At 41.6% G+C, this 72,089-nt stretch overlaps 1 protein-coding gene and 1 pseudogene across 1 annotated transcript; one reads left to right on the forward strand and one right to left on the reverse strand.

Annotated features, from left to right (window-relative positions):
* Positions 1–2,553: 2,553 nt before the first annotated feature.
* Positions 2,554–38,492, reverse strand: LOC122756127 (taurochenodeoxycholic 6 alpha-hydroxylase-like). The gene is made up of 12 exons (XM_044005249.1): positions 37,838–38,492; positions 33,029–33,170; positions 27,552–27,596; positions 21,873–22,000; positions 20,908–21,032; positions 20,668–20,822; positions 19,296–19,405; positions 18,148–18,338; positions 13,233–13,366; positions 10,929–10,993; positions 7,660–7,742; positions 2,554–3,004 (listed from the first exon to the last, which is right to left on the reverse strand). Exons 1-12 carry the CDS (start codon positions 38,039–38,041, stop codon positions 2,836–2,838), a joined length of 1,551 nt encoding a protein of 516 aa, XP_043861184.1. The 5' UTR covers positions 38,042–38,492; the 3' UTR covers positions 2,554–2,835.
* A 16,798-nt stretch (positions 38,493–55,290) lies between these two features.
* On the forward strand, positions 55,291–61,038 carry LOC122754552 (annotated as a pseudogene).
* The last annotated feature ends 11,051 nt before the right edge of the window (positions 61,039–72,089 follow it).

Here is a 72,089-nt window from a genome sequence, read left to right on the forward strand (position 1 = left end):
TGTGAAACATTTTCATGAGTCATTTTGTGCAAGAAGACTCAAATAAAAAATAATGAAAAAAAGAAAAAGAAAGTGAAAAACAACATACTTTCAGTCTGTATTCAGATAGTTTTAGTTCTTTCTCTGGAGGTGGATAGTATGCTTCATCATGAGTCATTTGGCATTCTCTTGGATCATTGTATTGTTGAGAACAGTTAAATCATAGTATTACATTATAATTCATATACCAGAACTTGTTTAGCCATTCTCCACTTGACGGGCATCCCCTCAATTTACAATTCTTTGCCACCACAAAAGGAACAGCTATAAATATTTTTTTACATGTGGGTCCTTTTTATGATCTCTTTGGGACATAGACCTATTAGTGGTATTGCTGGGTCAAAGGGTATGCACAGTTTTATAGCCTTGTGGGCATGGTTCCAAATTGTTCTTCAGAATGGTTGAATCAGTTCACAATTCCCACCAACACTGTATTAGTGTTCCAGTTTTCCCACATCTTCTCCAACATTCACCATATTTCTTTTTTTTCATATTAGCCAATTGGGTAGGTATGAGGTGGTATCTCAAAGTAGTTTTAATTTGCATTTCTCTAATCAGTAGTGATTGAGAACATTTTTCCATATCACCATAGATAGCTTTAATTGCTTCATCTGAAAATGGCCTATTCATATCCTTTGACCATTTGACAATTGGGGAAAGACTTGTATTTTTATAAATTTTATTCAGTTCTCTATATATTTTAGAAATGAGGCCTTTACCAGAAATATTGGCTGTAAAATTTGTTTCCCAGCTTACTGCTTTCCTTCTAATCTTGGTTGCATTGGTTTTGTTTGTCCAAAACTTTCTAATTTAATGTAATCAAAATGATTCATTTTGCATTTCATAATATTCTCTATCTCATCTTTGGTAAAAAAAATCTTCCCCTCTCCATAGATCTAAGTAAACTATTCTTTCCTTTTTAAATTTTCCTATGGTATCACCATTTATATCTAGATCATGTACACATTTTGACTTTACTTTGGTTTATGGTATAAGATGTTGGTCTATGCCTAGTTTCTGCCATACTACTGTTTTGCCAGCAGTTTTTGTCAAATAGTGAGTTCTTTGGGTTTATCAAAAAGGAGATTGCTATAATCATTTACTGCTGTGTTTTGTGTGCCTGACCTTTTCCACTGATCTATCACTGTTTCTTAGCCAGTAGCAAATAGTTTTGATGATTGTTGCTTTATAATATAGTTGTAGATCTGGTACAGTTAGGGCTGCATTCCTTTGCGTTTTTTTCATTAATTCCCTTGATATGCCTGACATTTTGTTGTTATAGATGAATTTTGTTATTATTTTTTCTAGCTCCATGAAATAATTTTTTGGTAGTTTGATTGGTATGGAACTGATTAAGTAAATTAATTTAGGTGGAATTGTCATTTTTATTATTTTAGCTCGGCCTACCTGTGAGCAATTGATATTTTTCCATTTGTTTAGATCTGATTTTATTTGTGTGAAAAGTGTTTTGCAATTGTGTTCATGTAGTTCCTGGGTTTGCCTTGGCAGGTAGACTCGCAAATATTTTATATTTTCTGCAGTTATTTTAAATGGAATTTCTCTTTCTATCTCTTGCTGCTGTTCTTTGTTGGTTATATATAGAAATTCTGATGATTTATGTGGGTGTATTTAATATGCTGCAACTTTGCTAAAGTTGTTAATTGTTTCAAGCAGTTTTTTAGTTGATTCTTTAGGATTCTCTAAATTCTCTACACAGTATACTAAGCCCAGTCACCATTCCCCTGTTTTTTCAAGCCCCTATTTAAAGAAAATGAAAACACACACATACCTCCAAATTGATTTTCATTTTATTTGCATATATGTATATACAAACCAATTTAATGGTAAAATTAAATCAAGACTTATTAACATACATAAAGAAAAAAATTCTTTGGAGTAAATGTCTGCTGTTTTGGCCAGGTGGAGGGCATGAGGTCAGGGTAGTTAAGACACTGTGACATCTTTATCTGATCCCCTAAAGAGAACAATTCCACAAAGCTAAGTTTATTCTAGCCCCATTCCTCCTTGGGGGTGCAGGAAGGGACTGGTGTAGCGGTGACCATTACTGGAGTGCTAGCCACTCCTCCAGCTTCAAGTCCACAGCCTTCATTGCATCTCCTTACTCCTGATCAAAGTTTCTTGATTTTCATCCTCAACCCCAGGTGGACTAACAGCTCATACATGGCCTGCTCTGCATCTGAACTGAACTTTTTGGGCTCATTCACAGTCTGGTAGGGAGGGAAAGAGTCCAACCTCTGCCTACTCCTACCCTGGTGGCTTGGTACTCTTTCTTGCAATGAGAATCTGACAGATACCTTCCTTCAGGTGACTCTACCTCCTGCTAGGCATCTCTGAGAGCCACCACCAGTTTGAGATATTTCCCTTTCTTGAAACCCTTCTTAGGCATCCTGTGTAGAATCATGCCTGCTCTTGGTCATGACAATAGAGTCCCATTTGATTATTTGTTTTCTGGATTAGGAGCAGTGAAATGTCACTTCCTGAGTTTTTTTTTTCTTCTAGCACTGAAGGACCCCCTAGCCCTGGTTTATTACTGCCAGCATTTGGATCATCATCATTAACAGTGGCTGAGAAAGAAAACAATTAGGAAGGCATAGCCCCAGAACCCTCAGCCCCATAGCCACTGCCCTGATCTAGCATTATATAATTCACTCCAATGCCACAGAGAAAAAGATTGACACCCTCTGCCAACTTCAACCCCCCCCCCTTTCCATGTCTCTGTTTGCATCACTGGCTATAGCTAAAGATAATGATATCCACCACCACAGGCCAGCTGGGCTACTGGAGGGGCTTTATATACAGATAAATCCCATTCTTAGGCCTAAGAATGATTTGGGGAGTGGGGATAGGGGTCTTCTCAGGATCTGGAAACAGCTCAAAGCGGAGCAGTGTCAGGGCCAGGCCCACCTTCATTAGCATCATGGCAAACTGCTGCCCAATGCAGTTCCTGGGGATAGGGAAGGAAGGCAGAGAAAACAAGACATGAACATTTCTCCTTCCATTTGGGTCTCCTTTCCCTTTAATCATCCTGCCTTTGAAGTCTTAAGTCCTTGAGCAGAAAGGCTAAAAAACCTTCAGGGTTCAAAGGGCCTATGATTTAGTTCAGAGGATTTAAATGCAAAGATTCAGGAAAGGAAGACCTAGTGCAATGCCCTACTTTTACAGAGAAGCAAACCAAGGACCAGACCCTGGAAAGAGAAACGTCGACCTTCAGATCTGGAAAGAATTCAGGAGACCATCTAGGCCAGCATTCCTGGGTCAGAATCCCCATATCCATGGCATCTCCTAACAAGTGGTTATCAAGCCTTTCAACCATTTTGGGGGGAGGAGGCATGGCCTTGTGCTCCTCTCACTTCAGCATAGTGCTCCTCATTGGGGAGGTTTTTCTTTTTTCTTACCGCAAGCCTAAATGTGCCTCTTTGTAATCCCCACCCCCCAGCCAAAGCTCCTAGTTCTGGTCTCTGGGGTCAAGATGAATAAGTCCAATGCATCTTCCACAAGACAGGCATCTAGGTGGCTCAGTGGATAGAGTATTGGCCTTGTATCAAGAAATCTCAGCTACATGAGTTCAAATCTGGCCTCAGACATTTATTAGCTATGTGGTCCTGGGCAAGTCACTTAACCCTGATTGCCTCAGTTTCCTCACTTGTAAAATGAACTGGAGAAGACAGTGGCAAACCACCCCAATATCTCTGCCAAGAAAATCCCAAATGGGGTCAAGAGAGTGACATGACCGAAGAACAACATCTTCCACCAGAAACCCCTTCCAATACTTGAAAACATCTAAACATCCCCCTCCCCACTAAGTCTTTACTTCCTCAGGTTAAACATCCTTAGTTAATTATTCAATTGACCTTCATATCCAACATTACTATAAGACTCTCAGCATCCTGCTTTTCCTTTCTTGGACATGTCTATCTTATCAATGTTTTTTCTTAAACTGCATCTTCCAGAATTGAACACAACAGTCCATATATGGGTTGATCAGGCAGAGTAATGTGGGACTATTCTCTGCCTGGTCTAGGACACTTTTCTTCTCCTAAGCGGGCTCCATTTCCAGACACTTCGCAATCTCCTTCTTTACATACTTTCTTCTAGCCCTCCCTCAACATAGCAGTCTGTCTCCAGCCTACATGTCTTTGCTCAGGCAGTATCCCATCCTTGAAATTCACTTTCTTTGCAGCCCTGGATTCTTTAAAAGTACAACTCAAATACTACCTACTGTTTGAGGGTTTTTTTTTTTGTGTTTTGCTTTGTTTTTACTGATGCTCGGTGCTAGTGTTCTCCTCTGGAAATTAGCTTGTGAATGGTGGATAGTCTATCTACCCAGGACAATGACAGCTCATTGAAAGCAGGGACTGTTCCTTCATGTTTTTATAGCCACATCACAATGTTGGGGCTAACCGGCATCAGAGTTCACTCTTTAAATTAAAGTTTGCAGACATTAATTAATCTGAATGTGTCCTAAACTTGCATATACTTTGGGGCTATCAATTACACCATCTTGTTTAATCAGTCTGTTTGCAGTACACCAAATTCCCAGATCATTTCTAAATGAACTGCTGTAGTCATATCTCTCCTTCCTTGGACTTGAGAAACTGATTCTCTCAAGCCAATGTAAGACCCCATTTCATCTTAAGAGATCTGGCCCATGGCTCTAGTTTGGGAATATATTTGGGGAACACCTAGTTTCTCATTAAATATGTTAGGTATCCCTCTTAGTTTTGTGTGATCTGCAAATTTCTCAAGTATGCTACCTATGCCATTATCCAAGTTATTCATAAAAATGGTAAACAGCCCACGGCCAAGCATAGAGTGCTGGTGGCATTTGACTACAGACTGTCTTCTGGTTGTTTATCATCAACTGCATTATTGGACCACTCCTGCTTTACTGGAGTCTTTGATGAGGAGATGATCCCCCTCACCAGTCCTTCTAGTTGTGTCCCAGGTCCCATTCACTTCCATCTCCTTGGGAACATTTCCCCTACAACCATCTCCCTACATTTAATCTCTTCCTTTTAACTGGCCATTCTGCTACTTACAAACATGTTCAGAATTTATCCATACTCATAAAAAATTCCCATTGATTCCCTCAAGCTATCGTCCCGTATCTCTTCTCCATTTCTCAAACTCCTTGAAAAAGTCACTCATTACCTCCACTTCTTCTCTTTGCACTCACTTCTCAACCTTTTGCAGTTTGTCTTGGGAATTCATCACTCAAAGGAAACTGTTCTCTCCAAAGTGGCCAGTGATTTCTTAATTACCAAATCAGATGGTATTTTCTCAGTGTTTATCTAACACTTTTGACTTAGCCTTTGACTGAGGACTGTTTGGCTTTGACTGTTCTGTTGGCTTACATGACACTGCTCATGGTCAGTATTCCTCTCCTCTGACTTGCTACTATTTCTAGATTCTTATCATCATCCAGCACCCTATCCTGAGGCTTCTTCTCTCCTCCCTTCTCTACCCTCATGGTGACTTCATCAGTTTTGGCAGGTTCAATGACCATCTCTATGCAGGTGACTCTGAAATCTCCATATCCTGCCCTAGTCTCCCTCCTAATCTGTCCTCTAGTCTGATCCCTCTTGGTAAATTCTGCATTTCTGCTGCAGGCATCATTATCTTTCTGGTCACCTAGATTTTCCACCTTGGATCTTCTTTCCTTTCTATCCCTCACATCCAACTGGTTGCCAAATCTTGTTGATTCTCCATTAACATCCTCTCCAGCCTGTTCCCTTCTCTTCATTCACACAGCAGCTCTCTTGAGAAGGTCCTTGAGAGGAAACCGACACTTCCCTCTAGGATCAGATAGTTTTCTTTGATTGTGCAGGCCCCCATCGCCTCACACCCGGGCTACTGGACTATCCATCTGGTTGGCCTTTCCACCTCAAGTCCCATCTTACTAGAATCCATCCTTTGCTTGGCTGTTGAGTTGTCTAAAGTGAAAGTCGGATCGTTTCACACACTACCTCCCCACTCAATAAAAATCAGTGGCTTCCTATCACTTCCAGGATCAAATTGAAAATCCTGTTTGGCTTTTAAAGCCCTTTATCACATGACACCCCCTCCCCACCTCCCTCCCTCCTTGGACTTTGGCTTCCTTGCTGTTCCTCTCAACCAACACTGTCCCTCAACTGTGGGTACTTTCATTACTTGCCCCATTCCTGGGGTTCTCTGCTGCCTGGTTTCCCTGGCCTCCTTCAGGCATCAGCTAAAATCCCCCTTTTGATAGCAGAGTCCCCCCCATGATTCTAGTGCCTTCTCTATGTCAATTATCTCTAATTTGTCTTTTTTATGTTGTCTCCCCCATTAACCTGTGAGGTCCTTGAGGGCAGGGGCCTCTCCCACCTTTCTTAGTAAACCCAATGCGTACACAGTGGCTGGAACACAGTAGGTGCTTAATTAATGTGTCTTGGCTAACTGGCTGACACAGTCCTCTATGGGATTGTCAGGGGAATAGTTTGTGGTCAAGGAATAGACTGGTCCCTTTGGTGAAGTTCTCTCACTAAATAAACCTTTAGCCACTGCTTCCTGCCTCTAGGCTCTCCACACTCTAATCCCAATCTTCCTAGACTTTCCCCCACATTACCCCCTTCACATGTCCCGTGTAGCAGACAAACAAGATGAATTGCTGCTCCTTGAACTTGAGCTTCCACTTTTGGTGTCTCTGTCTACTTCTCTCTGCCTTTCAGAGAGGTCCTCTTTCAAAGTGCAGCCGACATATCACTTCCTCCACGATCCTCCCGTGGAAAGTGTTTTGTCCTCCTCCTCCAACTTTCTCTGGCTTCTCCCTGTTTTGTGCTCTTATTAGAGTCATAGGTGCGAAGGTTTAGGGCTGGAAGGGATCACAGAAGCTACTTAATCTAATCCCCTCATTTTACAGATGAAGAAACTGAGGCCTAGGAAGGCACAGGGAGGATTTGAAGCCAGGTGCCTTTGGCCTTGATCTCCTCTTTATATTCAGATGCTGGTTCCCACCTCCAGTAGACAGTAAACTCTTTAGGAGAAGTGATGATTTCATTTTTATGTTTGTGCTCCCAGCTAAGGGAATTGGGTGGAATTATATAATCATTTCTAGAGTGGAAAGGAGCCTTAGAAGCCATTGAATATCAATTACAGATGAGAAAACATCAAGAACAGTTAAGTGATTGAAGCACAGCCACATGCTCAATAAGTGCTGGAGGCAGGATTTGAACCAAAGTCCCCATTCACTATAGTCTGTCCTCTTTCTTCTTACTCCCCTGCCCTAATTTCCACACCCAGGAGAATCCCTTAGGGCAAGGGATGATTCATTTTGGTCCCTTTATTCTCAGATATGGGGACACCTGAGAGTTGTACCTGGCACCCAGCAGGCATGAAATAAATGTTTGATGGAAGAATAAAAGGTACAAAGAATCAAATATGTGAGCATACCCTCATAAGTAGCATGCCCAAACTATTGAAGCAAAGAGTCAACATCTTAACTTAATTCAAGGGAATAAAAAGTAGGTGGTGAGATGGAAGCAAAGGGGGCTGAGGGCTTGAAGGGATAGAGCCCTTTCCAAAGCAAGCTTCTTGACATTATCAACAACACCCCCGTATGATCCCTTGCTGTATTCTTACCTGGTCCCAGCAGAAAATGGCACGAAAGCAAATGAATGTCTCTTCTCATTATTCTCTGGGGAGAACCTTTCAGGGTCAAAGACCTGTAATGAGACCCCATGGACCCCCCCCCCCATCAAAATGAATGGATTCCATTGATAAAAACACATTGCTCCCACATTCTAAGCCTTATCCCAAATGCTTTTTGCACCAATTGTGGGATAAATAGGAACTTCAGAACTAGCCAGGTTATTGTCATCTGTACAGAAACTCCTAGGAAAGAGGCCCCCATGCTAAGAAGAGCAGATCTGAGCTTTATTTTCAGTTCTGACAGAGACACCATCAACCCTCTCACTATTTCACACATTGTCTCTTTAATGCTGATAGACTAGCTGCACCTCCATGAGAAGGAGAGAGAGTATTTACTTGGTGAGTTTCAAAGGTTTAGAAGATTGAAACAATTTAGATGGAAGGGGCCTTTTCCAGACTGAATGGTTGACTTAGCAGGCTGAGCTTGGGCACATTTTGTGACTTGGGCTGTGCAGGGAAGGTCATGTTAGGCACAGTCTCTCTGGGCCATCCCAGGGCTATCTTCACTGCCAGGGGCTTCTATACTAGTTGACTTTGGCATTTAGCAACATCAATACTTCAAGGAGTTTGTGTTTCATCAGTGGAGGCCCACTGTCCACCATGCTCATCACAGTACCTCCATGACTTTGGGGGACAAACCTGCTGAGAAAAGTCTATCATCCAACAGCCATCCTTTTGGTTACAGACCTTACTGTCTTTTCCTTAGCTAAGATCCATGGGACACCCTCCACTTTCAGGATGGTGCCTCGAGACTTTCCAGGTGGCTAGGGTGGTTCAGAAATCTTCTCTCCTGGCAAAGTCTCAGAACTCAAGCAGGGCACACCACCCCAGCTTTGGAGGACTTTAGTGAATTGTTTAAGTACGTTCCTCCCTCTTCTATAACCAATGACATACATTCCATGGAATGGACATGCAAAAGGGGTGCTCCAGAGACACTTCAACAAAATCTGAAGGCCTCCTGGGCTAAAAGACAGTAAAATATGTAGGGGGAATCCTGGTCACCACAAATAAACATTCCCCACCTTGATCCTGAGGAGACCAACAAAATAAACTTGCCTCCACGTCATAGACTTCATTCCCTAGCCACTTATCTGTATAAGATTCCAAAGGAACTCTGGAGGTGAAAATGTCTGAACTCACAGTAATTATCCTAAGGTATCACGGATAGAGTACTACCCCTGGAATCATCTTTCTGGGTTCAAATCGGGCCTCACACATTTTACAGCTATGTGACCCTGGGTAAGTTACTTTTCCCTGTTTCCTCAGTTTCATCATCTGTTAAATAAGCTGGAGAAGGAAATGGCAAACCACTCCAGGATCTTTTTCAAGAAAACCCCATGACTGAAAAAAATGAGTAAAAAGCATCATGGAGTGGTTTATTGAGGGAAAGGGCTTTTGAGTCAAGAAGAAACTCTTGTTAGGGGAGGCAGAGTTTCATCTTCTTACTGGAAGTGACAAGGGGAAGGAACTTCTGCTGATCTTAAGCTAAAGGCTGTTCCCCTGGCTGAAAGAGCTTTGTGACAGTCTAGCTGAAGAGTGTAGTAGCAGTCAGTCAAGTCAGTGGCTGAAGTAAAAAAAACAAATAGCACTGCTGCTTATTGAAGAATAAGCCAAGGAGACCAGCAGGTTGGCCTGTTCAGCAGAGATACTGCACCCAACAGCCAAACGAGTGGCCCACATCAGCAGTTGTGCCTAGTTTCTGGGTGGCCTGGCCATGTCCAACACCTACAAGTGACATCCTAGTCCAGCCTTGCCACAGCAGAGACCAGTGATGATCTAGTCTAGCCATTGGGTGATTTGTCTAGCCTAGTTCAGCAGTAGATTGGAACATCCAACCTCTATACCACACTCTAAGTGGACTAAGTCTACATGAACCACTGATCAAATGGAGACATTGTGTTCTATGAAGAGAAATCTCAGCTAAAGAATGGACTTTTGGGAAGGGAACATTTTGGACCACATTTGGACCACATTGTTCTTCCCCTGCAGAGTAAAGTCAGAGTGCCTGACTCTCATTGTACCTTAAGTTTTTGCCCATTCTTTTCACCTCCTGGATTCTGAGAATATTTGTGGGAGAATATGCTCCTTCCTGGTGCTGGGGAAATGCTTTGTAATTGCTTTTTCCATGTTAGGAATGCCTATGCTAAAGATCAGACTAGACTGGCTGACTGTGAAGGGAACGTCCACTAGTGGGCGCCTGTGTGCTAGTATGTAGGAGAATAGCTACCCAAAAAGGTAGCTCTAGAAGTCTGGGAACAGTAACATACAACCTCCCTGTTATGGTATGAATGAAGTGAGTGGGCCCTGTGGGAGTGTCATTCCCTTTTATATCTGAGCCTCCTGACATCATTCTCTGAAACCTTATCACAATATGGAGGTGTTCTTGGGGTTCTTGAAAGCTTTGCCAGGAGAGTAACAGGTATTGCTGGTTCCACTAAACTGTCCTGGTCTCGGACATGGACCTGTTCCCAGACTTTGTGCCTGTGGTCTAATGATAAACTTGGGGCCAGGTGGAAAAGTTCATCACTAGAGATTTGATTTTCAGCCCCAGCAACTTGTGAAGATCAACTCTTAGGGCTGGTCATGATTTATACCCATGATATGTGGGAAGCTATATGTTTTTGGACTCAACTAATTAAGTAATTGAGTGAATGCCTTCTGATGGGTGTCAGTGGAGGGATGGTCCACATTGATGAAAATCTCTCCATTCTTTCAAATAATTTCTAGGATTGATGAGCAATTGGCATTTATTAAATGCCTGCTATACTCTGGGTACTATCCTAAGTCTTGCATCATAAATTTTGTTATAGATTAATAAATATGGGATACCGTAGGGAATATCAGATCTACCTCCTTCATTTTGTAGAAGAGGAAATGAGGTTCAGAGAGGTTAAGTGTGGGGCTTCTCTAAGTTCTGTGGGGCAGTCTATAGCAGAAGTAAGATTTAAATCCATATTCTCAGAACTATTTTAAGCATATGAAAAGAGCAATGTTTAGCTGTCAAAAAGAAGTTCTGGGGGCAGCTAGATGGCACAGTGGATAAAGCACTGGCCCTGGATTCAGGAGTACCTGAGTTCAAATCCTGCCTCAGACACTTAACACTTACTAGCTGTGTGACCCTGGGCAAGTCACTTAATCCCAATTGCCTCACCAAAAAAAAAAGTTCCGGATGCTACTGTTTCTGTCAGGAACAATCATACCTGTGGGTTTTCCCAGACAGCCGGGTTGTGGTGAAGAGCCCAGATGTTCAGGATAATTATCATACCTAGACAGGGAGAGAGGGAGAGGAAGAGGTACAGGAAGAGGGAGAAGGGAAGGAGGAAGAAGAAGGAGAGAAGGAGAGGGGGGAAGGGAGAAGAAACAGAGAGGTGGAGAAAAAGAAGAGAAGGAACAGAGAGAGAAATTGAGGGAGAGAAGGAGGGGAGGAAAGAGTGGAAGAGAGGGGAGAGAGACACAGAGAGAGACAGAAGGGGAGAGAGAGGGAGAGGGAGACAAAGGAGGAAAAAGGGAGAGAAGAATTAACATTTTAAACTACCTTGGAAGCTTTGTATCTACAGATAGAAAAAAAAAAAAGAAAAAGTTCTTGATGTCAAGGAATTATAATCTAGCTGGAAGAGATAATGTACTTACAAACACATGTATGTAGGTATGAATAGAGAAATATATGATATATAAAAATAAATCAAGATATAGATAAATATGTGGATGTAGCTATGTCATGATAATATATGTAGATATAAATATATTTTACATTTAATATATTGATTTTTTGTTGGTGAGGCAATTGGGGTTAAGTGACTTGCGCAGGGTCACACAGCCAGTAAGTGTCAAATGTCTGAGGCCAGATTTGAACTCAGGTCCTCCTGAATCCAGGGCTGGTGCTCTAAGCACTATACCACCTAGCTGCCCCTAATATATTGATATTTACAATAAAATATATTTAATAAAGAATGTATAAGATTTATAGATATATTTTATCTATGCCATGGCTATAGAGATAACTATATGGCTATAGATACATATACATATGTCATAAATACTACTTGAAAGGTAATTTTGGTGGCTAGGCCAGAGCATTTGGGAGACTAAGAAAGATTTTGTGTAGAAAGTTTCAACTTGAGGGGGCAGCTAGGTGGCGCAGTATATAGCAATCTGGAAAACAGGCATTCTTCATCCACTTAGTATTTCCCATGTGGATTGTTGCACTGACCCCTTTTGAATATATTTGGACCAAATTTAAGAATTAAAAGGCTCAGTATGGGGGCAGCTAGGTGGAGCAGTCGATAAAGCACCAGCCCTGGATTCAGGAGTACCTGAGTTCAAATCCGGACTTAGACACTTCACACCTACTAGCTGTGTGACCCTGGGCAAGTCAGTTAATCCTCATTGCCCCACCCAAAACAAAACAAAACAAAATAAAAAACCAGAAAGTTTCAGCTTGAGCTAAATCTTGATGGAGCCTAGGAATTCTTCGAGGTGGGAGTGAGGAGAGACTTCATTCCAGGTCTGAGATCTGCATGTGCAAAGGCACAAGAACGGGAAGTAGAGGAAATATGTGAAGAACAGTCAGAATGTCTCGTCCCTGAAGTCTCCCCAAATCCATTCCCTGGCCTGTGCACACCCCTCCCCCTTTCTAGATGTGTCATTCCTCTCACTCCCCTCCCCCATCCCATTCTACATCTTGGGCATGTAGGGCCCTCCCTTGGAGCATCTGTGGCTGATTTATTCCCTTGTCATGTCATGTATGTTTTGTGTGCCTCAGACATCCTTCCTGGGCCATGATGAATTCTAACACTGTCAGTGTTGCTGTCTTCTCCTTTTCCTACACTTTGAGCTGTGTGATAGCTATCACAGGCTCAGACCCATGGGAGGTACTGAGTAAGTCATAATTGATTCCAAAGGCACTTGTGTAAGCCTGAAGAAGGGTGAATAGGACCACTGTCCTCAGGTACCTGAAGGCCTCCTGTGACATAGAAGACAAACTTTTCCTGTTTGGCTCAGAGAGAAGACCTGGGAGGGGGGGAAGGGAGGGAGGGGAAGGTAGAGAGCCCAATGCTGTCTGGATATGGGGGAAAGCTCCCTCAAGGTCAGACCTAAGCCAAAGTGGAAGGGCCTGGCTTTGGAGGTGGTAGGTTCTCCTCCCTAGAAACCATGCCTTAATAGCAGAAAAAAAACTTCATAGTGGAGTCATTGTAGAGAGGATCCAGGTTGTACTAGGTAGCCTCAGAGGTCCCTGTGCTTCTGGGAAGTTCTTTTCCTTCTTCCCTGTAATACTGGAAACTGTCCACCATGCTTTTGCTACTTTGCTCTTGGTCTATATGGTGCCTTTGAAAAATCAATCCTTGGTTTAACCCCCCAGTATGGACCCAGGTCTGAACCTGGTCTTCTCACTGTTCTTACTTGGTTTAGCAAGAAACCCAGTGATTCACTGTCTCTAGATCTTATGGTGAACAAGGCCCCCAGTTCTAAAGAAAACTGAATGGGGGGGGTAGGCATAGACATACCTTGAGGGATAGAGCGTCCATCTGGGAAGGTGATGGGTTCCCTGAGCTGCCTCGCTATTCTGACAGCAGGAGGGTACAGGCGGAGGGCCTCCTTGATGCACTGGGTGCTGTAGGGCATTTGGCTCAAGTGGTCCCTGCGAGGAATCACAGGTAGGAAAGAGGAGGGATGGAAAGGCATTAGCTAGGATTTCCTATACCTCTGTGAGGGCTGGCACAATTTGAGCATCCCACACACAAGTTCCCATAATCTCAGAGTTGCAAGGGACTTCAGAGACTTTTATCCACCCCACATCTGAAAAAGAAGCTCGGGTGGGCTCTGCCAAATCTATCTTTCCGGTTCTGCCTGACAGCAGCAAACTGACTTCAATGACTCCCCTTCTTGACACACACCGAAGCTCCCAGTTTAGTCATATACACACACATGTATATGTATATGTGTATAGATGTACATATGAATGTATAGATGTATATGTATATATTTCACTTACTTTGAATAATGCTTTTATCCAGCTGAGCAGAGAAAAGTGGGAGAACCAGACACTCAACAACTTCAGGCTAAACAGACAGCAGCTCAGCAAAGACTAAGACACTATTTGTCTCGAAAGGTGATATTCCCTCTAGTTAGGAGCAAGTAGGGCCAGGATCAATGGGTAAGCCAAATCCCAGCTTTTGCTAAACCAGATCTTTGCAGGAGGGTTTTCTTTCAGTGTCTGTGGGTTCTCAATGCTCAGAATGTCAGGCTTAAAGTCAAAGTACCTGGATTCCATTCTGGCTTCTTCCACAAAGTGGCAAATCATTGTTCTTTTTTTATGCCTCAGTTTTCTTGAAGGAAACTGAGAATAATTTTTACTCTCTTTCCCTCACAAGATTGTCACAAGGAAAATACTTTGTAAACCTTGAAGCACTATAGAAATGAGTTATTAACATAAAAAAGAAACCAAGAAGAACACAGTTCAAAGTCAAATCAAAACAGGTTTTGAATATTCTCTATAATGAACTGCTTTAATTAAAAATAACATAAAGCCCTGGATTCAGGAGGACCTGAGTTGACTCTGGGCAAGTCACTTAACCCCAATTGCCTCACCAAAAAACAAACCAAAAAAACAAAAATAACATAAATAATAGGTTCTTACAGCTACAAACCCAAGATCCCATTATCAATCCAAGGGAGCCTAGCTTTCTCAGGAACAGGCAGGGTAGAACAAACCTAGGAAGCTCAAGAGAGTGCTAGTGGCATAGCTATACTAGAAAATCATTGAGAAAGTCAAGCTACTCTTCCAGACAAGATGGAGAGAGGAGGGCCAGACAGAGCAGAGACAGGAGGATTTGGAACTGCTTGAATGAGTGGACCTAAAGAACAGTCGTTAATGGTTTGATATCATCTTAGAAGAAAGCTTCTTTTCCGGTGTCTTAGGGATCTAGGCTTGGCCCTATGCTGTTTAACACTTTTATCAGTGACTTGGACAGAGGCAGAGAGATGACCCATTCCTCAGATTTTCAGATGGTCCAAAGTTGGGAGAATTGGCCAATAATTTGGAGACAGAGTCAGCCTCCCAAAAGATCTCACCAGGCTAGAATGTTGGGATAAATGTGGTGAGATGAAAATGAGTAGGGATAAATGGAAAACCTTACATGTGAGGACAAAAAACCTACTTCACTGGTGCAGCACACAATGTGTCTTCTCTATGGGAGGCATGGCTAGATGGCAGTTTTCACAAAATTACTCATCATTCTTATGATTTTCCAAACCAACATATCCATCCCTATTTATCATCTCCTTATTTCTCTTGTCTCCCTCTGTTAAGATGTAAGTTCCTTGAGAGCAAGGATTGTCTTTTATTTTTGTGTCTCCAGTGCTTGGCACATAGTGACAACTTAATACATTTTTACCCATTTACCCATTGATAAGTTGTTTTCAAGGATCTGAAGGGCTGTTTTGGTAGAAGACAGAGTATGTTTATTCTCCTTGGTCCTAGAGACCAGAAACCCAGGACCCAAAGATGGAAGTTAAAGAGAAACATATCTAATCTTTATTTACGGAAAAATCTAACCTCATACCAATTAGAACTTTCAAACAGAGTAATCAATTTCATCTGTAGGGATGCGTTTTCCATCACTGGACGTCTTTGAGGTACAATGGCCATTAATTAGGCATATTGTTTTTGGGGTTGCTATTTAAGAATGGTTAGTATTAGATGGGTTCTGAGGGCTTTTCCAATTATGATATTCCATGATTCTATTAATCTTTCCCCATCCTCTCTGAAGAGGCAGCTAGGTGGTGAAGTGGATTGAGTTCTGAGTCTAGAGTCAGGAAGACCTGATTTCAAATGCAATCTTAGACACTTACTAACTTGGACAATTGACATAATTGCTGTCTGCCTCAGTCTCCTTAACTGCAAAATGGGGATAATAATAGCATCAACCTCTCAGGGTTGTTGTGAGACTCAATTGAGATAATATTTGTAAAGTGCTTAGCACAGTTCCTGGCACACAGAAGATGCTTAATAAATGCTTTTTCCCTTCCCTTTCTTCCCTTTGTCTTTTCTTCCTTGTCAAGGCTCCATCTCCTCTTTTCTCCTCTAGAATTCTGCTTAATTGATCATTCTTTCATCCTTCCCTCTCTACAGGATCTCCCTTGTTCAGTGTCGTCTTCTCTCAAATCACTGATTGTTCTGTATCAATCAACTGCCATTTGATATTCCTTCCTTTCTTCCTTCCTTCCTTCCTTCCTTCCTTCCTTCCTTCCTTCCTTCCTTCCTTCCTTCCTTCCTTCCTTCCTTCCTTCCTTCCTTTCTTTCTTTGTTTCTTTGTTTCTTGATCTCTTTCTTTTTGCAGCCAAACTTCTGGAAAAAATCATCTTCATCTGATATATCTACCTTCCATTCTTTCAAACCCTACTACCCAAGCTTTTTATTCTGTATCCAGTTGGTATTTATGGTGGTATCCTCTTGCCTTCTTAGAAGCATTTGATAATGGTGATCATTTTTCCTTCCTTGCATTCTCTCTTTGCTTGACTTTTGGGACAACATGTTTTCTTGGTTTTATTCCAGCTCCTCTGACTTATCCTTATTTTTTTTTTTACTGAGGCAATTGGGGTTAAGTGACTTGCCCAGGGTCACACAGCTAGTAAGTGTTAAATGTCTGAGGCCGGATTTGAACTCATATACTCTTGACTCCAGGACCTGTGCTCTGTCCGCTGTGCCATATAACTGTCCCTATCCTTATTTTTGTTGGCAAGGAGCACTTGCTGAGTTTTCTCCATAGAGTTTTTGAAATTTTAAAAAATCATGTAGTTAAGAAATATTGACAAATACAAACATTTCCTTATATAGTAAAGGGTTCTATCTAAAACTCTCACTCTATTATCTATACACTTTAAGTATCTATAAGATTTAACACAGTAGTACTTCAGCCAGTGAAGCTTGGGCTGGGACCTATTATTGGCCAATCAGTGAGAATCAGAATTGTTCATCCTTCCTTCTCAAAGAGGTCCTCTGACTGATCCTCAGCACTTATTTTGCTTTCCCTACTATTCAACAAATAGTGATTAAGGTTCTACTATTCCACTCTCTGTCAGACACTGTGCTAGGCTATGGGAATACAAAGACAAAACCTACACCTTTGGATTGCTGTGAGGATCAAATGAGATGATATTTGTAAAGCACGTTACAAACCTTAAAGCATGATATTAATGCTAGTTGCTGCTGCTGTTGTTACTCTTACTATCATTAGTGAAGATAGCAAGTGAGAATTCATGGAGAGAAGAGAGGGCCTATTAAGACTGGGAAAGAACTAGCATTATACTGTGACTGGAATATAGAGTACTCAAGAAAGAGCAATATGAAATCAATCTGGAAATATACATAGGCACCTGATGGAGAAAGGTATTAAATGTCAGAATTTTAAATTTACACATTATTCTATAGGCAGTAGGGAGACATTGATAATCTGTGAGGGAGAAGAGACATGGTCAGAAGTAGGGGTTAGGAATATTGTGGCAGTTCTGTGGAGGATAGATTTCAGAGTGGAGAGTCTGGATGGAGGGAAGTCAATTAGGAAGGAGAAGGCTGCTACAATCATCTAAGCAAGTAAAATCCATGGGAATGGAGGGAAGGGGTTAAATATAAGCAATGTTATGGAGGTAAAATTAAAAGACTTGGCAATTCCACCTCCCCCAATTCCGGGGAGGTGGTGATTGGTTGAGAAAAAAGGAAGAGTCAAGGAAAATAAAACTAAAATGTTTGTGATCCTGAGTGACTGGGAGAATGACATTGGGATCAGTGGGAATAGGGAAGCCTAAGAGAAGGAAAAGCTTCAGGGGTGAGGATGGGCATAAGGGATTAAGTACCAAAGATACATCCAATGGGGAAATCATAGTTACTTGCATATGTGCCCTTTTAATACCCCTGCTGGCTCTTTGGAAACAGGGTCTATGTTGTAGCTATCTTTGTATCTCCCTTTGTCCCCAGCACACAGATGATTGATGAATATTTGCTAAATTGAAGTTGAATGAATCTCATTGCTGAACTGAGACTTTATCTTACCAAGAGACTTAGGCCAGAAGGAATTTGGTGGAGGAGGGAGGGGCTTGGGCTTCTCCATTTTTTTGAGACAAGTAATCATTTCCAATTAAACTGGACAAACCAAGGGGATCTGAGAAATTAAGGATGAGTGTTGGCACCCTCAGTCTAAGAGGTAGGAAAAAACCCAATGACTGACTGAGGAATCAGAATAGACTCTTTAGAGGGCAGCTAGGTGGCGCAGTGGATAGAGTACTGGCCCTGGATTCAGGAGGACCTGAGTTCAAATCTGGTCTCAGACACTTAACACTTACTAGCTGTGTGACCCTGGGCAAGTCACTCAACCCCAATTGCCTCACTAAAAAAACAAAGAATAGACTCTTTGGGCCTCTCACCAGGTTATGGAATCTCCATCTTTCAGGATACCTTGGATCTCCTCTCTACATTTCTTCTGGTATTCTGGGTTCATGGCCAGGCAGTAGAAGGTCCAGGAGAGTCCAGAAGACACGGTGTCTTGGCCAGCAAACATAAATGTGTTTACCTCATCCAATAGTTCCTCGTCTGTCAAGTGTCCTCCATTTGTATCCTAAGAAGTCAAGAGTCTTCCTTAACTCAAGGCCAGTGTTATGGATCTGTTCTGTCTGCTGATCATCAGAATGACAATGAGAAAAATCATAACCGTGAAGGGAGAAGCCCTTCAAGCCACAAGACCCTGCTGACTTTCTGAGACCTGCTGGTAACCTCCCATCTAGTTTCCAAAACGCGTTCAGATTTCCAAATGCCCATTCCCTCCATGTCCTCAATATGTTCCAATCTCCATCTCACCTGACTTGGGGGCCCAGTGTCTCCTGGAACCAACATATCTTGGCACCATCTCTGGACAAGGCCCCAAACATGGGTCCATGCCTAGAACATTCTGTTGTTGAAGACTCTGCCTTCCATCCCTTGCACTTCCTAGAGCACTATACCTTTACTAACTTAATGTTGTCTGCAATATTGTATAGCACAATGATCTGCATGATGAACATATGGATTGCATTGTACCTGCTCCAATGGCTGGCATAGTATACATTAATACAACAAGAACTTAATAAATGCTTTAAAATGAATTAATGAGTAAATGTGCTACATAGAGAAAGTGCTGAAATTAGATCAACCTTTCATCCAAACAGGGCTGGGAATCTTCCTGGGGCTTCCAATTTACTATTTAATCAAGTATTGAGCATTTCAGGCTACCAACCTGTTTGTCTGACTTTCCAAATACTAGAGTTTTCTAATAGAATAGATATTTCTTGGTGGTATGCATTTTTTACAGTTTTGTTTCTATGTCTCTGAGTGCCTGGACACACTAGGGACATGTTTCACTTTTTTTTTGGCAGGGCAATCAGGGTTAAGTGATTTGCCCAGGGTCACACAGCTAGTAAGTGTCAAGTGTCTGAGGCCAGATTTGAACTCAGGTCCTTCTGAATCCAGGGCTGGTGCTTTATCCACTGCACCACCTAGCTGCCCCGGCATATTTCACTTTGAAGTTTTACGGGCTTACTCTGGCTTGGAAGAGAATGTCTAGGAAATCCAGGTACTTCTTCTTCTTTTGAACCCTGTCCTGCTCCCCTGGATTCTTGAGAGATGCCTTCTTATCTTGGATGACTTTGGCTGTTTAGCGGGGAGAGGGAAGAACATATTTCTGTTACCAGGAGCCATGGATCCTGCCACTGACAGAGACCCTGGGCATCATCTGTGAATCAGTTATGGAACTCAAGTGACTGCCCTATGGCAGTGACATCTCTCTATGAAAACATGATATCAAGCTGATCCACAGATCCTTGAAAGACACTTAAATCCTGCCCTGGGTAGTGCTTCTTATTGCCTTGTTACTAGCTCTTATAGGAGGGGCTTGTTGATGAGGCATGGGTTGGAATAAATACTTTGGAGATTGCTTCCCATTGGTTTTGAACATGAGTGACTGAGCTCTATAATACTGCTGGTATTGGAAATAGGCAACTTGGGAAGAAAAGCAGGTTTTGGAGTCAGTCAGAGTGTAGGCATGTTGTAAGTATGGTTCTAATGCCAGCACACTCTTAGTTCAGGTTCAATGTTGGGATGAAGTGAGGCATTTGCAAGTCACTGAACATTTCACAAAAGACGTTTACTTTGCTGTAACACAGCAAGGGTACAGTGGCACTTAGCCATTGTATCTAGATGTGCCTCATGCCCACCATCTCCATATAAAATGTATCTGGTCAGGACATCATCAGGGCCTGACCACTCATATGGTCTCAGGCAGTAGCCAAGTTCCAGGGATCCCTCCTTTCCTCTTATTGGAGAGGGTGGACTGGTGGGATCCTCAACTTCAGGACACTCAGGGTATTCTACTCATGATCCCCCATTGGCTACCCTCTTGGGCTTTTGAATCCCCAGAAACTCAGCATTCTGCATGACACTGTCCCTTGGAATCCATATCTTTCTTTAATTCTCTGCTCAGGGTCCACATCTTACATGAGCCCCTTCCTAATTCTCATTTGTTAGTGTTTCCCACATACCCCACCCAATGGATCTGTCTGTATTTTCAAGTCAATGAATGCATTGTATCCCCTGCCCCCCCTTCCCTATAAGCTCTTCAATATCAGGAGCCATTATCTTTCTTGTTGTACATTCTTGTATTGAATTGCATTGGTTATCCCAGCCAATCATTGCATCAGAGATCTAGAACTAGAAGGACCTTACAGGCTTCCTAGTACACTCTCTTCATTTTGTAGTTGAGGAAAGAGAGCCTTAGGGATGCTAAGTGTCTTGTAGTTAGTCAGAGGCAGGAATTAAACCCAGATTCTATCACTCCAGCATCACTGCATCACTCTAAACAGTAGTGTGATATGAACCAGAGGGCGTGCATGGATGGTCCACATCCTAGGAAATACCTGGGTGCTTTTTTAATTCTTGGCAGAGATCCTGGAACTCCTGGAAGTCAGGGCTCAGCTTGTAAAGGAAGTCACTGTAATAGATGTAGTTGGTCAAGCGATTGTAGATGAGATTTCCGGTTCTGTACACCTTCTTGAAGTAGGTGTACAAGAAGCTACAAGAGAAGGCATAATGGATTATCAGGAGATAGGGTGATGGTCAGTACGTGGTCCTCATCCTAGGTGCCCATTGCCACTGACCTTTTTTCCTGGTAGAAATCCTGGACACTGAAGGCACATTTCAGGATATTGTTGAAAGACATGAGAGACATAGGCTCAAAGATGTCCATGGAAGTGTCCTCAGTCCGGAGTTTTTCCCATTCATCCTGGGAGAGTAAGATCTGCATCATCACTGCTAGAACCCCTTTTTCCTTATCTATTTGCACATGGCATTGTTCTCTCTCTGCCTCTTTCTGTCTGTCTGTGTGTCTGTATTTCTTCCTACTCCTCCTCTTTCTCCCTTATGGATTTGACGACTGGATCTGTGGCTTACTCATGTGATCATGGACAAATGATTTGACTTTTATGTTATTATAAATTTTCTATGATATTATATAAAAATAGTATATAAACATAATAGATGTAGTGGATATTAATACATTAGTATTATTTATGAATATATTATTCTTTTTTTGGAGGGGGGCAATGAGTGTTAAGTGACTTGCCCAGGGTCACACAGCTAGTAAATATCAACTGTCTGAGATCAGATCTGAATTTAGGTCCTTCTGAATCCAGGGCCAGTGCTTTATCCATTGTACCACCTAGCTGCCCTATAAATATTTTATTCTAATAAAATTTTATAGTCTGAGTCTCAGACTGCTTATTTTTTAATCTCCTTATTATCAACTCTATAAGGAAGATTCTAGATGTATTGTAATCCTCATTTGTAAAATAGAGATAATAATTCCTGCAGTATCTTCCTTATAGAATTGCTGGGAGGCTCCAATGAGACAAAAATACTAAGGTTATCACAGAAACTCAGAATTCGAAGGGAATAATCTTTAAGGCCAAGTAGCCAAATCTTTGCTGATATGTCCATCTTGATCTTCCTTCAATTTCCTACTACATTGCTGGACACAGAAGCAGATGCTTAGTCCCGCAAAAGGCTCCATTTCTCCATGGTTGTTGAACACCTTGTGAGGACCTTGGGCAGCCTGTTCTCTCACCAGCATCATGGAGACTGAATCCTTCATTAGATAGACGTAGTCCTTCAGGACGTTCAAGTGGAAGGCTGGGGTCACCAGGCGCCGGTGGTATTGCCACTGCTTGCCATTTATGTTCAACAGGCCTTGCCCTTAAGAGACAATAGAGATTCTGACTGGGTTACACCAAGGACATCACTACCCACACTAAGCAAAATGTCAATATTTCCTTGGGTTTTGTCCCTGTGTAGATATTTTCTCCTCTCCTTCTTGCTCCCCTTCATTTTTTTTTTTGTTTGTTTTTGTTAGAAGGTAGGGATAGTCTCGTTTCCTTGTTTACTAAGCACTTAATACATGTTTTATCCATCTATTTATTATCAATCTATTCTGCTGACATCCATATCCCTATCCACAGCTATATCGATATCATCTATATTTATATTTCTGTCTCCATTTGTATATACCCACTTCTGCATATGCGTGTGGGGACCAATTTTTAACTGGGGAGTGCTAGCTAAGCGGCTCGCCGCAATACTGGGGCAAAGAAGGAGACCGGCAGCCTCCCTCAAAACAGAACAAGATTTATTTTAACGAGAATGAACTTAAAAAAAAAAAAACCCACAAACAGGATCAGTAGGATCAAGGGAAAGGAAATAAAATGGGGAAAGGGAAATTATAATACCTGAAAAAAAATACCACCGCCCAGGAATCAGCTGAAAATACGCAGCAGGACGCCTGTTGCTTTCCAGCTTCCACCTAGAATGCCCAATTCTCCTCCCCCAAACCTAGAAATACCCCACACAGCCCCAGCCAATGGGATGGCCGCTATGACAATCACATGATTGCCCTCACTAGGCTTCCAATCATTATAATTTTGCCAGGCCCATGTAGGCATTGGTGAGTGGTGATGACGTGAGGTGCCAGAGCCCTGGCAATGGCTACAACCAGTGGGTGGAGCACCGTGCGGTTTGTGGAGCCCCAGGCCAGTGCACGCTGAGGCATAAAAACCTCAAAAACCAATTAATTCTTTACGTGTGTGTGTGTGTGTGTATGTGTGTACATTTCTGCCTGTCTCTATCATGACTTTTGTTACTGCTATATAAATTGCTGCTAATTTTTGAGGTTTTCTTTTGCATTCCCCTGTTCTGTTGAAGGTATTATCTCAGATTCTCAGCTGATTTTCTGGAGTTTTCTATCTAAATTCTAATGTAGTTAGTAAATAGGGGTAGCTTTTCTCCTCTTTTAATATGATTATACTTTAAATTTTTTCCTTTATTCTCTTTCATTTCTTTTTCTTAATACTATTACTAACATTTTGTCACTGAACTCTAGTGACCCAGAATGAAAGAGTGAAGATGACCTAGCTCTGCCTCTTTTAAATCTAATTCATGCACAAATCAAGGCATCTCCCTCAGGATGTCATTGGTCCCCTTCAAGAATGAAGGTTAAACAACAACATTTCTAGAATTATGTCAAATAACTGGGAAATAGTGTGTCATTGCTTTACTGTTCTATTTATTGGGAAACTTCTAGTGTTATCCCACTGCATAGAATGCAGTCATTTACTTTTACACATCTACATGTTAAGTAATATTTTAAAAACTCCTTCTTTGCCTATGCTTTGTAGAATTTTGGGTTTTGAGCTTAAATTAGTGTTATGCTTTGTCAAATACTTTTTTCACTATTTTAAAATAAATCAATATAGTTCTGGTTATTTTTTATTTTCAATGTGATTATTTTGCTGAAATGTCATTGTATTCTTGGTATAAATTCAACTTAATCTTAATGACTGTCTTTTTAATATTGTTGTAGACATTTTGCCAAGATTTCATTAAAAATTTTTGAACCAACTTATTAATGCTGTTGGTCTATAGTTTTTTTTTCTTTTGTCCTTCCCTAATATGTCTTAGGATTATATGGGTCTCATAGAACAGGCACGGTAAAATGTTTTCTTTCTAGATTTTTGAGAATAAAAGGCAGAATTATCCTTTCAATATATAAGTAAATTCATCTCTTCATTCATTTGGACCAGGAGTTTCCATCCCCTAGTTCCTCATAGCTGGTTCGATTTGTTTTCCTGTGATTGGGCTATTTAATGCTTCTATTTCCTATCCTGTTAATAAGATACTTTATCTGTTGCAGATATACCTCATTTCTTTTAAATTCTCATGTTCATTGATCTATAGTTTGTGGTGGTATGCTCCAATAATTTTTTTTCCATTTTCCCTTCTGTTGTGTTTTTTCCTCATTATTTTTTAAAACTAGGGCATTTGATTTTTCCTAAACTTCTTTTTAATCTTTTTTTTTTTGGAGGGGGTGAGGCAATTGGGGTTCAGTGACTTGCCCAGGGTCACACAGCTAGTAAGTGTTAAGTGTCTGAGGTCAGATTTGAACTCAGGTCCTCCTGAATCCAGGGGCAGTGCTCTATGTGTGCGCCACCTAGCTGCCCCTTTTTAATAATTTTGTCAAAAGACTAATCGATTTTGTTATAATCAGCTTTTAATTTGATCAGTTCTATATAATTTTCAGTTTCCAATTCACCTTCCCCCCCTCTAACTTTAAAGTTTCTCTATTTTGTTTTTCCTTGGGATTTGTTAATATGTTAATTTCCTGTTTTAGTACAGTATATTCAGTTGATTAACCCTCTATTTTTCCATTTTGGTAAGATTTGTTTTCAAAAATATGATTTTTCTTTTGAGGACTCCTTTAGCAGCATGCCAGGAATCTGGGTATAGTCATTTGCTATCATTCTCTATCACACTTTTTGTTTCTCTGATCTGTTCATTGGTTCACTCATTCTTCATTACTATGACTTTTATACTCTATTCATACACCAAATTTCCTGATTAGCCATGTGTATTCCACTTAATTAAAAATCTCACCTCCTTCTCTCCAATTATTTCCCATCATCCCATCCTTCCTTATACCTCACCTCTGGTAAATCTATTCTCTCCTTCTGAGACATCTAATCCCTCTCCCTCTCAAAATTTTCTAAGGCCATTAGCTATGCTCTGACTTCCCTTTCTTACTTTTCAAATTTTGACCTTATACTTTTTAGTCACTTTGGTGCTATGCTCTCCTCTAGTCTCTCAACCCTTTTTTATCACTCATCTCTTGCCAAACCCCAATCCTGGAATGCTCCAATGGAGTTGGGGGAAGTCCCACAGCCATGCTGTCTGTGTATATTATATGTTTATGTTATTCAACCTCAATTGGGATTTCACTGTTGCAAGGCAGTACTTTTATTCCTCCCTGATTTATTCCCTATCAAAATCCCCACAAAACTATTCTAATCCTCTCTTCAAGCATCCCACACTTCCCTCTTTGCCCTACCAGCTGAAGACTTTGCCCTTATTACATAGAAAATGAAGGCTATTCAATGGGAGTTCCCCACCTTCCTTTCTCTTCACCTCAAAATCCCTTGACATCAGCTGCCCACTCTGATGATGAGATTGCCCTTTTTCTTGCCTGGGGCCCAACCTCCACATTTTCACTTGATTCCATGCCCTTACATTTTATCCATCATACTTATCCTCCATTGTGCTCCACTTCTCTCTAAACTTCAACCACTCCCTTATCTACTGGTTGCTTCTCTGATGCTTTCACACACCCTCCCCTCCTCCATCCTTAACCCCCCCCCCCCAACTTTAGAAGGCCATGTCATCCATTCAAGCTCTTGTCCTTCATTTCTCCTCCCTTTCTCTGCCAAATACCTAGAAAAGGCTATCTACACTCACTGCTTCCATTCGTTCTTCTCTCATGCCCAGTCTGGTGTCTAACCTCATCAGTTGAATGAAACTGCTCTCTCCAAAGTTACCCACCTTCTCTTGCCAAATCTAATATGCTTGTCCTGGTTCTAATCTTTCACGTGTTTGACACTAGCGACCATCTTCTCCTCTCTGGGTTGCCACAATAACAATAACTGTTTCCTAGGTCTCCTCCTACCTGTCTAACCACTCATCAATTTCTCTTCCTGGATCATCAATCATATCATATCTCTCCCTTCTCTGACCATGGGTATCCCCAAGGCTCTGCTCTAGGCCCTCTTCTTTTTTTTCTCTCTTCTCTCTCTTGGTAACTTCATCAGCTCCAAGGATTGAATGATCATCGCTATGCAGGTGGCTCACTCACACATTTCTGTATCCATCCTGTTTCCTCTCTGAACTTCAGCTTTGCATTCATTAGCAGGACACTTCAAGTCTAATGTCCTGGAAACACCTCAAACACAACAGGTCCAAAACCAAACATTGTTTTTCACCTCAATCCCATACTTCCTACCAACTTTTCTACTATTGGAATAAATCTCATCAGCCTTCTTACTCTATCTCATCACTACCCTCTACCCCTCTCATTTGAGGGTGGGACCATGAACTCGAAATCTCCATTCAAGGAGAAAGCTTAGCTCAGACACTTCCTCATTTCTCAGGTGGCTGCATTACTTGGGGACTTCTCTGACTGACTTCTCCACCATGTCTCCTCTTCTTGTCCCCTCCCCCTTTTGCTTTCTTTTTCCTTCCTTCCTTCCTTCCTTCCTTCCTTCCTTCCTTCCTTCCTTCCTTCCTTCCTTCCTTCCTTCCTTCCTTCCTTCCTTCCTTCCTTCCTTCCTTTCTTCTTTCCTTCCTTCCTTCCTTTCTTTCACGGGGCAATGAGGGTTAAGTGACTTGCCCAGAGTCACACAGCTAGTAAGTGTCAAGTGTCTGAGGCTGAATTTGAATTTAGGTCCTCCTGAATCCAGGGCTGGTGCTTTATCCATTGTGCCACCTAGCTGCCCCTTTCCCTTTCAGATTCTTAATGTGTTTATCTTCCCCTATTACATTGAAAGTTCCTCAAGGACAGGCACCGTTTTATTATTTCTATTTCTCCTCCTCCTCCTTCCTCTCTCTTTCTCCTCTTTTTTCCCCTTGAATTTGGAGCCCCAGTACTCGGCAGTGCCTGGCACATTTATTGCTGTTGTTCAGTCATTTCAATTATGTCTGACTCTTTGTGACCCCATTTGGTTTTCCTTGGCAAAGATACTGGATTAGTTTGTGCTTTCCTTCTCCAGCTCATTTTACAGATCAGGTACTGAGGGTTAAGTGACTTACTCAGGGCCACACAGCTAGTAGGTGCCTGGGGCCAGATCTGAATTCAGAAAGATGATTCATCCTGACTCCAGGCCCAGCCATCTTTTTATTTTTTGGTGAGGCAATTGGGGTTAAGTGACTTGCCCAGGGTCACAGAGCTCATAAGTGTTAAGTGTTTGAGGCCGGATTTGAACTCAGATACTCCTGAATCCAGGGCCGGTGCTCTATGTACTGTGACACCTAGCTGCCCCCCTACCTCCCAGCCATCATTTTTAACTATGATGCCACCAAGCTGCTCCTCGATTTTACTTTTTCAATTTCTCCCAGATGTTGGCTCTCACCACTCCTGAATTTACTTTGAATTTAGTTTGTTATTTTCTTGTATGGGTATGCATTATTTCCCTTGAATTTCTAAACTTACTTATGGTTACTTTTTGTAATCTTAAATAGGAGCTAGGTTTTCATTTTTGTTTTTCTTTGTATCTCCAGCACCTACCACCATAGCTTGTGAACAGTGGGTATTGAATTAAGGCTTGTTGGGTGAAATTGATTGAGCACCACTTAAGTCAGTTTCCTTTCTTGGCTGCTACACATATTTCTGATCCACACAGAGAAGAATAAACAGATTATAGACACTTACCAAGCCAGGGAATTGCAAATCTGTAGCCCACCTGGGTTTTTGGATCTGCAAAGTTAAGCAAAGAAGAAGGCTCACATTAGGTGGGAACTGTATTAGATTAGACCTGCATTGAGCCAACTACTCCCAGGCACATAACATGAGCAAGGAGAACCTAGCACTTTGCAAGCATGGGCCAGCACCCTGGGAACCACAGCTGCTTCCTTGGGTACCTGACAGAGCAAATGAGATGAAAGGACAAAATGAAGTCCTCGAGTTGTTGCATATTCCTCCCCACGAGTTCCAGGGAGGATCTCAGTCTGAAGTGCTTTCTACCCTGGAACTCTGACCACATGATGAGAAACAGAGTCTCAAGGTTTCATAGGGACTAAATGTCAGGGAGCCAGAAGTGAAGCTCAGGGTTTCTGCCTCCCCATCCAGGGCTATGGGTCTACTGCACAAAGTTGAATCTCAGGCTGGAGCTCTATTCTTGGAATGTTTGTAAGGAGGATAACTTCCCATAGCATGCCTGGGGGTGGGGGTTGAGCAGGAAATAATAATAATAGCACCCTCTGAAATACTATTCAGGGAGCTTTTCAGCTTGGAAAGGATGCTCTTTCAATGGTCTTCCCAATTAGCCTGTGAGGAAGGTCCTTGGGGAACCAGGGTTGCGCTGCCTTAGATCATTGGTTAGTTGTGGTTTTGATAGTAACAGGGGGACACATGACTGGAGGATTTTCTAGGATATGTTTCTTCATATGATAGGAACAGAGGACTTAGAGCTTTTATGGGGGAGGCGGAACTTGGTGGTTAGGATCTAGCCCTCTGATTTCATCTGTTTCATGTCACCCAGAATATATGGAAATTGAAAGAGAGCTTGACGGCATCTAATCTAATCCATAAACAAAAGGAATCCCTGCTTAACAAATTGTCCCCTCACAAAAACAAGAAAACAAAAACAAAAAAACAAGTTGTCCCCCGGTTTCTGTTTTGAGATCTCCAAAGGGGGCGGGGTGGGGAAGCCACCAGCTCTTTAAGAATTCTTTTTATAACAAACATTTTTATTTACAATTTGGGGTTCCAAATTCTATTGCCCCCTTCCTTCCCTTCCCTCCCCCTCTCTAAGGTGAGAAACAATCAGATATAGGTTATACACCTGCAATTATGTGAAACATTAGCATATTAGTCATTCTGTATAAGAAAAAATCAAATAAAAGGAAGAAAAAAAGTGAAAAATAGCATGCCTCAGTCTGTGTTCAATCAATATCAGTTCTTTCTTTGGAGGTGGATAGTTTGCTTCATCATTAGTCCTTTGGGATTGTCTTGGATCATTGTATTACTGAGAATAGTTAAGTCATTCACAGTTCTTCATTGAACAATATTGCTGTCACTCTGCACAAATCTCCTCACTTCACTATATATCAGTTCATATAAATCTTTCCAGGCCTTTTTGAAATCATCGTGCTTGTCATTTCTTAAAGTACAATGATATTCCATTGCAATCATATTCCACAGCTTTTTTAGCCATTTCCCAATTGATGGGCATTCCTTTGATTTCCAATTCTTAGCCACCACAAAAAGAGCTGCTATATTTTTGTACAAATAGGTCTTTCTTTCTTTTTTGGGGGATGTTTTTGGGACATAAACCTAGTAGTGGTATTGCTGGATAAAAGGGTATCACAGTTTTATAGCCACTTGGGCATAGTTCCAAATAGCTCTACAAAATGGTTGGATTAGTTCACAACTCCACCAACAGTGTTTTAGTTTTCCAGTTTTCCCACATCTCCACCAACATGCAACATTTTCCTTACTTTTTTTTGTTATATTAGCCACTCTGATATATGTGAGGAGGTACCTTAGAGATGTTTTAATTTGCATTTCTCAGATCAATAGTGATTTAGAGTCTTTTTTTCATATGAATATAGATAGTTTTGATTTCTTTGCCACAAACTCTTGAGACAGCCCATTTCACTCTGGGATAGCTTTCCTTGGTAACTAGCATTTCCTGATATCAACTTCCAAGCAGCAGCTAGGTGGCACAGTGGATAAAGCACCAGCCCTGGATACAGGAGGACCTGAGTTCAAATCTGGCCTCAGACACTTGACACTTACTAGCTGTGTGACCCTGGGCAAGTCACTTAACCCTCATTGCCCAGCAAAAAAAAAAAAATCAACTTCCAGTTTACCACCCCTCCCACCATCCCTCCTGGATCTGCCCTCTGGGATCAGACAGTGTAATCTCTCCTTCACAAAACAGCCCTTTAGGGGCAGCTAGGGGTGGTGCAGTGGATAGAACACTGGCCCTGGAGTCAGGAGTACCTGAGTTCAAATCCCGCCTCAGACACTTAACACTTACTAGCTGTGTGACCCTGGGCAAGTCACTTAACCCCAATTGCCTCACTAAAAAACAAAACAAAACAAAAAAACCCCAGCCCTTTAAACTCTTGAAGTCATCTATAATGCTCCTCCTGCGTGGAAATTTATTCATGTTTGTATATTGGTACCTAATCTGCAATTTCTAATCTTACAGACTTGTCTGTGGCTCTGACAGGTTAAGCGGCTTGTACGTAGTGACATAGTTAAGTATGTGTTAGCAATAGATCTTGAACTCAGGTGAAATGAAAATGAAATTGGTGCCCCCACATTGGTGGAAGGACTTTTGGTGCATCAATGTAATAAATAATTGTATCGCAAGAAATCATAAATAGGAAAGATTTCAGAGTAACCTGAGAGGACTTGAATGAAATGGTGCAGGGTACAGTAAGAAGAATGCAGAGGCAGTAAGGCAGTGCAGGTCTCCATTTGGAGTCAGGAAGACCTGGATTGAGATCTCGCCTCAGACAATTACCAGCTCTGTGAGCCTTAACCTCATGCAGTCTCAGCTTCCTCGTGTATAAAACAGGAATGATAATAGCTCCGACCTCATTGAGTTAATGTGAGGATCAAATGTGATATCATGTGGCCAGCGCTTTGTAAACCTTAAAGTGCTAGAAAAAAATCGAGCCATTATTACTAATAAGCCACATGATGACCACAACAATATAAAAGAAAACAACCTTGAAAGACTCTGATCAATTCGGTGAGACTGTCAGAAGACATGACAAAAGCTGTCTTCCACCTTTTGCTGAGATTTGCTGAGGGGTAATGGACAAAGGTTCAGAATGAGACTGGAGTTTGAGACACAGAAAATATTTTGATTTGCTGGATAGTGATAAAATTGCCCACCCAAAGAGAGAAGATAAAGAGCTGTGTCTATGAAACAGTTAAAAACACAAAAGCAGAAAGGAGATTTACTCTATTATCTATCTTCTTTCACCCTATCCCTTCTTAGAAGGGATTTGCTTCTGATTGCCTCCTCCCCCAATCTGTCCTCCCTTCTTTCGCCCCTCCCTCCTTATCCCCTTCCCCTTCTACTTTCCTGCTGGATTAGATAGATTACTCCACCCAATTGAGTGTGTTTGTTAATCACTCCTTGAGCCAGTTTTGATGAGATTAAGGCCTTTGAGCCAATTCTGATGAATGTAAGGCTCATTCACTGCCCCATTCCTCCCTCCATTTCTCCCTACACTCCATAAACCCTTTCTTGTTTCTTTCATGTGGGATTTCACCCCATTCTACCTCTCCCCTTCCCCCTCCCCCAGTATAATCCTCTCCTCAATTTTAACCTAAAGATGCCATCATGTGGAAGCTAGGTGACACAGTAGACAAAACACCCACCCTTGACCCAGGAGGACCTGAGCCCAAATCCAGCCCCAATCACCAGACACTCACTCGGGACATGTCACCCAACTCCGACCACCCCACAAAAAAAAGATAAACAAAAAATAAATGCTTTAAAGATATCATCCCTTCATAATCAATTCCTACCTGTGCCTGATGTAGGAGGCAAATAGGGGTTAATAGAAAAACCAAAGATCCAAGCTCTAATTCAGATATTAGCTCCAAAAGGGAGTTAGATCCCAGTTAATGGATAACTTATGCTAGGTTTTTGAACCCACATAAACCAGTATCCATAATGGGAACAGAGGGACCTAGGCCATGGAGACCTGAAGACAATAAAGGAAATGACAAGGGTATAGAAATTCTAATGAAAAATTGAGATATTTTGAAACTAGCCATGGGAATCAGAAAGAGACATGTGGAAAAAAGGCCAACTTTGTCCCCAGATTCACCTTATGACAAGTAAACTCCCAAAACACACCTCCACAAAAAAAGGTACCTGCCTCAGGGGTGGGCTTAGGACCCCAGGAACTCCAAATTAGGATAAGCCATCTCCTGTATCTCCCTGAGGTGGAGATTATTATAATGAGACTGATAAATCAATTTATCTATACTATAAATATAACTGTATTTCCTTTCCTTATTTGAGAGATACCTTTCCACTTTTCTGGTTCTCTCCCTGTGATCACTCACAGCATTGCAATAAAACTTGGGAAACTGAGTCACTGAGTCTTTTGGGACAAAATTCTTTTGGGACAACTCACTATTAATTTGACCCCAAATTCCATCCCACATCATGCCCTCTGTCTAAATTTATTTCTATCATCTGCCCTAATACTGAGAAAGTTCTTATGAGTTAGACGTATCATCTTCCAATGTAGGAATGTAAGTAGTTTAACATTTTAACATCCCTCTTAATTTATTTTTCCTGTTTACCTTTTTATGTTTACCTTTCCTGTTTATCTTTAGAGAAAGCTTTCTTGAAAGATGAGGAGGTATCCTAAAGTAGCCATTAGTGATATAACCATTATAAAATAACCTATGTGAGAACAATTATCTTGGGGGGAACTCAGTGTTTGCCCCTTCTTTCTTAGTCCTTTCTCCTCCCCCCCCCCGCCCCTCACTCCAAGGTCCAGTTCTCCTTGAAAGTAAGATTTATCTTGGTCAGACCCAATACAAATACAAAAATACAAAAAAATACAAAGGTATTGTGCCCCAACAGCTTGGGTGGGGGCCAAATTCTTTCTCTGATATCTTTTTCTTACCAAGATTTGAGTAACCTGTCACTCATCCCAAGACTTCATGTTAATATAATATACCTCCAATCATGTCAACCAATTGGATTTGATTGCTGTTGACCAATTAGATTTGATTGCTAAAGTGATGGACAGCCTACAGCTAGAAGGGCTTCTAAATGTAACCCCACACCATTATGAGTCTTTGGTTTGAGAGAGAAGGCCCTTGACCATCCTTTTATTAATAACCTGGGAGGGGGGGTGCTATTATTATCCCCATTTTATAGTTGAAGAAAATGAAGCAAACAGAGGCTAAGTGACTTGCCCAGGGTCACATGGCTAGTAAGTGTTTGAGAATGGATTTGAACCTAGGTCTTCCTGACTCCAGGCCCAGCATCCTACCCACTGTAATACTTAGTTGCCTGAGAAGATTCCCACTTATATATGGTTATGATTAGATGTCTTCTTAGGTCCCTTCTGTCTCCAATCTTCCAGTATTCCAACATATCTCCCAATGTTCTGTGATGTATGAGGGCTCATCCTTACCTTGTCGATTCAGGAAAATCCTTGCATATTCTGGGTCATAGATATGCAAATTTGCATGAAAGGGCCCAATCCAGAAAGGAAGAGCACTAGGGTATTTTTGGGGCAGCACCTTAAACGCCTCTAGTTCTGCTTCCACAGGATACTGCAATAAGAAATGAAAAATGAGTTGGTTCAGTGAACTCCAACTTCTCCCCTCCTCAACTGTCAGGCTCCAGACCACAGGCACCCAATGATGAGCTCAGAGATCTTTGGGAAGGGAACAGAAATATGGAAAGAAAAGACCTCCAAGGTGGGAGAAGGAACCTGAGAAGCATCTACTCCCACCCTCATCTGAGCAAGGATCTCTTCTACTGTGCCCTTGATATCTGGTTATCCGCCCCTCCCCTTGGAGATCCAGAAGGTGCTGAGAGGTTGCAGTTCCAGGCCATTGCCTACCAGAGGTCTCTATCTTCACTTTATCTCCATGGCTCATGAACATGGCCAACTCAAGAATTCCAAAAAAGTTTTTCCCCAAACCCACCCCTCCTCTCAAACTTCCTCATATCTGCATCTTTGTAAACTTGGAGTTACCTTTATCCTCCCATTTCTTCCACCCTTTTATAAAACCCATTTCCAAGTCTTGTCAGTCCTCTCTCCATAACATTTCTCCCACCATCACCATTCCAATCATACAGCTTTTGCCTTGACTCTAGCTGAGACCCTCATCACGTCTTGCCTGGACTAATTAATAGTCTCTGAACAGAGATTCTAGTCTCCATCTGGAGGCTAATAGTCAACTTCTACTTTCTCTTCTCTTTAATCCATCTTATACAGAGCTTCTTGATGGTTGGTTGTTGTCCTTCATTTTCTTTTCTTTTCTTTTCTTTTCTTTTCTTTTCTTTTCTTTTCTTTTCTTTTCCTTTCCTTTCCTTTCCTTTCCTTTCTTTTCTTTTCTTTTCTTTTCTTTTCTTTTCTTTTCCTTTCCTTTCCTTTCCTTTCCTTTCCTTTCCTTTCCTTTCCTTTCCTTTCCTTTCCTTTCCTTTCCTTTCCTTTCCTTTCCTTTCCTTTCCTTTCCTTTCCTTTCCTTTCCTTTCCTTTCCTTTCCTTTCCTTTCCTTTCCTTTCCTTTCCTTTCCTTTCCTTTCCTTTCCTTTCTTTTCTTTTCTTTTCTTTTCTTTTCTTTTCTTTTGGTGGGGCAATGAGGGTTAAGTGATTTGCCCAGGGTCACACAGCTAGTAAGTGTCAAGTGTCTCAGGTCCTCCTGAATTCAGGGTCGGTGCTTTATCCACTGTGCCACCTAGCTGCCCCTGTTGTGCTTCATTTTCAAAGCGGACCAAAATAACATCATTATGTTAGGGTCAAGATAAAATGTGTCCAACTATGGCTTGTTAGACCAATATGAGCTTGGAAGGTTCTACCACAGGTCAGGCATAAATGGTTCACATGAACATTTGGAGTGGAAATATTTCTAAATTTGTACATTTCATGGTTTTTCTTTTTCTTTTTCTTTTTCTTTTTTTTTGAACTACTGCAATTCTCCTTTGCTCATAGAACAGAATTCCCTCTTTGATTTGGGTATGGAATGCTGGGTGGTCCTTTGCTAGTATCTCCCATATCTCACAATTGATTCCAAATTTCTGAAACTGCTAGATAAATATTCCCAAAACTGTGATCTAGACAGATCACACCACTCTCCTTACCCAGAATGGAGGAAGAAAGCTTAGAAGCAGTGTATGTATGTGGCTGTAGATGTTTATAAGTAAAGGGAAGAATATATGACCAAAAGCCATTCTTTTATAGATATGTGATCAAGGGATATGAATAATGTCTCAAAAGAAGAAATGCACACTTGGTAGTTGCTCTATATTGGAGTGAAGGTCTAATGTGTCTGACTTTGGCTGATCAGGCCAATAGGAGCTCAGAAGGCACTACCAAAGGTAGAGCACAAATAGTCCACGTAAACATTTGGAGTGGAGTTATCTCTAAATTTGTGGATCTCATGTTTCTTTTGAGCCAGATCTCTGAAAGCTGCCCCCTGCTCCACTGGTGCCCTGAAAAAGACTCAGCAGCTCTCATACCAGTAGTCTTCTCTGAACACATTGTACACATCCCAGATTGCAAACTATTAGCAACATGAAATAAGGCTCCAAATTATTAATAATAAGAGAAATGACCATTAAAACAACCCCTGAGTTTTACCTCACACCTTTCAAATTGACAAATATGACAAAAGATAAGAAGAATCAACATTGGAGTGGTTATAAAAGCTAGTCATACTAGTACATTGTTGGTGAAGCTGTACAACCATTTTGGGAAAGGATTTGGAATTCTGACAATAAAGTGACTCAATTATCCATACCCTTTGACCCAGAGATTCCATTACTAGGCTCATACCTTAAGGAAACTGTTGATAATAAGGAGTCCATATATATATATGCATATATATATATATATATATATGGATAGTAGCACTTTTTGTGATAGTAAACATTTGTAAATAAAGTAGACGCCCATCTCTTCCCTCCCTCCTTTTTCTTCTCCACCCCTTCCTTGTTCCTTTCTTTCCTTCCTCCCTTCTTTCCCTCCCTCCTTCCTTCCTTCCTTCCTTCTTTCCTTCCTTCCTTTCTCTCTCCCTCCCTTTGCTCCCTTATTTTTCTCCTTCCTCCCTTCTTTCCCTCCCTCCTTCCTTCATTCTATCCTTCCTTCCTCCTTTGCTTCCTTCCTCTTTTCCTTCATTCCTTATTTCCTCCCTCCCTTCCTGTCTCCTTTCATTGTTTCCTTCCCTGAGATCAAAGTTCTACTCAGAGCATGTGCTTAAGAAATAGTAATTAGCATAAAAAGGGAAAAGGACCCACATATACAAAAATATTTATAGTTGCTCTTTTTGTGGTGGCAAGGAATTAGAAATTGAGAGGTTGCCCATCAGTTGAGGAATGGCTGAACAAGTTGTGGTATATGAATGTAATGGAATACTATTGTGCAGTAAGAAATGATGAGCAGGCAGATTTCAGGGAAACCTGGAAAGACTTACATGAACTGATGGTGAGTGAGATGAGCAGAACCAGGAGAACATTGTACACAGTACCAACAACATTGTGTGTTGATCAACTGTGATAGACTGACTTGATTTTTCTCCACAATACAATGGTCTAAGATAGCTCCAAAGGACTCATGATGGAAAATGCTCTCCAAATCCAGAAAAAAAAACCCAAAACCTGTTGAATCTGGATGCAGATCGAACCATACTATTTCTATTATTGTTGTTGTTGTAGTTTTTCTTTTTTGAGGTTTTTCATTTTTGCTTTGATTCTTATCTCATAACATGACTAATGCAGAAGTATGTTTAATGTGATTGTACATATATAACCTTTATCAGATTACTTGCTTTCTTGAAGAGGGGGGAGTGAGGGGAGGGAAGGAGAAAAAATTGAAACTAGAAATTTTATAAAAACAAATGAAGGGGGCAGCTAAGTGGCACAGTGGGTATAGCACCGGCCCTGGAGTCAGGAGTACCTGAGTTCAAATCCAGCCTCAAACACTTAACACTTACTAGCTGTGTGACCCTGGGCAAGTCACTTAACCCCTGTTGCCCCGCAAAAAAAAAAAAAACCCAAATGTTACAAACTATCTCTAAATGTAACTGGAAAATAATAAAACATTTATATGGGAAAAAAAAGAAATGATGATTAGATCTGCCACATTCCTGTTCTCGCCCATCGCTTTCCGCCCCACTCAGGATCTTGGGAGTGATGGTGTCAGGAGAAAGAACAAAAGAGCCTTTGCTGTCACTCAGGCAGCTGCACATAAAATCGAGCCAGTTTTCTGTGCCCTTCCTTTTGTGGACAGCTTAGAATGATAGGCTCCTAGCAGGCCTCTGTTTGCCTTTCAGATGTGTGTCAGAGTCAACACTTCTGGGTTGTCACAACAAAACCAGAGAAGAGGACTCAGGGATGCCCTAGAAAATTTATAATTAAGTATTTACAATGCTTTTTGGGGACAGACAGGGAAGGACAGTCCCTTTTCTAGAATACTGAGGTCATACCTTTAGAGACATTATCTAGTCCCCACCCTTTCCCACTATACAGAGGAGGAAATTAAGGACCAGAAAGGGTCCTGACTTTGCCCAAGTTCTCACAGGTAGAAAGTAGCAGAGCTATGGCAGACTCTAAATCCAGTATTCTCCACCAAGTGGCTGCTTCTTTCTCTCTGAAGCCTGAACACACCAGTTGTGCTGTGCAAAAGGGCTGTGTGACCTAATTGTTCAGCTGTGACAAGGAGAGGATGGGTGAAGAGGCAGAGCCCATCACCTTTCTTCTCCAAGAGTTTGATCCTCCGAACTTTGAGGGCCCTCTTTACATGACTCCCCAGCCAGTTACCCAGCCTCCAAAGATGAGCATCCTCTCTTTCTTCCCTTTTCTTCTCTCACACTCTGCCTAGTGATTTTTTTTTTGTGGGGCAATGGGGGTTAAGTGACTTGGCCAGGGTCACACAGCTAGTAAGTGTTAAGTGTCTGAGGCCAGATTTGAACTCAGGTACTCCTGAATCCAGGGCCTGTGCTTTATCCACTGCGCCACCTAGCTGCCCCTGCCTAGTGATTTGAAGTCCTGCTAATTTGACCTCCATGTCGTGTCTTTTTCTCTCTACACATATATGTTCATATAAACACATAGGGATGGACATATATACACATATATACATAGCCTGCCTCTTCCAGAGGGAGACCTTCTCAGTCCTGAAACCTGTCCTCCCGGGGAGTCAGGCCAAGGGCAGCAGCCTCTCCCTCCCTCTGTCCCGGCCCGCAGCCGCGAGTCGCGCCAGAGCCCCCGCTTACCTCACTTGTGTGTCCATAGAGCCAGTGTGTCGGAGGTCCCGGGAAGGGGCGCATGACTTGCAGCAGTCCCTGGCGCCGGAGGTAGAGCTTGAAGACCAGCAGCAATAGTGGTGCGAGGGTGAACGTCAAGACCAAGGACAGAGCCCAGTGACTCTCCAGCCAAGGGACCGCGCCGGAGCCCATAGGGACCGCGTCGGAGCCCATGCTGCTGGCACTCCGGAGATGCTGGGGTGCCAGGGCCAAGTAGTGGCGGCCGGAGCTCCTTATGTGGGAGCTGGGATCGCCTCAGGCCACACAAGTCTCCCCCCTCCCCCAGCCTCCTCCAAAGCAGAGAAGTAGAGAGGTGACAGTACAGCAGAGCCAGGAAGGAAGGGGCGAGCAGCTTGCAACATTCCCGGATTTCCCTGGACTGATCACCGGCTTGGGCCCAGAATCTTGGCAGCTGTGGGTGGCCGAAAAGAGACAAATTAAGCGGCTTCCTTCCTTGCAAAGAAATCGCCTCTGGGTGCAGCGGAATCTTTGGGAGAAACTGATGCAGAGCGAGCTCTGTCTGATGCAAGGTCAGACTAGCAGATCTCTCAGCGGACCTCTCTGTTCCTGCCCTTCCCCACCTCCCCACCACACACGTACTCTAAGTTCCCTGATTTCTCCTTACTTTTCCATTTCTTGTTCTCTGTTCTAAGGTGTCGCCCTCCTCCCCGCCCCCTCGGCCTCTTATATTCTGTGTTCTAAAGTATGGAGCGGTATTTTAAGAACTTCGTAACCTGACCTCTCGTAACCTGACCTCTCGCCCTTTTAGCCCTGTGCTTTCCACCACTCCACTCACTCTAAGATCCAGAGACGCTGGCTTACTTTCTATGCTCCTTAGCACAGGACACCCTACCTCCCTTCTTCATGCCTTTGCGCTGGGTGATCCCCAAGCCTGAAATATTCACTCCTCCCAATCTACCTCTTACTTTCCCTGGCCTTTTTCAACTCTCACCCGAAGTTCAAGTTTTTTCCCCCTAGGAGGTCTTTCCTGGTCCCTTCAATCCCCTCCCCCCCTCCGCGCCCCCCCCCCAGTGTTTTCCCTCTCAGATTGTCTTCCATCTCCTTTGTATGTATCTTGCTATTAATATTTCTCTCCTATTAGAAAATAAGGTCGGGGAAGGCAGGACCTGTTTTTTGTCTTTCATTTCATGCATCTCTTACCACAGTGCCAGGAAAACAGTAAGTTTACTCACTGACAGGTATTTCCCCCTCATGTCCTTCTTAGCTCTGACTGTTTCTCTTATTTTTTTCTAATGTTACCCCCCTCCCCCCTCCCCAGAAACCTTTGTTCTGAGACCTACCAGCTTTAATTCCTATACTTCCTATACTTCTATGCTCCCCATTGGGCTCAGGCTAGTCAGTTTAGCTGAATGAACAGAACACCATGAGAGATTTCAGGGAGCACCAAATGAATCGAACTAGTATTATCTCCTCACTTACCACCTCCTTCCACCCCTTGATGGAGACAGTGCAGGACCCTGAACCCAAGGGACTTCCCAATAACAATGCCCTCCAGACTGCTGGCCCTGCTTTTTGTTTTTCCCTACAATCATCTCTATTAATTAATCCCTAAACATTGTTTAAGCACCTACTGTATGATAGGTACCAGACTAAGTGCTGGGGATATAAAGGCAAAAGACAGTTCTCCACCTTAAGGAGATTCCAATCTAACGGGTGAGATAAGGTGCAAACAAAGGCATAGAAGACAAACTTTATCAATGATACAAGGGAAATACTGAACAGAGGGAAGGCACTGGAAGTCAGAGGGGACAGGGAAGGCTTCCCATAGAAGACTGGGACTGAAAGGAAGCTGGAGGGGTCAGGAATCCACCTCAAGAAGGGAGAGCTTCCCGGCATGGGAGACAGCTAAAGAAAACGCCTGAATGGGAGGGATGGAACATCCTGTTTGTAAAACAACCAGGGGGCTTGTGTCATTAGACAGCACACGACATGGAGGAAGGGGTAAGAAGACTGGACAGGAGGAGGCAGCTCAATTTCGAAGGTTTTCATAGACCAAATGGAGCACTTTGTATTTGATCCTGGAGGCCTTTATCATTATTAGATAGGTTAGAAGGATTCAACATAGAAAGAGAGAGAGGGAAAGAAAAAGAGAAGGATGAACAGAAGAAAATAGGATGGAGGGAAATGCAAGGGGGTGAACTCACCCATAAAATGGAAGTAGATAACAAAATTGATTACAAGTCAGAATCCAACAGTATGCTATTTACAAGAAGCATACTTGAAACAGAGAGACACAGAGAGAGTTAAAATATTAGATTAGAACAGAATCTATTATGCTCAGGGGCAGCTAGGTGGTGCAGTGGATAAAACACTGGCCTTGGATTCAGGAGGACTTGAGTTCGAATCCAGCCTCAGATACTTGACACTTACTAGATGTGTGACCCTGGGCAAGTCACTTAAGCCTCATTGCCCCGCCAAAAAAAAAAAATAAATAATAACCAGCATCTATTGTGCTCAAGCCGAAGTAAAAAAAGGCAGAGGTAGTATTTATCATCTCACACAAAGCAAAAGCAAAATAGACCCAATTGAAAGGGATAAGTAGGGAAACTACATCTTACTAAAAGGAACCATAGACAATGAAGTAATATTGGTAGTAAACATATATACACCAAATGGCATAGTACCCAAATACTTAAAGGAAAAGTTAAATGAATTATAGGAAAAAATAGACAGAAAAACTATACTAATTGGTGACTTCAACTTGCTCCTCTCAGAGTTAGATAAATCCAGTGATAAGAAAGAAGTCAAGGAGGTGAATAGACTCTTAGAAAAATTAGATTATGGTAGGCCTCTGGAGTAAACTGAATGAGAACATAAAGGAGTATACCAGTTGTACATGGCATTTTCACAAAAAACTAATCACATATTAGGACATAAGAACCTCACAACCAAATGCAGAGAAGTAGACATATTAAATGTACTTGTTTTAGACCATAATGCAATAAAAATACATTAGTAAAGAGCCATGGAAGCATATACAAAAAGCTAGTTGGAAACAAAATAATCTAACCCTAGGGGGAAGGAGGAGATGACACTCTTCTTTCTCCCCTGCCAAAGAATCCTGTCACAGAATATTAGCTGGAACTGTTTTCTCCCCTAAGGTGCCAGACTTAAGTGTTAAGTTCTAAACTGGTTTGCCATTTTTAGTAGACCTAAAGGACAGGAATTAATTTCATGCCATTGATTAATTTAGTGAAAAGAACTGTTTTCACTTGATAAATAAGAGAAAGGCTGAGACAGAAGTAGAGAGATATAGAGACAGAGAGGCAGAGGAAGAGAGAAACAATTGTCAAGTATTTCAAGGGCTGTCATGTTAGGGAGATAGAAAGTGGGAGGAAACACTTTGCCATCATGACTATGGAATTCACAAGGTTTGTAATGTATTTTTTCTCCTCTAGAGAGTAGTCTTATTTAAAGTTTTGACTAAAGTCCTCCAATGTCTCTTCTTTGGATGACAGTAACCCTGGGGTTGTCAGGAGGGCAGAAGTCCTGGCAGGTCCTATCCATCTGGGAAGGCTCTGAGTATGTATCTGGGAGTATCATGTGTGTCTAACCACCTAGGAACAATCTATATAAGAACAGAGAACTTTGTCAACTAATGAATGGCCATTAGATGAGGGATGTTTTCAACAACAGGAACTCAAGACCTTTATTACTAAAGTCATGCTGGGGCTTTTATGGGCACTGATGGAGAGAAGGCCTCTGCTGATGAAATCTAGGCTCCATTGACTGGGTTCCAAGGCAGAGAGACACATGAGGATGACCATAAGATGGCCAATGGAACATGCCTTCTACATGACTTTCCATCCCTGCAAATCATTGACATGAGCTGCAATTGAACAGCCCATAAGCAGAGCCAGGACTCAGAAAGTAGCTTTCAAAGCCAGTCAGCTCAAGTTATAACCACAGCTGATTGCTCAATACTTAGTGCACAGAACCCATGAGGAAATACTCTCACATTGGATTCCCTATATGGAGCAGACATTAATTCAACACAACATTGATTAAGCACCTACATGTGCCAAAACCTCTGCATGCTCCTTGGGATACAAAATCAAGGATTAAATTGTGCCAGCCCTTCAAGAGCTTAAATTCTATGGCAAAGAGATCAGATTGGAATACAAGCTAAGGGAAGCAATGCAAAGAGCATCTGCTCTCTAAAACTACCAATGACTGACCTTTTCCCATTTCTCATACTTCTAGACCCCTTTGCAAGTGATCTCTTGATCACCCCCTTCTCCTTGTGCTCTCTTCCCCTTTAGGTTTTAGGACACCCATCTTCCCTGGTTCTTCTGCTTGTCTAAGAACTCTTTTCTCAGCTTCCTTTGCTGGATCACCTCATAACTTTGATGTAGAAAGGTCTGGTATCTAAAATATACGTACAATTGTTCCAAATATATAAGAAAATGTCATTCCCCAACAGATAAAAGGCCAAAGGATAGGAATCTTCAGGTGTTTGTTTTTTTTGTTTTTAAAGAAAAAACAAGCTAACTACCATGTTTTTTTAAAAAAGTTCCAAATCACTAATGAGTACTCTTGTCCCATCTCATTCCCATTAGATTGGGATCTAATCATCACAGGTTCAGTCATTTTTCCTATTTTCAACACTGCCCTGCTTGCCTGTGTACCCTTCTGAACTTTCTTCTGTTCTGTTTACTTTTAAGAACTAATTGACAAATTATTATTATTTTCTTCTTTAAAAGCAATATCTCAGAAAATGCTCTCCACATTCAGAAAAAAAGAGAACTGTGGAAACTGAATGTAGATTGAACCATACTATTTCTACTGTTTTTTGTTTTGTTTTTTCTTTTTTGAAGTTTTTGCCTTTTGTTCTGATTCTTTCACAACATGATTAATGCAGAAATAGGTTTAATGTGATTGTACATATATAACCTATATCGGATTTCTTTCTATCTTGGGGAGGGAGTGGGAAGGGAAAGAGGGAGAAAAATTTAGAACTCAAAATCTTATAAAAACGAATGTTGAAAACTATCTTTACATGTACCTGGTAAATAATAAAATACTTTTGTGATAAAAATATCTCTATCTCTAATTCCTCCAATAAAATCCCTGCATTATAAAAATGCCCATTCAAATAAAATACATCCACATATTGGGTATATCTGAACCACCTTTTATGTCTAAATCATGTACCCATTTTTTCCTTATTTTGGTATGCCATCTAAGATGTTGGTTTATGCCTAGTTTCTGCCATACTATCTTCCAGTTTTCCCAGCAGTTTTTGTCAAATAGCGAATTTTTATCCCATAAGCTATAGTCTTTGAGTTTATAAATAGTAGATTACTATAGGCATTTACTACTGTGTTTCTTGTGCCTAACCTATTCCATTGATCCACCACTCTATTTCTTAGCCAATACCAAATACTTTTTTTCTCTTTTAAATAGTTTTATTTTTAGTTTAAAAAATAAATGTATTTTATTATTTTCCAGTTACCTATAAGGGTAGTTTTCAACATTTGTTTTCATAGGATTTTTAGGTCCAAATTTTTCTCCCACCCTCCTTTCCCTCCCTCCTCCCCAAGATGGCAAGCAATCTGATATAGGAATACTAAATAGTTTTGATGACTGCCGATTTATAGTATAGCTTCAGATTTGGGATGGCTAGCCCACCTTCCTGTGCATTTTTTGTCATTAGTTCCTATGATATCCTTGACCTTTTACTGTTTTTACCTTTTACTCTTCCAGAGTTATTATTTTTTCTAGCTCTAAAAACTGTTTAGGTAGTTTGATTGGTATGACACGGAATAAGTAAATTAATTTAGGTAGAATCATCATTTTATTATTTTAGCTCAGCCTGTCCGTGAGCAATTGATATTTTTCCAATTATTTAGATCTGATTTTATTTGTGTGAAAAGTGCTTTATAATTGTGCTCCTAGAGTTCCTGAGTTTGTCTTGGAAGGTAGACTCCTAAGTGTTTTATATTTTCTACAGTCACTTTAAATGGAATTTCTCTTTATATCTCTTGCTGCTGGACTCTATTGGTCATGTATAGAAATGCTGATGATTTATGTGGATTTATTTTATATCCAGCAACTTTGCTAAAGTTGTTAATTGTTTCAAGTAGTTTTTTAGTTGATTCTCTAAGTATATCATCATATCATCTGCAATAAATGTTTTTTTCTATGTAATGTTGCAATCATTGTATAAATTATTGTCCTACCTTTGTTCATTTGATTCCATGACACTTCATACAGTTAATCTTTGGGTTTGCTGAATTTGTCCCTTTCTTCATTTTGATGTAGGAGGCAAAAGGGGTTAATAGAAAAACCTAAGGTCCAAGCTCTAATTCAGATATGAGCTCTAAAAGGGATTCAGACCCCAGTTAATGGATAACTTGCAAGTCACATACTAGGTTCTCTTACCCACATAAATCAGTACCCATAACAGGAACACAGGGAGAAAGGCCATGAAGACCTTAGACTATAACAATGATAAAATGACAGGCTATAGAAATTCAGATTAGAAATAAAAGAAAAATGAAGGTATTTTGAAACTAGCCATGGGAATCAGAAAGAGACATGCACAGAAAAGGCCAAATTTGTCCCCAGATTCACCTTATGACGTGCAAATCCCCAAAACACACCTCCACAGAAAAACGTACCCACCTCAGGGGTTAGCGTAGGACCCCCAGGAACTCCAAATTAGGATAAGCCCTCCCCTGTACCTCCCTAAGGTGGGAATTATTATAATGAGACTGATAATCAATTTATCCATACTATAAATATAACTGTCTTTTCTTTCACTATTTGAGAGATACCTTTCCACTTTTCTGGTTCTCTCCCTGTGTTCACTCACAGTATTGCAATAAAACTTGGGAAACTGAGTCATTGTGTCTTGTAATTCTTTTGGGATGACTCATGACCAATTTGACCCTAATTCCAGCCCACATCAATTTCAGTTAATAATATTCCGTTTTGCTTACATACCATTGCTCAATTTTAAAGAATATATTTACAATGCAAATTTAGAATGGAAGTTCGTTGATGACTAGAACTCTTTATTCTTGTTCATATTTGTCTCCCCAGCCTTTATGAGTGCCTGAACAAAGTAAGCCCTCAGTAAAAGTTTTTCACCTTTCTGCCAGAGAGGCAAACACCCACTTTGTTTTCTGTTCTCTAGTACAATTAAAAGAGCTACTAGGTACACATTTTGTACATAGAGGTTCTTTTCTTTTTCTGTTTCAACTTCTTTAAGGTATTAGCCTAGTAGTGGGGCAGCTAGGTGGCACAGTGGATAGAGCACCAGCCCTGGAGTCAGGAGGACCTGAGTTCAGATCCGGCCTCAGACACTTGACACTTACTAGCTGTGTGACCCTGGGCAAGTCACTTGACCCCAATTGCCTCACTTAAAAAAAAATTAAAAAAAAAAAAGGTATTAGCCTAGTAGTAGTGGTGGTGGTAACAGTGGTAGTAGTAGTGAAAGTAGTATCTTTTCATCCAAAGTTGTACAGTTTTTATGGGTATAGATCCAATCACTTTCCAGAATGTTTTGACCCATTCACAACTCCACCAATAGTGGAAAGGTGCTCACCCCCAACCAGAGTCCCTTCAGAACTTCTTTTTTTTGATATTTGACAATCTAATGGGAATGAGGTGGGGACCTCAGAGTGGTTTATTAATTATTTGTAACTTTTTAAAAAATATGGTTGTTGATACCTTTGCATTTAAAAAAACAACAACCCCAGGCAGCTAGGTGGCGCAGTGGATAGAGCACCGGCCCTGGAGTCAGGAGGACCTGGGTTCAAATCCGGCCTCAGACACTTAACACTTACTAGCTGTGTGACCCTGGGCAAGTCACTTAACCCCAATTGCCTCACTTAAAAAACAAAAACAAAAACAACCCCAAAGGTTTATGTCCTTTACCCTTTTATCTGTTGGGGAATAACTCTTTCTCATATATGTGTGTGTATGTATGTATATGCATGTATGTATGTGTATGTATGTGTGTATGTATACTTTGGATATCAGACTTTTATCAGAGAAATTTGTGGCAAAGATTTTTTTTACAACAAACTGTTTTCTCTTCTAATTCAAATAGCATGTCTTTGAGTCTAGGCCCCATTACCTGCTAGCTGCATAAGACATCCATAGACAAGGAACTCACCACCTACAGGGGCAGCCCATCCAAATTTGGGGTCATTTTGGATTGATTACTTTTTCTGACATCAACCTATTTGTAACGACCAATTATTCTTGTTTCTGGGTCAAGTAGAAAAAGACTATTTCCTCTTCCCAATAATAATGAGGCAAAAAACAAGGTCTGACAGTACTTGGGGACAGGATGCTAGTCATGGGACCTCAGGAGAATAAGCTGTTCTATAGGACAATGGGCATGTAACTAGCTTCATGACTTCCTTTGGCAGGCCCCTGAAAACCACAGGCACTGGCTCAGGAACCAGACAATGCAAATTAGGCAAAAGATCAAACCCAATATTGGCTTTTCCTCCCACACAAAGATGGGGACAATCCCAGTCTACAGTGCTTCCTGGAACTGGGTTCAAGCCCCAGAGGGGCAGCTCACCAAGCCAGAGTCCTGGGTTCGGAGGCAAAAGACCTGGGCAGGTATCTCACCTCTGCCTCTTAGCCACCTGGGGACTTAGGGCAGGTCCAATCCAGGCTTACCAAATTGATGCATACCCAGAAGCCTTCCAATTGTCATATTTGACTCATTAAATACCTTCACACAGGTGGGGAGCCCTCATGGATAGACATGAGAATCTTATGGGATTGGAAGACTGGATTCTGTAGAGCTGGAATGGGTTATAGAAGTCAGCTAGTCCAACTTTGATTTATAGTTGATGGAACTAAAGCCAAGAAGTATTGGCTGTCTTGTCCAAGGTAAAGAAACACAAAAAGAAAAAACTCAGGCAATAACTTGCTCCTGGCAAGCTATCCTTGCATGGTCAATTAACAAATTCTTTATGAATCAAGCCAGTGTTACCAGCCTTTTCTGGAATAACCACTGAGCTTTCCTGAAACTTTCTGATCTCTGTAGGAGGGAAGGGTTGATAGTCTTGACCAGGAGTTTTTTTGAGCAGGGGAGACAGTTACAGGTCCCTTTCAAATCTGGACTTCAACTTGGTAGACATCTGGGAGACTGGTCAGGCAAGACTCCCCCATGGACCTGATCATCACTGTGACTTCTCCAGAAAGCTTTAAGCCAGCCTGGGAAAGGGTAAGGAAATGGTTCTTCAATCCGTCCCTCCCAGAGGTTAGGACCATGTCCAGAACTCCTTGATTTCCCTTTAAGGCATATCAAAGACATACCTTTAAAAAAATCATATAGATGCTTTATAACCCCATTTAAGACTATGGCTTTACCTCTCTGGGGGTGCTGAGGTTCATTAAGTTGTTTGATGTGAAGAAAAAGTTTCCAACATTTGAAATTTTCCCAGTGCAGAGTGGCAACTGGTGACAAAGTGTTTGGCCCACTTCCTAAGAGAGAGATGATGGACTAAATATACAGAATGAGATCCAGACTTTAAGAATGAGGGTATGTTCATTTCCCAATTGATAAATGGTCAAAGGATAGAGACAGGCAGTTTTCAGATGAAGAAATCACAGCTATCTATAAACACATAAAACACTCTAGATTACTATTGATCAGAGAAATGTGAATTAAAATGACTCTGAGGTATCATTTCACAACTATCAAAGTGGCAAATATAACAAAAAAGGAAACTATTGAATGTTAGAGGGGATGTAGGAAAAGTGGGAAGCTAATCCACTGTTGGTAGAGTTGTGTAAGGATCCAACCATTCTGTTTGTTTGTTTTTGCCGGGCCATTGGGATTAAGTGACTTCCCCAGGGTCCCAGAGCTAGTAAATGTCAAGTGTCTGGTCCTCCTGAATCCAGGGCTGGTGCTTTATGCACTGTACCACCTAGCTGCCACCTAGCTGCCCCCTGTGACCCAGCCGTTCTGGAGAGCAATGAGGAACTATGCCCAAAGGGCTATAGAATTATGCATATCTTTTGATCCAGCAATATCACTGCTAGGCTTATATCCCAAAGACATCCAAAAAAAGAGAAAAAGACCTATTTGTACAAAAATGTTTCTAGCAGCTCTTTTTGTAGTGGCTAAGAATTGGAAATCAAAGGAATGCCCATGAATTGGGGAATGGCTAAACAAACTGTGCTATATGATGGTGATGGAATATTATTTTGCTATATAAGAAATGACAAGCAGGATAATTTCAGAAAGGCCCGAAAGACTTTTATCAGCTGATGTATAGTGAAGTGAGCAGAACCAGGAGAAGGTTGTGCAGAGTGACAGCAATACTGTTCAAAAATATTCATTGTTAAACAACAACAACAAAAGAATGAGGACAACTTAATGCTATTTGGTAGAAAAGGCTTAGAAGAGGGCACCATTAAGGCCACTAATGTTAAGACAGGTAAGACACTTCAGAAAGTTTTCTGCTCCTGCCTGAGAAGTTTGATCATGAAGAGATGCCTGTGGAGTTGACAATTGGGAGTTAGTTATTCTTGGGAGTTTCATACTAATCCACCTTCTGAGGATGAAGCCTTTGGAGCCTTTCTAATAAAAGGAGACATTTCTACAGAGAAACTTAATGTCCATTCTATTTGCATGTTTTCTCATCTGTAAAATGAGCTGGAGGGGCAGCTAGGTGGCGCAGTGGATAGAGCACTGGCCCTGGAGTCAGGAGGACCCGAGTTCAAATCCGACCTCAGACACTTAATAATTACTAGCTGTGTGACCCTGGGCAAGTCACTTAACCCCAATTGCCTCACCAAAAAAAAAAAAAAAAGAGCTGGAGAAGGAAATGGCAGTGACTATTATCTTTGCCAAGAAAACTCAAATGGGTTCACCAAGATTCAGACACAACTAAAATGATTCAACAACAACACCAACAATTCACTTCACCTATGAATAATGCTGTGGTAAACAGATACCGTAGATCCAAAGTTGTCATTTTTCTATGGACATGAACTGTGTCTCCCAGGAGAGCAACAATGAGACACTTAAGTTGCATAGGCAAGACTGATCTTGATAGACTAGAAGGCTTCTTAGAGGATGTAATGAAATTTAGAGGGAGCCCGAGGGGCAGATGCAGAGACAGTGAATAACCTCCTTGATGTATAGTCTTTAATTTTTTATTTATTTTGTTGGGCAATGAGGGTTAAGTGACTTGTCCAGGGTCACACCTAGTAAGTGTCAAGTATCTGAGGTCAGATTTGAACTCAGGTCCTCCTGTATCCAGGGCTGGTGCTTTATCCACTGTGCCACCTTGCTGCCAAATATCACCTGGCATGAATGTTTGCTAACATTAGCTGAGATATTTGAGGGGGGTGGATCTAAAGAAACCTATGCTAATTTTCCCCCTAATACTGTAAAGAACAAAGGAGAAAAGTCTTTTAAGTTTTTCTGCAGGGTGTGGCAACAAGTGGGGAGACTGGTTCCACCCCAACTCTAAGGTGAATTCTGAAAACGAAGGTCAATTTTTGCTTCAGAGGTTGAGTCAAAGGCTTGATCTATAATCCTTATGCATTCAATATTATAACAACCATGCAGACATAGAAACCATTGCCAACAATATCTGAGGTGAGACACTGGGGATTAACAGAATAAGAAGGGCTTAATCTCATGAGGCAGACCTTCATCTTTTTGATAATAGGCCATAGAAGCAAATCAGAGTAAAGCATCTATGTGAACAGGACCAAAGACAATTGGGTAAGAGATGGAACAAAGTACAATCCTATTGTCTTTTGAGCGGTAGAACATCAAGGAAAGGGAGGGCATGAAAACCTTACAGAAGAACACTTCCTTCAAATAGTCAGAATACCAGAAGTTGGATATACTGACAAAGAAAATGTGGCATTGGTTATGTCAGTGCCAAAGCCTTCTGATCCAGCTTTGTGAATGCAGGGTGGGGTCTGGGAAGGAGGTCATCCTTGGCAAGGACAGTCACTCTGACCTCATCATCAATTCCTTATGCATCCATTTCACCAAGACTCATAGGACCTCTTGTAGAGGTGATGGTGAAAAATATGGACCGCAATGCCAGCCAGGACAGTAGACATAAAGTTACCATCATGTTCTACTATTTTTGTGACAGGCATTTGGGAAAAATTCATTTAAACCCTAAAATGGAGGCAAGAAAGAAATGAAGGAATAAGCATTTATATAAGCACCTATGATGTTTCAGGCACTGTGCTAAATGCTTACAAATGTTGTCTTATTTGATTAGGACTTGGACTTGCTGGGGTTTTTTTGACGGGCAATGAGGGTTAAGTGACTTGCCCAGGGTCACAGCTAAATAAGTGTCAAGTGTCTGAGGTCAGATTTAAACTCAGGTCCTTCTGAATCCAGGGCCAGTGCTTTATCCACTGTGCCACCTAGCTGCCTCAGGACTTGCTGTTTTTAGTGATAAAAATATACATTCTCTCCATGTCCATAAAAAAGAACTGTGGAATCTGGATGCAGATTGAACCATACTGTTTTTGATTTTCTTGTTTTTTTTTTTCTTTTTTGAAGTTTTCCCCTTTTGTTCTGATTCTTCTTTCTTAACATGACTAATGCAGAAATGAGTTTAATGTGATCATACATATATAACCTATATCAGATTGCTTGCTGTCTTGGGGAGGGGGAAGAGAAAGGAGGGAGAAAGATCTGGAACTAGAAATCTTATAAAAACAAATGTTGGAAACTATCTCCACATGTAACTGGAAAAGAATAAAATGCTTTTATGATTAAAAAAGAATAAACATTCCTGGGATACATCAAGATGAGATTAACATTTCCCAAGGAAGTTGTTGGCCTCAACAGGAAAGTAGACCCTATCATCTGATATTAGACCCTCTAACATTCACTGTCAATTCACTGGAGTGTCACACTGATTGGAAAAATCCTCATCTTTTCCGAATTCTAACAGGATACTGAAATGAACAAGGACACAGAATTCTGCTGATATGCAAGGTACTCACAAGTTTGATGACTGATAGAAATCTATCCCATAGAAAATCATTGAGAGACTGGGCAATTTGCCTGTTTACAAAACAGCCCCAGGAAATGGAGGGTGCCCTATCAAAACTATTCACTATTGGGAATGCCATTGTCAAAATCTAGAGCTTCCAGACAAAATAAATAAATATCACAAGTAGCTAGAACCAAAGAATTAAAATATCAAGAAAACTTAATTAGGATCACAAAAGATTTAGTAGCCATGCCTGTGAAGAAACAGAGAAAATGGAATGAGATTCTAAAAGGCAAAAGAAAGTCTATAACCATGAATAGCTTACCCAGAGAAACATAATATAATTTTTTTTTTTTTAGTGAGGCAATTGGGGTTAAGTGACTTGCCCAGGGTCACACAGCTAGTAAGTGTTATGTGTCTGAGGCCGGATTTGAACTCAGGTCCTCCTGACTCCAGGGCCAGTGCTCTATCCACTGTGCCACCTAGTTGCCCCCCCTTTTTTTTTGGTGAGGCAATTGGAGTTAAGTGACTTGCCTAGGGTCACATGGCTAGTAAGTGTTAAGTGTCTGAGGCCAGATTTGAACTCAGGTCCTCCTGACTCCAGGGCAAGTGCTTTATCCACTGTACCACCTAGCTGCCCAACATAATATAATTTGCAAGGAATAAATGGACCTTCAATTAAATAGACATTTTTCAAATATACCTGATGAAAAAACTGGAGGTAAACATGAACTTCAATAGTGGCAGATAGTGGTGTGGAAGAGCCCTGCTCACCAGTAAGCTCACAACATGCTTCTATTTAAAGGACCCTGGACAGAACAGAAAAGCCACTGCCCTCTCTCTTTTGTAGACCTCATTGTTTACCTCTGTGCTAATTCTCACAGCTGTCCCCAGGCCTAAGAGAAGCTCAGAGAAAATAGAAACATCCCATGGTGCAGAAGGTCACTTCATTGATTTTTAAAGATGCACAGTCTGGGACCTTGGGGCCTTATCATCCTTCTGACCATTGGAGTTTTCTGCAAGAGGTGTCAGAGGGCTTCCACAAGCTCCAATGCTTCAATCTGGTATGGAGGAGATCCTGGCTGCTCAAAGGCTATGCCCATAGAGCATAAACTCTGCCAGGTTCTTGGCTTTTCATCAGAAGTTTATTTGGTGACCCCTACAGAAAGACCAACTCTGATAGACTGGCCACATTGTTCAAATGCCAAACCTACATTTTCCTAAAAGACTATTTAGTGGAGAATTAACACAAGACAATTGCTCACATGGTGGTCAGAAGAAGAGATACGAGGATACTCTCAAGTGTTTTTTTTTTTTGAAGAACTTTGGAATTGATTGCATGACATGGGAGATGTTGCCACAGGACCACCAAGCATGGCACACCCTCATCAGAGAAGGTGTTGCGCTCTATGAGCAAAGAAGAATCAAAGTACCTCAAAAGAAATGTGGATGCACGGATTTAGAGAATCCAACCCAAATGTTCTGTAATGATTAGAGTGACTCCACCTGCTGGAGAGGTACTGTAGCAAAGCTCCACCATGAGGAGAAGGAGTCTGAGGGCAAGCCATGCGGCTTTCCTTGGTGTCAGGAAGTGACGTTTGCTCGTGGGTACTGTCAATCAAGGCTATCAGCCAATTAACTTGGAGCTGTGTGTGCTTATGGACAGGATGTTCCCAGTTTCACAGGAGGCTTCGGGGAGTAAGGAGGAAGAGTTGGGTCCTTTTTGTTCCTGACCTCACCATGGCAGGTCGGATGATGGAGTCTCTTAGAAATAGTTAGATTTGTACCTTTCTCTCTGATCCTAATGCTCTTTAATAAATACTTAAATACTCTTGCTAAAGCTTCTAATTTATTGGCGACCACTCATTAGATATTTTAGACAGTATAGCTAGAATTTTAGCCCCTTACAATTCCCATACATTATTTGTGCCCATCCTGTTATAGAGCCTTCTGAGCTAGTATTGATTGGTAATGCATCAGCCATAGTTGGTCACCCCGTAACTTGACTCTTACATTGTGATGTCATTTTGGCCCTCTTTGAGAATGAAGGACAACCACCACCAACCAACCAATGACTGTTCTGTGATGCATTCCTTAGCCAGGGTCACCCACAAAACCCAGAGAACTACAAAATGGTCCCTGGTCCTGTGTGAGTTCCCCTCCCTCCCACTGCTTCTTCGGTGACCATGACAGAGGAAGAAATGGGGTGAAAGGGTGCTTAAAGATCACACATTATTTAGATGGTCAATCAACAAACATTTATTAAGCCTTCATTGTGCTCTAGGGATTGGGATAAGCACTGGACATACAAAGAAAGGCAAGAACAGGGCCCTGGCCCTCAGGGAGCTCACAAATAACCGAGTCTACAAAGTACTGAGTACATGGATAGCAATCTTAGAGGGAGGGCACTAGCAGTGGGGGAGGGTGGTGACTGAGAAAGGACACCTGCAGAAGGTGGGATCTGAGCTGAGTCTTAAAGGAAGCCTGCCAAGCTAGAAGCTGGAGGTGAGGCCAGAGAGCATTCCAGGGATGGGGAGAGAGCCAGCACAAAGACACAGAGTGAGGAGATGGGATGTGGTGCTGAGGGAAAACATCAACAAGGTCATTATAGCTGCAACATAGAGTGTGGGTGAAGGAATAAAGTATGAGAAGAATGGGGAACTAGGAAGGGGCCAGGTTGAGAGGACTTTGAATATCAAATAGAGGATCTGATATTTGATCCTGGAGAAAACAGGGAACTGCTGGAGGTTCTTGAGAAAGGGTGTGACATGGTCAGACCTGTGCTTTAGGAAAATCAAATTGGTAGCTGGAATAGAGACTGGACTGGGGTGGGGAGAGCCTTGTGGCAGGGAGAACAACCAGAAGGTTCCTGCCTTCTACTGACTAATGTTCAGGCATCAGGTGATCAGGCATCAGTGGAATGAAGGGCATGTATAAGGCAGATGTTGAGCAGATAGAAATGACAATGCTTCCATATTGGAGACTGGCCATAAGCTTTCAATTGAATGTCATTTCTGTAAATCTGAGATCCTTATCCTGGGACCAATGAGTGGCCATTCCAGCAGAAGAGCAAAACTATACTAATCTTGACCTTTTCCATATAAATGTGAAATAGGAGGTGGGGGGCAGTTGGAGAAAGGTTGGTCAATGAGATACCAGTCCTGGTGCAGGTGAAAGGGGCTCTGGTTTTGTGAGCCCAGATGAGAAAGGAGAACAACCCAACATTTCCCCCTTGTTTTCTCAGGGTGTTGACCACACCATTTTCATTGAGTTTTGAAAGCCCCAATTCCTGCTTTTTCTTCTTCCTCCCTATTAGCTGAGAGAAAGATTGGGGCAGGGTGGGGGGGGGTTAGTGTTGGTTCTCGCCAGTAGTTTCATTGCAGTAGATCGTTTAAAAGTTCACTCAAGTTGATTTTGCTTTGCTGCCAAGTTAAAGTTACCTTACTGTGTGTTTCTTAGCTTTGGGCATTTCCCCTGACTGTGCCATGCCTCAAAGGCCTTCCCCCCTCATCTGCATTCTGGCTTCCTTGGCTTCCTTTAAGTTCCAGTTAGAATCCTGCCTTCTATAGGATGCCTTTCCTTGTTCCCCCTTAATTCTAGCACCTTCTCTCTGTTGATTAATTCCTATTTATCCCATCTGTAGTGTGTTTGTACATATTTATTTGCACGTCATCTCCCTAACAGACTGTGAGCTTCTTGAGAGCAGGAACTTCTTTCCTGCTTTTTTGTATCTTCAGTGTTTAGCTGGCACATAGAGGGCACTTAATATTTAATGACTTAATAAATCACATGGCTATTAGAAAGCAAAGAGGCCATGCCCTATGAATGGAGTTAGTTTGTCATGAATGTGAATGGGACTTTTCTTCACTGTCCCTCCCCACAGATTAAAAAATAATAATAATATGGGAGCTAGAAAACAGAAAGGAGTGATTCTCATTCTCATATTCTCTCTCTCTCTCTCTCTCTCTCTCTCTCTCTCTCTCTCTCTCTCTCTCTCTCTCTCTCTCTCTCTCTCTCTCTCTCTCTCTCTCCCCCTCTCTCTCTCCTCCCCTGGAGTAGAGTGCCATCTGGTGACCAGTAAAGCATACATCAGATAATTATTGGGAAAGTTCTCACCCACCTTGACTCATCACCTTGTACTTACTTACTTGGCTAGTGGTTAGACAATATATATTTCCCTTCCCCCCTTTTATTTTTCTGATGCATTTTTCTTTTCAATGACAAAGTCATAATTAAGGACACTCACTCTGGACTTATTGTTATTTTCAAAAATAATTTTGAGTTTTGATCTGAATGTTATTTTAGGCTTTTGCCACATTCTGAAATGTTTTTCTTTCTTCCCTTCCCTTTCTCCTTCCTTCCCTTTCTTTCCTTCCCTTCCCCTCACTTCTCTTCCTTTCCCCTCTCTTCCCTTTCCTTCTTTTCTCACCAAGTTTATGTCCAAAGATGGCATCATTGCTAGATGATTCCTTCTACTGGGCTATGGTTCTGAAGTTCATTCCCAAAGATTTCTTCTTGCTCGTTGCTCCTCAGGGAGTTGATGCCATGCTGTCATTGAAACCCAGCCTGGATTCCAAACGTCTGGTTCCCAAGTTGTTGTTCTTTGTCCTTCATTCATGAAGAAGACCATGATATCAGGAGGTGATGTCTTGACTTTCAGTGAATTGGAGTTAAGTGAGACAGGGCTGTGCAAAGTCACCAGCCTCACTGTCTCCTCCAGAACCATCTGCATCTAGGGGCAAGACATCAATCAGGACGACTGGAGATGGCCCTGGATGAAGTCAGAGACCTTGACCTAGTTAAACTAAAGTCTTTACCAGGTCTCAGTTTGTCTGAGGCAATACCTACTCAGTGATTAGGCTAGGTAAGAAATGAAGCAAAAGATGGCCTCTTTTATGTACTAAAAAAATAATATCTGGTAGTGAAAGACCCTCAGGGTTTCTGGCCAGAACAGAAACAATTTCTATTTACACTCACTTCGAGCCATCAAAACCCAAACAATGACCAAAACAGGCTTGGGCCAAGATTTATTATTGGCCAATCAGAGAGAGCCAGAGTGATTTGGATTTAAGGCATACTCAAGTAGTTCCATTTGTGAGAAAATAATGGGGTTTGGGGACTCAGACCCCCTGAATCCCAATGGGCCTTACCAAAGTCTGGTTTTTCTAGAATTTTATTGCAAGAAATCTACTTTCCGGTGCAGCTAGGTGGTACAGTGGATAGAGCACCGGCCCTGGAGTCAGGAGGATCCGAGTTCAAATCTGGCCTCAGACATTTAACACTTACTAGCTGTGTGACCCTGGGCAAGTCACTTAACCCCAAGTGCCTCACCAAAAAAAAAGAAAGAAATCTACTTTCCTTTGGGCAGAGCGCCCGACATGTAAATGCATGATTCCTCATATGTACACTCGCCAATGAGAGAAGGAGCCTGCAGAGGCAGTAGGTGAAGGCAACTGAAAGATGGTGGCAAAGTCCAGAGAGTGAAGACTCAGTGCTCTGGGCAATTCCTCAAAATTCTAAGGAGTGGAGAAGGGGCCACCCTGCATCAGCAGGGATAGAAGTGGTGGGAAGGACAGTGGTAGCTCATGAATGTTTGATTTTCATTCTTTTCATATTTAAGCAGAAACTGCTCTTTCCAAAGTGATCAATGATCTCTCTCTCTCTCTCTCTCTCTCTCTCTCTCTCTCTCTCTCTCTCTCTCTCTCTTTTGGTGTGGCAATTGGGGTTAAGTGACTTGCCCAGGGTCACACAGCTAGTAAGTGTCAAGTATCTAAGGCTGGATTTGAACTCAGGTCCTCCTGAATCCAGGGCCAGTGCTCTATCCACTGCACCACCTAGCTGCCCCGCCAATGATCTCTTAACTGCCGGATCTCATGGCTCTTTCTCAGTCCTCAGTCTTCTTGACCTCTCTGAAATCTTTGTCACCATCCATCACTGGCTTCTCGTTAACTCTCTTCTTTCTAGGTCTTCAGGATGCTATTCTCTCTTGATTCCCCTCCTACTGATCTGACCACTCCTCAATCTCCTTTTCTGGGTTTTCACCCAGAATTCGTAAGTTTGCCCAATTAGAAACAAACTTTTGAGTGCCCATCCACTGGCAAACCCTACTTTCCTTCTGACTCTGCTGTTTTTCTTCAAACCTTAACCAGCCCATGGATCCTTGCACTCCCTCTTTCCCTGCACCTTAGTGGGCACTGCTCACCGGCTGTATTTCCACCCCATACAGCCTCTTCCTCTAATTGGTGGCTTCACCAAGCCTCCATTTGGGAAAGCGCCCATGCCAGACATGCTATCTGCAAACCAGGTCGAGCCCTGAACTACTTCATGTTACCCCCTTGCCCCCACACCTTAGCACCACCAGAGTGTATTTCCCTCACCTCACCCCTTTTTAAAACTCCCATTAGAATGTAAGCTCCCTGAGGGCAGAGTCTGACCTTATTGCTTATATTTGTATTTCCAGTGTTCGGAACACAGTAAACAATGAGTACATACTCTCTATCTTTTTATCCATCTAAAATACACAGTTTGTGCCAGTAGTAGATGGCCAGAACAAGATATGGATTCCCATGTCTGATATCCACTGAGGGAGGGGACTGATGTAAAGTTAGGGACTAGTACAGATGTAGGGAAAACAATGTCTGTCTGCCCACCTTCCTCAATGTATGTAGCTTTCATGGAGACCTTGGTGCCCTGAACCTTCCATGACCATTAAGAGAATTTCCAGTGACCTCTTAGACCTAGCAGGAAAACCCCAGCTGGGAACTAAGCCAAGTTCATACTTTTGAGTATCTGTCCATCCATCCATCCATCCACCACCCAACTAGCTAAGTCCATCATGTGACTTCAGCCTAATGGAGTCAACCACATAGCAGAGACACAAGCCTGCATACCATAAGCTGTATTTACTCTAAGCAGACTCAATAAACCAGGCAGGGCATCGTAACAATAAATAATGCCCCCCTCAAAAGCTGCTTTCTATTTACTTCGCAAGTCTTTTGTATCCATACATGTTTATTTCCTCTGATAGATTGTAAGTTCCTTCAGGATGGGTTATTTCATTCTGTTTTCTCTGAAGTATCCAGCAGAGTCTTTGGCATAGAGGAGGTCAATCGCTGCAAGTTCACAGAGCTCCAACCTTTTCCCACCTGAGGAGCTGCCTACCTCTGTCCCCCTTACCCCCCCTCCACCCTGTCTCCCCTGTTCCCTTCCTCCCCTGAGATGAACAAGTGAACACGGTGTCTGCCCTAGAGCAGTTCCTGAACAGCATCTGGAAGCTCTCTGCTCAAGGGCAAGTGAAATGCTTAAGAAGGGCCAGTCAATTGACTGGGAGCTTAACTTTTATTTGTAATTTTGGGGAAATTCATCTTTCACCACACTCCCACCACACCCTGTCCCCTGCCCCCTTTAGGTGTTGGAAGTGGCAGTTTTCTCTGGAAGGGAGTACTGAGAAAAAGGGGAAGGTGCTAAGTGACCCCCATTGCCTGGGGAAGGGTCTGTGGACTGGGGTCCTGCCAGGTGGGCCAATGTTCTCTAGAAGAATTAGCCTTGTGTAAACACAGGCTATTTTAACCTTGACTTCAGCAAGACTAGGAAAGAATGTTCCCTAATTTAGACCTCATAGCCAGCATGTTCCAACATACAAGTGGTTTATGTCTGAACCCAATCCTTCTCCAAGGCCGTAAAGTCCACCAGGGCAACAACTGATCTTAGTTATCTTTGGCTGTCCTCTAGGGCCAATCTTGGCAATGTGCAATGTGCCCTCAGGAAATGCTTGTGAAATAGAATTGAATTGTCTAAAATTAACATGTACATGCACACTCACACATACACATATTCTTACACATATATATTCATTCACATTCTCTCATATACACTTAAACACATACATATTCTCTCTTACATATTCACTCTCTCACACACACTCTTACTCTCACACACACACTCTCACACACACTCTAACATACACTCTCACACTCTCATACACTCTCACACACACTCACACACACCAACAGAGACCCTTGTAATCTCCCCCCTGCCAAGGGTTCAGCCCTCTCACCAGACTGTGAGCTTAGTTCCAGACGACACTGGTGCTGCAGCTGTTTCAGAGGCTCTGGGGGTCTCTTTCTCTGTCGAGGCCTTCCTAGGACTGGATCTGTGTCAGGGTGACTGTGGGGTTGGGCTCCACTTTTCTCTCAGCACAGCAGCTCCCTCCTTCCAACCTTCCAAGCCATCTTTGGTTGGAATATAATTTTAGTACATTCTTCTGTGGATTTTGCTGCTCCAGGAATTGTCCTCTGGCATTATTTGGATGTTTTTTTGGAGCAATCATGTCATTGGCCAGCCAATCTTAAGTCACTTTTTGAGAAAGGCATTTAGTAAGGGTGCACAGTAAGAAATAGTTGGTATAAAACATCCCTACCCCACCCCACCAAACCTGTAATGTGTTCTCCCTCAAGTACATAGTGGGCTCAAACTTAGAGAAGACATGGGACAAAGGGTAACTCATAACCCCTGGTTGCTCATAGTCATTCTATCCCATTTATGGAGTGTTCAATAAGTTCCCCTTAGATCTAGTTGTTTCTATTGAATACTAATTCATATTCTGCTAATCTTTGATTCTATTTATTAAAGTCTCAACATTGATCTTATCTCTTTTAGTCCTGTAGAATACAAAATTCCACTTTAAAATCAGTATCTTGTGCTAATCAAAGTATTCTTTCCAGAAATTTGCCAAAGTAATCAATTGTTCAGCCAAATCGTCCTTGATGTGTAAATTCTAATTACTCAGGAATTTTCAAGAGTCTAGAGGAGTGTCATACATAGGCAGGTATCTTGTGGAATGGAGCAGAGCTCTACTTTTACATATTTCATTTCTTATTTCTGACTTAGTTATTAGAGTAAGATCCCATTTCAGGATACCTAAGCACAGTAAATGGATCTATCTCATCACTTCTAGAAAGATAAAAGGGTGAGGAGTGTCTTCAGTGGCTTCCAAAACCATTGCTTCCCAAAAGACCTAGTTTACAGTTTTCTAAGAAGGGGAAAAACGAGGATGAGCATTCTATGTGGATTTCAAACTCATGACTTATTCCACAGCTTCTAATGGGACTCTGCCTATTATAATCTGCCCACAATTCTAATATTTACATTTAAAAATATAAATATATAAAGATATTTCTCAGAAACCAGTGGAATGTTCTGTTGGAACAGGAGTCCAGATGTCAGCCAAAAGTTTGTGGCTTGAGGTTAATTGAATCTGCTCATGATAATGGTTTTTGGTTTTTTTTGTTTTTGTTTTGTTTTGTTTTGTTTTGTTTTGTTTTTTGCGGGGCAATGGGGGTTAAGTGACTTGCCCAGGGTCACACAGCTAGTAAGTGTTAAGTGTCTGAGGCTGGATTTGAACTCAGGTCCTCCTGAATCCAGGGCCGGTGCTTTAACCACTGCACCATCTAGCTGCCCCGATAATGGTTTTTGGATGACTGAAAGGCTGAGGGACTTCAAAGTGAACGATTTGACACAGAGACCTTTTTCTCTAGTTGTAAGTTTACTGGACATATTTCTATCCAAAATGAAGGTACAACCCAAACATCTTGGATGTGTGCAATTAAGTTGCTTCTATCTCACTGTGAAATCCACAGAGGAAGAGATAAATGTGCCATTAGCCACTGATTTGATCCAAATAAGCTAATATAAATTTTGTTTCTGACCTGATGAGAATGGAAAAGATTGTATTAGAGAAGGTGTTTTGGAAAGTCAAAGCTACTACTGCCTTTCAGTTTCTACAGCTCTATTATTCATTCATTCATGAAAACTTACCATTTGAAAGGAGAAAGAACCTGAGTCTTGAAAGACAGGAGACTCAGCTTAAGGCATGCCATGGTAGGGTTATGCTTTCTAAAGCAAAGCCTTCTGTACTGGCATTGTCTATAACTGCACTGGAGATTCAAGCACTGAAATTTATAGAATTGACAGAAGGAGTAGTATGTCTTTAGAAACACTCTAAGATAAATTGCAGAAATCTGACCTTCTGGCTGGAACTTGAAGCAAAGTGCCTAACTGAATACTCATCGAAGAAGTGTTCTAAACCAGATGTTCAAAAGTTAATGTGGATTGTCTAGGCACACTGCATGTCAGTTGAAGCACAGTTATTACAAAATCACGCATCTTCCAACAATCCCTGAAACTGGGTCTTAACAGGATTCTTATGGTGAAGAAATTCAACTTTGTGGAAGTCTTATTTCACATCAGAACTGTGGAATTCAGTATTAGGATGGATTTAAGCTGTGAAGCCTGAAACACAGCAACTAGGTTAGCATGGATGTTTTCAGACCTGAGGGGAAAGTAGGCTATAGTTGGAAACTGATTATATGTGCTGCAGTTGGAAATATGTTCAGGACTAAATTATGATCCTCTTCGAAACATGTTTGTAAAAACTCAAACTTAAATGTGAAACCCTAATGTAGAATAAATGGGAAAATATACTGTGACTTGACAGTTAATATTGATCCTATCTAGTAGTATCTAATTTTAGGTTGTATTGATGGCAAGGTTTGATTGACTTTAATTGATGGTATTGGAACTGTGATTCAAGTGCTCATCAAAATAGGTCAACTTTTGAAAAATGGTATGATGCACTTTAGTATAGTCAGGGTTATAGTCTTTGAGACAGTATAAACAACTTTGTTAAAGCCTTATACAACTAAATAAACCAATAATTCTCAAGATTTATTTTTGTTTAGCATATTTTTCATTTAAACTTGATTATAAATTCTACTAAAGTTGTAGACATGGTAAATTTAAGTGATCTTCAACATTATTCAAGAGAACGAGTGATACAGTATACAAAGTTTTATACACAATCATTTATATCTCAATATATAGCTCCCTTAGAAAACATTTCTATTGTATAAGCAACTCTCATAGTTCATAGTCTGCCAATCTGAAACCTCAGATGGGCCCTTCTAAAGCAATATATACTAATGCTAACAGTGTAAAGCTTTTAAATAAGAATTACATTTGGAATGAAACTGGACCATTAGTATAGAGGTTTGTATTTAAAAGCAATACTGATGGGCTATGCTATTATATCATAGGTAAATGAATCTAAACTGACATATAGCATTGGGAAAGCATATAGTTAATCAGTGCAATATATAGCTTAATTTATGCAATAGCTATAACCAGTTCGAATTTCCCTTTGACATCATGTTGTATGTGTGTGTGTGTGTGTGTGTGTGTGTGTGTGACTTCCCTTTATAGATAAACCAAAGAGGGGGCAGCTAGGTGGCGCAGTGGATAAAGCACTGGCCCTGGATTCAGGAGGACCTGAGTTCAAATCTGGCCTCAGGCACTTTACACAAACTCTGTGACCCTGGGCAAGTCATTTAACCCTCATTGCTCCACACACACAAAAAAGATAAATCAAAGAACTACAGTATGTCTCATGTGTTTTATGTTTCATTTTATAAAGCATTTTGCAGGTGCAATTGTCAGTCACTCCTAAATATTTGATTCATTGAAGAATTTCCTTTTGAATTCATCAGTGCAAACTTTAGGTGGATGAAGGAATCTAACAAAGTACCATTATATTCTGGAACTAAGAAAGTGACCTTCCAATAAAACGATTGAAATGCCCCCCCAAAGTCTCTCTTCCACAAACCTGGCCATCATTGGGGTGCAGGATTTTCCCACTGAACCCTAACTCAGGCTTTCATTGAATTTATGAATATTGGCTAATATTGTATTTAGTATTTTGGGGGTTTTTTTTTTGGTGTGGCAATGAGGGTTAAGTGACTTGCCCAGGGTCACACAGCTAGTGTCAAGTGTCTGAGGCCAGATTTGAACTCAGGTCCTCCTGAATCTAGGGCCGGTGCTTTATCCACTATGCCACCTAGGTGCCCCTGTATTTAGTATTTTTAATCAACATTCTTCATGAAATGGTTTCTAAACTTCTTTTTTATGTTATCTATTTCTGGTTTTAAAATCAACAGCATATTTTCCTCATAAAAAGATACTCGATATTGCTCTGACTTTATAATTCTGAAAATCTATATAATATAGGTTGAGGAAAATTGATATTATGCTGTATTATTTAATAATTAATATTATTCTATAAGCCATCCCATTCCCCATTTTGTCAAACCCCATTTTGTCAAACCCCATTTCTCAGACGAGCTCAAAAGGAGATCTCCAGTCCACACCAAAGGTACAGTTGAGGAATGTCATCACCCCTAATCCTGGGGCATTGGCTTGATAAATTTAAAGTGGGATCCCTACCTCTGTTTACCTGTAAACAGAAAATCACCTTGGCCTGGGTCTCTGTCCAGAGGATGACTCTCTTGTCCTTCTCTCTCCTTATCAAAGTTACAGGTGATTTGGCCTCCAAGGGCTAATCAGGGAATCCTGATGGGGGTGGTTCTGACTTTCTAGCTAAGATTACTAGAGACAGCTGAGTCCCATAAAGCAATTAGCATTCTTTATTGGTCAGAGAAAGGTTCAATCAACCACATCTAAAGGCCATCCCACATTCACCAGCTGCAGCTAATCTACTACCCCAATCACCTTCCCTACCTCCTTTGGGATCTCAATACATATAATCTTTTTAATCCTTTCTTGGTCACTGACCCACTGAAAGGAGATAATCTGATCCATTTTATGAACAATTATATGTGTCACTGTTAATAATCTGTTATCTTGTCTGGAAGATTTGCCTCAGTTTACCTTTGTTGCATTTTTACTTGCCATAAGGGATTATTTATCCTTGGAAATTTTGAAAGAATTCTTCTATGAAACAATTTGGAACAGGCAGGTTGTGCAATAAATGTTTGTTGTTAATCTTCCTCTGAGATTGAGCTATTTAAATTACCCATAACCTGTGGTGTCAGTTCAGGAAAATTATGTTCTATGAGTAATGATCCATTTCCTTTTGATTATCTGACTTTCTAGGCCTGATCTCTCCTCTCTCTCTCTCTCTCTCTCTCTCTCTCTCTCTCTCTCTCTCTCTCTCTCTCTCTCTCTAACTCTCTCACTCTCATTCTCACTCTTCTTCTATTTTGTAATTTTGAAGATTTGTGTTTTCTCTCCTTTTATTTTTAATAATGTTTTAATTTTATTTTTCTTAGTTACTTATAAAACAATTTTAGCATTCATTTTCCATAATTTTAAGTACCAAATTCCCTCCCATCTTCCCTCCTTAACAAAGCAAGCATTTTGATATAGATTATACAAATTCAGCCATGCAAAATATATTTCCATAATAGACATGTTGTAAAAGAGAACATAGACCCAAAAAAAACCCCCAAGAAAATTTAAGTTAAAAAAATGTGCTTTAATTTGCATTTGAACTCCATCAGTTCTTTCCCTTAGAAGTAGATATCATTTTTCATCATAAATCCTTTAGAACTGTTTCATATCATTGTATCGCTGAGAATAGCTCAGTCATTCACAGTTGATCATCATATAATATTACTGTTCCTATATACACTGTTATACTGACTCTGCTCATTTAACTTTCCATCAGTTCATATAAGTCCAAGTTTTTCTGAAAGCATCCTGCTTGTCATTTCTTTTTTTCTTTTTTCTCTTTTTCTCTTTCTTTCTTTCTTTCTTTCTTCCTTTCTTTCTTTCTTTCTTTCTTTCTTTCTTTCTTTCTTTCTTTCTTTCTTTCTTTCTTTCTTTCTTTCTTTCTTTCTTTCTTTCTTTCTTTCTTTCTTTCTTTCATGCGGGGCATTGAGGGTTAAGTGACTTGCCCAAGGTCACACAGCTAGTAAGTGTCAAGTGTCTGAGGTCAGATTTGAACTCAGGTCCTCGTGAATCTAGGGCTGATGCTTTATCCACTGCGCCACCTAGCTGCCCCCATGCTTGTCATTTCTTATACTACAATAGTATTCCATCACAGTCATATACCATAACTTGTTTAGCCATTCCCAGTGGATAGGCATCCCTTTAATTTCTAATTCTTTGCCACTTCAAAAAAAGAGCTGCTATTAGTAGTTTTGTACATATATGACATTTCCTTTTCTCTTTAATCTCTTTGGGATACAGACCTAGTAGTAGTATTGCCTGGTCAAAGGGTATGTGAAGTTGTTTTTTGTTTTTGTTTTTTGCAGGGCAATGAGGGTTAAGTGACTTTCCCAGGGTCACACAGCTAGTAAGTGTCAAGTGTCTGAGGCCAGATTTGAACTCAGGTCCTCCTGAATCCAGGGCCAGTGCTTTATCTACTGTGCCACCTAGCTGCTCTGGGCATATGAAGTTTTAAAGCCCTTTGGGTATAGTGCCAAATTATTTTCCAGGATGGTTGGATCAGTTCACAACTCCAACAAGAGCATGTTATTGCCCTGATTTTTTCACATGCCCCTCCAATATTTGCCATTTTTCTCTTCTATCATATTTTTCTTTTTTTTTAAATTAAATTTGCTAAGTTTGTCAATTTTATTGATCTTTTAAAAAATCTTGATTTTTACAAATCAATTAAATTTTCATTCATTCCTTTTCTATTTATTTCTGCTTTTATGATGGTAATTTCCTTTCCCCTTTCTATTATTCCTTCATTCTTTTCTAATAATCTCAATTGCATGATTAATTTATTTAATCTTCCATTTTTTCTTATCGATGTAAGCACATTTCATCTACCCCTGTAGTGTCATTTTCTAGGATGTCTCCTATACCTAGGGTACTCTTTCTCCTCTTCTCTGTTTCTTAGAACTCTCTTCAGGACTCAATTCAAGTACTCTTCCCTACAAGAGACATTTGCTGATTTGCACACTGGTTAATGCCCTCCCCCATCACTGTGTATCTCTTTTACATATATCTTGCATGTACTTATCTATAAACATGTGGTGTCCTCTTAATATGGTGTAAATTCCTTGAAGGACTGTCTCACGCTTATATTTGTGTCTTCCAATGCTTGGCACATCATTGTTGTCTTCAGTTGTTTCAATCATGTCCAGCTCTTCATGACCCCATTTGGGGTTTTCTTGCCAAAGATACTAGAGTGGTTTGCCATTTCCTTTCCTAGCTCATTTTACAAATGAGGAAATGGAGGCCAATGGGGTTAAGTGACTTTTCCAGGGTCACACAGCTACTAAATGTCTGAGGCTGGATTTGAACACTTGAAGATGAGTCTTCTAGACTACAGGCCTGGCACTCTATGAACTGTGGTGCTACCTAGCTGCCCCCTCTAATGTTCCTGTTACTTAATTTTCATTTTATTGCCTCATGGTCTAAAAGCACAGTGCGTGTAATTGCTGCCTTTTTAGATGTATATAGGCCATCTTTAGGAGCTAGAATGGAATAAGCTTGGGGAAGAGAAGGTGAATTCCCACTTCTCCCATTCAATCCTCTCCACTTGCCTATGAATTCCTACTCATTCCATGTTAACTCAGTGGCTTTCTTATTGTCAAACTTTTTGCTCCTTCAGTGACTCAAGGCTGCCTTTTCCCAAGCCTGGCTCAAGCATGTTCAGAGCAAATGGAGGGAGCCCCAGTAGATTTGCCCTTCCCTGGGATAGTATGTAGAAGTGCCTGCTGCCAGTACTTAGTCTTTGACAGTCTCATCTAATTCTATTTCCAAAAACCCAGGCCCCTCCAGTCCAATGCAATTTACAACAAATCAGGGAAGGGTTGTCTAACCCCACACTTGGAAATTGTAGAGCCTAGGAAACTGGACTCAGTCCCAATTCTGCCATTAATCCCCTCTGTGACCTCAAAAGGCTCTCTTTGCTTCTCTTCACCTTAATGCCACATTTTCTCCAACAACGAAGTGAGGAATTTGGATTAGAGATCTCTAAGGCCCCTCCCAACTCTTCAGTTCTCTATTTTGTGTTTTAAGATACCTTCCAGCTCTGACTTTTGTTCTAAGGTCTTTTCCAGTTCTGCATTCTGAGTCTACCATGGCACAGTCAAAATAGCACTGGACTCAGAGCCCCTGGGTTCAAATCCTCCCTTGGGTTCATATACTCCCTTGTGACCTTGGGCAGGTTATTTAACTTTTATGGGTCTTGGTTTCATCATTTGTGAAAGAAAGGGACGGTATGAGATACCCTGTATAGCTCCTTCCAATTCTAAAACTATGATCATAGGAGCCTATGAAGCTACTGGGTAGCTCCAACATTCTTTGTTCTATTGTTGAAGATCATCCCCCACTCTAACAGTAGATGGTAAGTGAATGAATTAAAAGGTATTTGTTTAGTGCTTAATATGGGCCAAGAATTATGGTAAGAAAGCAAAGAGAAAAGCAAGGCGGTCCCAGCTTTGAATGACACACCAGGAGACAACATATCTAGGAGGGGCACCCACAGGGACAATGCAAAGTCCCAGAACTCTGAGTTACGGTGCTGCAGCAAGGACAATGTCAAGCCATTTGGTCCTTAAAGTTTAATTTTCAGGAGAAAGAGTAAGGCCTCTGACATCTCTTGATGTGATCACCAGTTTGAGTGCAAGAGGAAGCTTCTTAGACTGGGAACACAATAGGCACTCAAAAATCCTTATTAATTCATCCAGTTAGAGGAAGGTCATGTCTTGGGGGAAGATTGGATTCTTTGTTCTAGGAGCAAAAGAAGCTGAATGAAATATCCCAGAGTATTGGGGCAGCTAGGTGGTATAGTGGATAGAACACCGGCCCTAGATTCAGGAGGACCTGAGTTCATATCCGGCCTCAGACACTTGACACTTACTAGCTGTGTGACCCTGGGCAAGTCACTTAACCCTCATTGCTCTGCCCCCCCCCCCAAATATCCCAAAGTATTCTTTTTTTGGCCCTGTGCTGTTTAAGGGTATTGAAATCAACTTGGATTGGATAATGACTTGGATAAAGCTATTGATGGTGTGCTCCTCATACTTTCTGATGACACAAAGCTTAGATGGATGTAGAGAACAACCAGGAACTAAAAATATGTTAACAGGATAAGACACTGGGCAGCATTTCATAAGACACAATTATATAGGGATAAGCATAATCTTTTACATTTGTTTTTTTAATGGCTAAACAGTAGCTTGACTGAAAAATTATATTTTTAACAGACTGCAAACTCATTATGAGTCAGCAGGCTAATATGGAAGCCAAAAACAAATACAACTTTGGGCAGCATTAAAAAACAAAGTTTCTGAGAATAAGGTGGTGATGACTTCTTCTATAATTCTTCCCTGGGGAGACCTCATTCTGGAGAATTGGGCATGGTTCTAGATGCTGAAATTTAACAAGGACACATAGTGCTAGGCGGCACCATGGTACACAGAACACCAGGTCTGGAGTCAGGAAAACTCACCTTCCTGAGTTCAAATCTGGCCTCAGACACTTACTAGCTGTGTGACCCTGGGCAAGTCGCTTAACCTGTTTGCCTCAGTTTCCTCATCTGTAAAATTAGTTGGAGAAGGAAATGGCAAACCACTCTAGTATCTTTGCCAAGAATACACCAAATGGGGCCATGAAGAGTTGAATGTGACTAAACACTGACACTGATAAGCTGGAGAATAAGAATATCCAGATGAGGGCAACTAGGATGGTGAAAGGCCTGGAGGTCATGCCACATGTATGTGTGTGTGTGTGTGTGTGTGTGTGTGTGAGAGAGAGAGAGAGAGAGAGAGAGAGAGAGAGAGAGAGAGAGAGAGAGAGAGAGAGAGAGATCAGGATACAGCATTGCAGAAAATCTGCCCTGCTTGGTAGGTATGGGTAAAGGAAGAGGGAAATTTAGCCTGGAGAAGAGAAGATGGATGAGGGGCTTAACTGTCTTCAGCCTCTGCTTTTTTTCTTTTAGGCAATCAGGGTTAAGTGACTTTCCCAGGGTCACACAGCTGGGAAGTATCTGAGGCTGGATTTGAACTCAGATCCTCCTGACTCCAGGGCCAGTGCTCTATTCTCTGTGCTACCTCACTGCCCCTTAAAGAAATTGAAAAGAGGTGAATATGTGTTTGATTTCAAAGGCTTCCTAACACTGAGAAGTGCCCCAAAGTGGAAGGAGCTGCCCAGGAGGTGGTGATTTGTCCCTCCTTGGAGGTCTCCAACCAAAGGCTTGGAGAGTATCTTATAGCTGGGATCCTTTTCAGAATGGGATGAGATAGGTGGTAGTTAGGTGGCACAGTGGATAAAGCACCAGCCCTGGAGTCAGGAGTACCTGAGTTCAAATCCAGCCTCAGACACTTAACACTTACTAGCTGTGTGACCCTGGGCAAGTCACTTAACCCCAATTGCCTCACTAAAAAACAAAAAAACAGAATGGGATGAAATAGAAGCCTCTGAGATCCTTTCCAACTGTCTGATTCTATTGTTCTATGGGTTTCACAGTTAAATAGGTGGTGTGGGTTAGACAAGATGGCCAGTGATGGACTTACACACTCCATGGGTCTGAAATTCTGACCTTTCCAGGTCTGTGACTCAAGGTAGAAGTGGGTGGGGGATGATAAAAGGTAGCCAGTGGTCAGCATTTCTCTTCCTCCACCTTCCATGGGGAAGGAGAACAAAACCCCTCCAAGAACAACAGAAGGTTAGTCAAGATTCACATGCTAATAAAAAAGTACCTTTTCTTTGCAGGCTCAGGATAGCTCAGGCTTGAAGAACTCCATTATCTCTGGGAACACAAGGGGATAGATGACCAACATGGTGGCCTGTGATCTCTGCAGAGTTTGTACTGAGATGTCCCCTTAGAGTCATCCATTTCAATTTCTACTATAGCGGCACCACTCTTAGGAACTCTCCCCAAGAGAGTTTAATATTAGCCACAGAATGTCTTGGACAAAGCTTTGTCCACTTCAATCCTCCCCCTTTCCCCCCAACCCCATCTCTCATCATGTTCCATCCTATATCATAGACAGTATTCTATATTCTTTATGCCCCCCTCTGGCTGTGACTTAGATCGAATTGCTTGATGCTTCCAGTACATGACAGATAAACCCAGAGAATTTCCATTATGGAACCCATTGAGATGGGACCTAATGCTTTGGGGAGAATTCTAGCTCGAAAACAAAACTATTGGCCTACCAAGCAGGGCAGCTTTTTCTGCAATGCCGTATCCTGATCTCTCTCTCTCTCATACACACACACACACACACAAAGAAATACACAGGGGAATCCAAACACACACACTTACTTACATACAAACACATATACACGCAGGCACCCAAACACATGAGCACAGATGAGTGTGTATGCTTATTAAGGGAAAAAACACACTTCTCTAAGCACAAATCCCCCTCATCTCTAAAGCTTCCTTGAATCCCACTGGAGTGGACGCCATGCTGGGAATCTGCATCCTCCTTCTGGTGTCCATTAGGAGCTTGTGCTCCTCACCTGAGGGAGGGGTCCAGAAGCTCTTGGCTGTGAGGTTTTAACCCTGGAGGCAAGTATAGCTCTTGAATACAACACACATTTACTAAGCACCTACTATGTGCCAGTCACTGTGCTAAACACTGGAGGTACAAAAAAGGGCAAAAATGGCCCCTGACCTCAAGGGGCTAACAGTATAACAGAGGAGACAGCAGGTAAAAGGGTAATCTTGGTGGTGGGGGGGGGGACGCTAGAATTAATCAGAAAAGGCTTCTTGCAGAAGGTGTGATTTTTTCTTTTTCTTTTTCTCTTTTTTTTTCCTTTTTTTGTGGGGCAATGAGGGTTAAGTGACTTGCCCAGGGTCGCACAGCTAGTTAAGTGTCAAGTGTCTGAGACTGGATTTGAACTCAGGTCCTCCTGACTCCAGGGCCAGTGCTCTATCCACTGTGCCACCAAGCTGCCCCCCATTATCATTTCTTACAGCGTCTTCATATACCATAACTTGTTCAGCCATTCCCAATTTGATGGGTATTCCATGAGTTTGCAGCTCCTTGCCACCACAAAAAGAGCCTCTATGAATATTTTTGTATATATGGGTCCCTTTTCTCTATTTTGGATCTTTTTTGGAGATTTCTTTCCCAGGTCTCTGCTTGTCTGAGGCAACACCCATTCAATGATTTGAGGATAGGTAAGAAATGAGGCATAGTTTGCCTATTCAAAACATGGGAGAGTATAAATGTAGCAGATTAGAGTAATGGTGAGTTATTTCCTCATTTTTTGTTTCCTCCTACTCAAAGGGGGAGGTGGTATCTCAGTTGGGACTCATGGTGGGGATTGGTGGTGACCAGCTCCTATCATCTTTTAGGAGTCACAAGCAGAGTGTGTGCTGCAAATGAAGTGCTAACATCCACAATGCCATGAAAAGGGTGGGTGTTCTGGGGTCACTGCCAAGCTCCCCATGACTTGACCTATATACTAAAGCAACAGGGTGTCATTCACCCTTTGGCTCTACCATGATGCTCTGTGGTATTGATTGTCCTACAAGGGTGGGGAAAGGTATGTGTGCTCATCAGATCATGATTCAGGCCCCTTCCTACTTAATCTCTGGTTTTCATTCTGTCCTTGCTATACGCTTCATTGATTGACTTCTTTCCAAGGCATTAATATACAAGCATTTAATTGGAATAAATAAAAGGTATGAAAGAAAAAGCTCAAGTGTTCCTTGAATCTAGCATAAACACAGGCTGCATGTTTCCTTTGCTTCCTAGAGCCAGCCCTTCTCAAAGGCCAAAACTCTCTCTATGGCAAAATCCATTCTTCTCTCTTGACTCCCAGGCAAAGGAAGAAAGCTGCTAAGCACAACTACTGTTTTCAGCTAAGCTGCCACCTGAGCCAAGCAAAAGAGACATTGGTTTGGGATTTTGCACCACTCATACAGTCTGAACTCCTCCAAAGTTAGACATGTTGTTCATTTCTCTAATTGTGGCAGGAACCCCAATATCATGGTTCTCTTTGGCGCCACATTCCCTGATTCTTCTGCTAGCCATCTTCCCCAGTTCTTGCTCAGATTGTGGAAATCTGTTCAGCATCAGACTGTCCCTACAGCCCCCAGTGCTAACATGGGTTCCCAGCTTTGCCTGAGTGGCCTGATGTGGTAATGATAAAGCTATCATCTGCAGAGGTGGGCAAACTGGCAGGGCATATGATACCAGTGAGTGAGTTCATTTTCCCTTTCACCTTTCACCTCAAATTCGGCACCTGTCCAACACCATCTGCATGGGCTTTCTCTAAGCCTGAACACGTCCATCATCCCACATCCAAGAGCTTGCCTTCTCCTTACCTTTAAGGTGAGCACAGAGTGCCAGAGCCTGGAGGCAGTCGTGTCATGTGATAACACCAGTGGAGGGCAGAGAGCTGAGAAAGAAGGACAAAAATCACAGTTGGGAAGAAGGCTGCCCCCTCTGAATGTCAGCGCCTTGAGGTCGTGC

The sequence above is a fragment of the Dromiciops gliroides genome, chromosome 4, assembly GCF_019393635.1.
Source record: "Dromiciops gliroides isolate mDroGli1 chromosome 4, mDroGli1.pri, whole genome shotgun sequence".
Classification (NCBI taxonomy): domain Eukaryota; kingdom Metazoa; phylum Chordata; class Mammalia; order Microbiotheria; family Microbiotheriidae; genus Dromiciops; species Dromiciops gliroides.

Coding starts and splice junctions, on each gene's coding strand:
- LOC122756127 (XM_044005249.1), bottom strand. CDS start 38,041: ATGGGCTCCGACGCGGTCCCTATGGGCTCCGGCGCGGTCCCTTGGCTG. Junction 27,597..33,028: donor GATTTTCCTGAATCGACAAG/GTAAGGATGAGC, acceptor TTAACTTTGCAG/ATCCAAAAACCCAGGTGGGC. Junction 21,033..21,872: donor ATTCAGTCTCCATGATGCTG/GTGAGAGAACAG, acceptor TTACTCTCCCAG/GATGAATGGGAAAAACTCCG.